A 72,089-nucleotide genomic window follows, 5' to 3' on the forward strand; every position below is an offset into this window, starting at 1 on the left:
AGGGTGTCACATTTAGGGAAGGAAATGTAAAGTGGAAGCCAGAAAGTCAGAGAGATTTGCAGGTCTTAAAAATTGAAGTTGGAATGTGGGATGATAAGCCAAGGAAGGCTAGCAGCTTCTAGAAGCAGGAAACTATAAGGAAACAGGTTTTCCATAAAAATCTCCCAAAAGAACAAACACTTTGAATATCTTGATTTTTAGTTCAGTGAGACTGATTTTGGACTTAGAACTACATGTTAACAGATTTGTGGAGGTTTCTAGCCACCAAGTGTGTGGTACTTTGTTTTAGCAGCAATAGGAAATGAATACCAAAAGGCAGTCTGATCACATCTGAAAAGCCACAGGACTAGACTCCTACTGGCTTCCTGCTGCAGACTTGATCAAGCACTACAATAACTTACACAACCAGTTCTAATTCAACGGAAGGAGAAATGTCACATTTCCATTGTCCCCCAATCAGCAGCTGGAACTGTAATGAAGTCTCTTACTATCATTGCACCTTTTTCTCCCTTGTCTGAAGTATGGCAAAGGCAACAAAAACATCCCTGAACCAGTCAGCTTTCTGGACTTTAGGTAGAAATTTTCCCCCTTGCTCTACTTTGAAGCACAATAAAAACTCAAACTATGCACCTTTCCCTTGCTAAAGCTGCCCTGTTCATGACCAGCTGCTCTCTTCTCCCAAAAGGTCTCAGCATGTCTCATCAGCTTCTCATGTCCAAGGGTAAGTTGTGGAGTCATCCATTCCATCATCCTAACCCATCCCAGGGGGGCCAGAGAACACAAGATCATCTCAGCTGGCCAAGTAAAATCCTGTGGCACATTGTTAGAAGCATTTTGTCAAATGATTTCTTTTAAGAGGCTGGAAATTTACATTAAACTAAGCCAGGACTTTTAATGTGTTTCAGTGTATCCTCTCAGGCTCCTTCCAGAAGGGTTTTACCTTTGTCATGAAGATTTAAAGACTGGGAAGTACTATGCCAAGATAACTTGGTTTCAAACCCAGGATTGGATGATAATCAAGGAAGATCAGGATATCACACAGATGATGTCAAGGAGCCTGCTTCAGAAAAATTGGCCTAGATTTGTGGGGAACAAGGGCCATCTTGGATGATACCCAAGAATGATCCAACATAAACTTTACATGTCAAGTAGACAAACTTGGGGCTCAAAATATTTTTGTTTATCATCCTAAAAGAAAAATAAAAATTTCACCTTTTCCTGCCACATTTTCTGTAGCATCAAAATGAATAAAAAGTAGAAAAATTTCAAGTGTTTGAGGAAATCTGTGTATGTTTGTGGGACTGTGATGGTGAGGTGTGTGGATGTGTGTGTGTGTGTGTGTGTGTGTGAGAGAGAGAGAGAGAGAGAGAGAGAGAGAGAGAGAGAGACAGAGAGAGACAGAGAGAGACAGAGAGAGACAGAGAGAACAGCAGGCTGTTAAAAGAGGAGAGAGAAAATTGTGCTTAAATAAAAATAAAAATGGTGAAATTTTATTGTAGGACATAAAGGTTCTGAACATACCAGCTAGGATGCCTTTTCCAAACTAAAAGTAAACATTTTCATAATACATTTTATGTTCTTAAAGTCATTTGGTGGTATTTGCCTTTTTTGGAAGCTTGGTCAAAAGTGCAATTCATGTTAGAAATATAGATAGTAGAAAACCTGGAGGGAAATTTGGGGCTCTACTGCAGGACGCTGTCCCTGGCAAAGCCTGCATCTTCTTTAGACCTGGGGAGCTTGCCTGCAGGTGGTGCATGGCAGACCTTCCTACTTGTGCCGACTAAAAGAATCTAGACAAAGGCAATATATGTGTTCTCCCTGATCCCTAACAAACTTATCATTGCTTTAAAACATTCCTTCTGTCATGATGTTCATGTCAGTCTTAACTGGAATGCAGATAAAGGAGAAATGAAGGCTGGAAATAAAATCCTTTCAAATAGTTCATCACTTGTGTTTGAGAAAACTTCTACTCACTTCTAGTGAGCTTGACTCCTAAAGAGTCAAGGATACTCACATGCACAGTTAATTCAATTTAAAATATACTTATTGAGGGGAGTTCCGGGAAGATGGCGGAGGAGAAGCTGGAATCTGAACAAGCTCTTGCATAGAAAACAGTTTCAGAGTTCCAGTGAACAGTGCCAAGCCAGAGAATCACACCAAGTGTGCCATCACAGGACAGAGAGTTAGTCAAGAGAGGGGAAGCCAAGCAGACACATCTGAGTACCTGCCAGCAGCTGTTGCTGTGGCTGCAGGGTCGCAGCAGCGACCACCGCCGCTGCGGGGGCACACCTGAGACACAGTCCAGGAGGAAGGAGCCAGAAGCAGCGGACGAGCGGATTCTACTCAACACCAGCAAGAACCGACAAGGAGCGGACAACTTCATCCTGCACTTTGCAGACCAGAGAAGACCCGGGATCCAAGACTCGGCGTGAGTAGAAGCCCGACTTCCTCACTTTCTCAGGGAGCAGAGGAGGGAAGGCCACCCCTCCCCCCCCAGCACCGGTGATCTCCATCTTGGATACCGACAAAGCTCGGAGGAGCGGCTAGCTCCAGCTCAGACCTTGGAATAAAATGAGTCATTTAGCAGGTCACAAGAACTTAACGGCGAAGTGACCTCACAGACTCAGTTCCATCCAGGGAAAAGTCACCCAGCTCAGGCGCCAGCCATTGGAGTGGCTCTCCTCACCGGGTAACCAGAGCCAGAGGCTGCCCCTCCCTCTAGCAGCCTCCACAATCAATTGAAAAACAGAAACCCTGAGAATGGCTCCAGGCTGGGTGCTGTGAGTTTTTTTTCACAAAATAGCTCCAGGGAAAAGCTACTGTTTGTTGAAAGGCCTCAACTCTACCCAGAACCTAGCCTCATCACTGCATCCCCCTCTTTTGTGATTCTCAAAGCAGACCACCCTCCCAGTAAACTAACCTGGGAGGGGGATCTCAAAATCTTGGGTAAAGCAGAGCATTTTTCTGCCTGTTCCAACAAACTGACTTAAGAAACCAATCAATCCACAGGACCTCAAGCTGACCAGAGACTCCAACCAGACTCTGGTTACAGACAAAAGGGAGATACAGGACTCTTTCCACCCCTCCCAAAAAAAAAAAAATCAAAGAACTTTTTTTTTCTTCTTCTTTTCTTTTTTTCTTTTTTTTGTTTTGTTTTTTTTTTTCATTTTTTGTTACCTTATATATATAAAAAAATTTTTTTGCTTTTCTAAAACTTTTATTGGTCTTTAATTTTTGCCTCTTCTGAAAAAATAATTGTTTTCCATTAACTTTTTTTTTTTCTCCTCTTATAATTTTTATTTTAGGAATACGTGATTGTGTGTTTTCCCTTCTTTTCTTGTCTTCTTTCTCTTTTTCTTTCATTCTTAATTATCTTTTTGTTTTTTGTCTAGCTCTACTGAACTTCTGATCTTTTCTTCTCACTTTTCTATCCTTTCCATCTTTTCCTCTTTGTTCTTCTTTATGTGATTTAACCCTTGTCCTGCACATCCTCAGATAAACCCGTAGTTAACCAGTAGACCCTATCCCCCATTGTGTACACACTAAATCCACAAACTTATTACTCAATTCAAAACCTCTGAGACTTAAATTCATTAATAGCAGTACTACCTCTTTATACCTATATAATATTTTAAGCATTTTTTTAAAGTTTTTCACATCTCCTCTATGTCCCTCCCTTTCTCTCAACATATTCATATTCCTCTATAAATAGATCGTCTTTTAATCTCTAAAATAACATTAATTTTTACGTTTCTTTTTTTTTTCTGGTCTCTTTTCATTCCCCTTTCCCTTTCTTCTTTTTCTCTCTCTCTCTACTTGCATCCTACCCAACCTATTTCCTGCATTGTGATTAGGACATAGTTAACTCTCCCTGTGCCTCCCCACACCAATCTATTACTATTTTTTACCCACATCTCTCCCTAACCCTAATAATTTCTGGTTTTCCAAATTCTTCTCTGTGGTTCGAAGCCCTGTAACATATAGTTGTTTGATGTCGAATAGATGTATCTGTTGAACTAGATTGTATCTGTAGACTATTGACTGTACAAATGCAAACTTTGGTTGATGGTTGCCTTAAGATAGTGTTCTAGCACAAAACTGGTGCTATCTTCATCTCAAATGGGCAGAGTAAGCGGAAAAACACAAGAAAAATGGCAAATTCGGGTATCTCAATTCCCAATCTTGATAATCAGGGGTTAGAACAGATAATGAATAATCCAGAGGAGAGTTCCCAAACAGCTCTACAAACACTGCTGGCAAACATGATAAATGAAAAGTTTGACAACGTACAAAGGACCCTGTATGAGCGTGATAGGGAGAAAGAGGAGGCATCCCAGAAGTTTATACAGGAATATCATAAGCATGAGGAAGCTACTCAAAAACTGATACAGGATTTGCGTGAACAACTTGAGAATACTCAAAGAGAAAGGGAGGAATGGCGTGAGCAGGCTGAGAACACTCAAAGAGATCTGCAAGAATCCCACGAACAGGAGGAAGCTAATCAAAGAGTAATACAGGAATTGAGAGACCAGGTAGAGAACACACAAAGATCACTAAAGGCATTCATGGAATCCATTAACAAAGAGCTGAAGGAAGTCAGGGAGACCACAAAGGGAACGCTGAATGGAACCCAACAGAAGGAATGGGAGCCCAAAGAAACCATAACCAATCAACTAAGTGATTTGAGGACAAACACTGAACACCAAATTAAGGAAGTAAAGAAATTCATACCAGACCTAAAACAGAGCTTCAACAAAGAACTTGAAGCCATCAAAGCTGACCAATTAGAAGGAAAAGAGATAAAAAACAAAGTAGAGAGTCTTGACAGCAGGTTAGACAATGCAGAAGATCGAATCTCAGGGATTGAAGACAGCCTAGATATTATAGAGAAAGAACATACAACCATCCAAGACAAGTCCAAGAAATATGATAGATCTATCCAACACCTGGAAGACACCATCAGAAGGCCTAATCTAAGGATAATGGGTGTAGAGGAGCACCTAGAAACAAGTTAATGGTCTAGGAAATTTGTTTAACCGGATCCTAGCAGAGAACTTCCCAAACATGCAAAAAGATAGGCCTGTCCAGATACAAGAAGCCTTTAGAACCCCAAATAGACCAGACCAGAATAGGACATCCCACCGCCACATTATAATCCACACAGGATCAACTCAGAACAAGGAAAAGATCCTTAAAGCTGTCAGAGAGAAAAGGGTAATCACTTATAAAGGGAAACCAATTAGAATCACCTCAGATTTCTCAGCAGAGACAATCAAAGCAAGAAGAGCCTGGAATGATGTATGCCATGCCCTAAAAACAAACAACTATCAACCAAGAATACTGTACCCAGCTAAACTCTCCTTCATAACTGAAGGCCAAATAAAAACCTTCCATAGCAAAGAAAAATTGAAACAATACATCTCCACCAAACCAGCCCTACAAAAGATTCTTAAAGATGTCCTACACATAGAAAACCAACAAGACCGCAATAAAGGCCAAGAAACTGCACCCAAACTGAGAATCCAAGAACCATAGGAAGAACCCAGTTTTCGCAGCCCCCAAGAAGGTAGATAACATGGCAGGAATTCCCAAATACCTCTCAGTCCTATCTCTTAATGTTAACGGACTGAACTCTCCAATTAAGCGACATAGACTGTCTAGTTGGATTAAAAAGCAAGACCCTTCTATCTGCTGCCTGCAAGAGTCACATCTTGCCCGTAAAAACAAACAGATTTTCAATGTTAAAGGCTAGAACAAAATCTACCAAGCAAACGGACCCCATAAACAGGCGGGAGTTGCTATCCTAATATCAGATAAAATAGACTTCAAATTAAAATTCGTGAAAAGAGATAAAGAAATTCGCTACATACTAATTAAAGGATCTCTCCTTCAGTAGGATATTACAATTCTAAATATCTATTCGCCAAACAATGGAGCACCCAAATTTATCAAAGAAACACTACTTTCCCTCAAATCCCATATAGATCCAAAGACATTAATTGTTGGGGATTTTAACACACCACTCTCCCCACTAGATAGATCAACTCGGCAAAAACTCAACAGAGAAACCGCAGATCTAAACAGCTGCATAGATCAACTAGACTTAACAGACATTTACTGAACATTTCACCCAGCAGCATCGGAATACACGTTTTTCTCAGCAGCACATGGAACGTTTTCTAAAATAGACCACATTTTAGGCCACAAAGCAAACTTGTCTAAATTCAGAAACATTGAAGTTATACCTTGCATTCTCTCTGACCACAAGGGAATAAAATTAGAACTCAACACCAAAAGCCACCAAAGAAAGTCCGGTATCACATGGAGGCTGAACAACACACTGCTGAATCATGAGTGGGTCAAGGAAGAGATTAGAAAGGAAGTTCAAATGTTCATGCTATTCAACAAAAATGAACACACAAAATACCAGCTCCTCTGGGACACAGCAAAGGCAGTACTCAGAGGCAAGTTTATAGCTCTGAGCTCCTACATCAACAAATTGGAGAGATCTGAAACTAACAATTTAATGACACATCTAAACCTCCTTGAAAAAGAGCAGCAAGATAAACCCCAATCCAGTAGATGGAAAGAAATAATCAAAATTAAATCAGAATTAAATGAATTAGAATCCAAAAAAACTATAGAAAGAATCAACAAGACAAAGAGTTGGTTCTTCGAAAAACTTAACAAAATTGACAAACCCTTAGCAAATCTTATCAGAAAAAGAAGAGAACACACCCAAATTAATAAACTCAGAGATGAGAATGGAAACATCACCACGGAAACAAGCAAGATTCAGAACATTATAAGGGAATACTTCTCAAAACTTTATGCTAATAAGTTTGAGAACTTGACAGAAATGGACCTCTTCCTAGCAAATATTGACATGCCAAAACTAAACCAAGATGAGTTAAACTATCTTAACAGGCCCATATCAAGCATTGAAATAGAAACAGCAATAAGAGACCTCCCAGCTAAGAAAAGTCCAGGACCAGATGGTTTTACAGCGTAATTTTACAAGGCCTTCAAAGCAGAGCTCACACCAATACTCCTCCAAATCTTCAATGAAATTGAAAGAGAAAGCACACTACCGAACACATTCTATGAAGCCATCATAACCCTCATCCCAAAACCAGGCAGGGACTCATCAAAGATAGAGAACTATAGACCCATTTCTTTGATGAACATTGATGCAAAACTTCTCAACATTAATTTTGGCCAACCGACTTCAACAATTCATCCAAAAAATCATACACCACGATCAAACAGGATTCATTGCAGGGATGCAAAGCTGGTTCAATATACGCAAATCAATTAATATTATTCATCACATCAACAGGAGCAAGAATAAGAACCACATGGTTATCTCAATAGACGCAGAAAAAGCATTCGACAAGATCCAACACCCCTTCCTGATGAAGGTTTTGGAAAAATTAGGAATCCGTGGAACATTCCTCAATACAATAAAGGCTGTATATGACAAACCTACAGCCAGCATTATACTCAATGGTGAAAAACTAAAGCCATTTCCTCTTAACTCAGGAACAAGACAAGGATGCCCACTCTCTCCACTTCTCTTCAATCTAGTATTAGAATGCCTAGCTACAGCAATAAGACAAGATGCAGACATAAAGGGGATCCAAATAGGGAAAGAAGAAATAAAACTCTCCCTCTTTGCAGATGACATGATCTTGTATTTAAAGAATCCCATAGACTCCACTCCCAAATTACTCAAGCTGATTCAAAACTTTGGCAAAGTAGCAGGTTATAAAATTAACCCCCAAAAATCAATGGCTTTTCTGTATGCCAACAATGAGAAAAGTGTGGCTGAAATTAGGAAAGCAACTCCATTTGTAATAGCCCCACAAAAAATAAAATACCTAGGAATTAACTTAACTAAAGAAGTGAAGGACCTCTATGATGAAAACTTTAAAAGCTTGAAAAAGGAAATCAACACAGAACTTAAAAAATGGCAAAACCTCCCATGCTCCTGGATTGGAAAGATTAACATCGTGAAAATGGCAATACTTCCCAAGGCTATCTACAAATTCAACGCAATACCTATCAAAATCCCACCCTCATTCTTCAAGGAAATAGAAGAGGCAATCCAAAAATTCATATGGAACAATAAAAGACCCCGAATAGCAAAAACGCTCCTCAACGGAAAGAACACTGCTGGAGGAATATCAATACCAAATTTCAAACTCTACTATAAAGCCATAGTAATCAAAACAGCTTGGTATTGGCATAAGAACAGACCTCAGGACCAATGGAATAGAATTGAAAACCCAGAAATGAACCTACAGACCTATAGCCATCTAATCTTCGATAAGGGAGCTAAAACAATAGAATGGAAGACAGACAGCCTCTTCAGTAAATGGTGCTGGCAAAACTGGTTAACTACATGTAGAAAACTAAAGCTAGATCCTTATATATCACCCTGCACCAGAATCAACTCCAAATGGATCAAAGACCTTGAACTCAAAGCAGACACTCTGAAAACATTACAGGATGGAATAGGAGAAACCCTGGGTCTCCTTGGCTCAGGCCGAAATTTTCTGAATAGAGACCCGGAAACACAAAAAATCAAAGAAATATTGGACAAATGGGATTGTATAAGGTTGCAGAGCTTCTGCAGGGCAAATGACATAGCTAGCAAGATCAATAGAAAGCCCACGGACTGGGAGAACATCTTTACTAGCCATACAACGGACAAGGGTCTCATATCTAAACTATACTTGGAACTCAAAAAATTAAACCACCCAACAACAAATCCTCAAAGAAACAACTGCCCAATAAATAAGTGGGCGAAAGACTTAAAGAGAAGCTTCTCTGAAGAAGAAAGAAGGATGGCCAATAGACACATGAAGAAATGTTCAACATCCCTAGCCATAAAAGAAATGCAAATCAAAACAACATTGAGATATCACCTCACTCCAGTTAGAACGGCAAAAATCAAGAACTCTAACAACAACAGATGCTGGAGGGGATGTGGACAGAAAGGAACCTTACTTCATTGTTGGTGGGAATGTAAACTTGTTCAACCACTTTGGAAAGCAGTATGGAGGTTCCTCAAAAGAGTTCACATAGAGCTCCCCAATGACCCAGCAATCCCACTTTTGGGCATTTACCCAAATGATCACAAACAAGGCCACACTAAAGCTACCAGCACAACTATGTTTATTGCAGCATTATTTACCATAGCTAAGATATGGAACCAACCCAGATGCCCCTCAGTAGATGAATGGATCAAGAAGATGTGGTATATATACACAATGGAATTCTATGCCTCCATCAGAAAGAATGACATTTCCCCATTTGTTAGGAAATGGAAAGGCTTGGAAAAAATTATATTAAGTGAAGTAAGCCAGGCCCAAAGAAACATAGGTCCCATGGTTTCCCTTATTTGCAATATCTAGTATAGGTATGAGTCAAGCGGAAAAAGTCAGAGAATGTGATGTTAGGAAAACGAACCCTCAAATATGTATTTTAATGTTTTTGTTTCTTTCATGCATGTGTTTCTAACGCATTTATAAGATTATTTCTTTGTTGCTTTGTATGTCCCTCCCCCACAGTGTAACCCCTGCTTTCACTATATTTGATGTCAGTATAACATGTGGAGGAGACGGGGACAAACAATCATTTAAGGATTCAGGTGGACCTGTTGCAACAATGAGAAGTACAAAATGTCATGTCAAAACCAGCTTTACAATGTCGGTGGGGGGGGGGAGGGGGGGTATGATTGGGTGGGGGGGAGGGGGAGGCTGGGAAGGGAGGTGAAGGGTAAACAAAGGAGGAGGCTGCAATGCTTGGTAAGAAATGTATGCATTATCCTGCCCATGTAATTGTAACCCCTCTGTACAGTATGTTCTCAAATAAAATAAAATAAAATTTAAATAAATAAAATAAAATAAAATATACTTATTGAATGCTAGGTACCATGCTATGTTTGAGAATGTCCAGATCACTAAGAAATGTTCACAATGTCAAAGCTGTCATAAAGTAATGAAACAGAGGTGCAAATAGATGACCTTACACAATAGCATAAATTATAGGATAGAGTGAACTATGCAGAGATTTACGAATAAAAAACAAACTCTGAAACAATTTAGTATCCATCAATACAACTGAAACCATAGGAAGTCTCAACCACACTAATTGCTTGGAAGATAAAAGATTTTGTTATTATCCCAGTTTTTAATTGCTGTATATAGATTCAATCTGACTCAACTTCTGAGTAAGATAAAGTTCCATAAGCAAAAATATTTTTCAAATGCTCCTCTTTTTCTGTTGGAACTTAGCATGCTTCATTTATTTCTCCTCAGTAATTTCAGTTAATTGCTTATGGAATGTCTTGAAAAATAAAAACAACAGAGCTGAAGATCAAGTTGTCACCCCCTCCCCGTTTTTTCTAATTCCAGTAGAGAATGTGTACAATTTCCCAGAAAATCCATGCTAATAAGGAAGGACATTTTTTAGAATGTTTTCTTAGGCTTAGTCTATTGGAGATAACATTTAGTTGGACTGTTTTTGGGATTTCCTTGACATACAACTCTGGTAATTAAGTGAGACATGTTAGTCCTCCAAATATCAGCTTCACTGTGGGGATGTTAACATAAGGCCTTGCCAATTGGAAAGTCTATGTATTGATTGTATTGGCTTGTACATAGACTAATACCATTTGCATTGGGAATGAAATGAATGTAGTTTAACCAGAACAAAGAGTACACAGGTGCATCTCTGTTTTGTGACCAGTGATGAGTTTTTCATATATCCAGTCACTTGCTGCCAGTATTGTTTTTTATTGTGGAAACAATACTTAATTTTCCTTCTTTGCTTTTGTTATGTTTATTAAACCTGATATTCCTATAACTAGGGATATTGATGCGGAAATACTATTGGTTTGTTTGTTGAGAGATCATATGTTTCCAAAAACAAAGCCTATGCATTTTTTATTAAAAAATAGTGCTTTTACAACAGCAGCATAATCTGCAGATGGTGCAGCTGATATGGCTATCTAGTTGGTTGTTAAAGAGTTTATTCTACATTAAATTGACTCCCGAGGGCTGCATTTTTCAGTGCCCTTACGACCACCAACCTTTCTTATTGAGAAGGTCAATAGGCCTGATATGAAGTCCTGTAAATCATCAAGTCCTCACTCTTTCTGCAATATCTAATATATCCCAGACCCTATGCCTTAAAAATTATAAACCACAACACATACTGTATATCAACCAAATAAATCAGCTGCTATAAATATAGGTTGTCTTTTGGTTCTAGACAGATTCATCCCAGTGCATTTTACAAGCTTTAAATGCTTTTAGCTTGATAGGCAGGAGCTCCTTTTCTATTTGAGTATCAGAGAGTTGAATACAGTCTATTTTCAATGCTTCATATGCACAATTGACCCCACAGCACTCAAAACGGCTCCTGGAAATTGTAAAGAACAGAAATACAAGACAATAAATGTACTACTAACCACCATGTTGATGTGGATGATGACAAATGGTGAACTTTTTTTTGGTTGTAGGAGAGGGGAAGATGAGAACTGTAAGAAATCGTATCCTGGCATTGAGTTTCTTTTTGACCTGGATGTTTATATATGGTGTAAAGAATCCATACTCTCTTTTCTCTGGGTAGTGCCTGGACTATTCTGTCCTCATTTGCTAGAGAAACTGGTTATTCATTGAAATCTTTTAACACAGTATCAGAATAAAATAGACGCTTGGAAAAAAAGATGGATGATGGGGCTAGGAATGTAGCTCAGTGGTAAAATACAAAACCGGGATTCCATCCCCTGCACTAAAATGTGTGTGTGTGTGTGTGTGTGTGTGTGTGTGTGTGTGTGTGAATAAATTAATTATCAGCATTAACTCATTCTTAGTTCTTTGCAATTTCTTTGTTCTCTTATTGATTCAATAGTTAAAAGAAATCCTATAACATACTTATGGCATTGTAATTCCTATCCACACTTTTTCCCAGCTAGTGTCCTCTGAGTGACCTTATTTTGTTTGTTTGAGTATTATAAATTCACTTTTAAAGCTAGAAACATAGTAACTCTGCTTACTGGATGCAAATAAAGGAACTAGGAAACATCAGAATTGCATAGAATAGCTATAGATCTTCAGAAAGCAAGGACTGTGATCCTAATTCTACTATAGACTAAGTATAGCCCTTTTCTTTGGATTAAATGACTCTCTCTGTCTCTCTCTATATAAATATATATATATAGAGAGAGAGTATATAGAGAGAGATAGATATAGATAGATAGATATAGATATATATCTATATCTATACAGATAGATAGATATAGATATATATCTATATCTATCTGTATCTATCTATCTATCTATCTATCTATCTATATATATATATATATAGAGAGAGAGAGAGAGAGAGAGAGAGAGAGAGAGAGAGAGTGCAAGGTATTTCACTTCTTTACAGACACAATCAGAGCCTTACACTCTCACTTAGCTTTTTCCCCTAAGACTAGTACTCTACCACTTGAGCCATGTCTTCACTTCCAGCTTTTTGGTATTAATGGGACATAAGGGTCTTTTGGACTTTCCTGCTGGGGCTGGTTAAGATCCTCAGATCTTAACCTCCTGAGTAGCTAGGATTAAAGATAGGAGCCACAAGCATCCAGGTACATTAAATTTCTTAAACTCAGCGAATCTTATTTTCAGATTCTATGTTTGTGAAGTTGCCCCTTTCTCAAATTTCTGTGTAACCTCTAAATTAATATCTATGGTGCTCTCATGGCTATTTGTGGACATAGGAGAGAGAAAACTATGATCTGCCTGAAACATACATTTCTAGATGAGATTGAGCATGGCGACACTCAGCCTTTTTGCTTGAGCTCTTATTCCACAAGCACCAGTTTTCTCAATGCCATGATTTTTGAATATATCTTCTCTTTACCAGTGATTCCATGATTAAAATAGCCCCCCAAGTGTAGTGCTGAAGTATTGTTTTGTGTTTCTAAAGATGTTACATGCCCCCTGAAAAAATGTGAGATTAGTTTAATCTGCGCAGGAGTTTTACTGGGTGGCAGATTAGTTTAATCTGCACAGTAGTTAATTAATCAACAATATTTATAAAGTAAAGTATTTCTAAACAGAAACACATACAACAAAGATGTATAGTATTGATTGACAAAAACATGAGCAGAGGCTCTCAGGAATGTAATCCTGAATTTTTCCTAGGAGTGATTTCTTTCATGGAGACCTTATAGAACTGATCTACTGCCAACAAATTGGACTCTGTCATTGTGTTTTATTTTTACAGTACTTTATTAGTTCATCTCACAACTGTGAAGCATCACAACTCAATGAAGAAAACATAGGCACTCCGTGCATTTAAGTACAAAGGCTTTGATAAACTAAAAGATTTATATATGTTCAGAAAGGTGTAAGAACAAAAGTCAAGGAAGTGTTCAGCAGGGTTAGTCTGAAGCCTCAAGAAGCCAGATCTTTAAAGCTTCCCTACATGCGTAAAGAAGCCCCCATCTCTCCACAGCACATGTCCCCATAGCCCAGTGGCTACTTGCTTCCACCTTTTGAATCCCCTGTTTCTTCTTACCTATATAGAACCCACCTGGAACTGTACAAGGAAGAGATTCTGAAATACCAGTTCTCATCTTCTCCCATTAGACGTTAAAAAAGGAGGTGGTGAATCTCTGTATACAAAGATTAATCTAGAAAAGGCATTAGTAGTAGTAATGAGTAAAAAGAAAATTATTGTTTTGCCACAGCAATAACAGAATATGGTGTGGCAGAAGGCAAGGATTCTCTTTTTTTGTTTTTTGTTTTTGTTTTTAATGCTAGCTACCATCACAAATTCAGTGCTTCTTTATGGAGATTCTTCTCTAAACACAAGAATAGATCCTTCAGGGCACAGGTTGGATTTGCAAGAGCCAAGCTAGTTCTCCTTCTACACTTTTCTGGTAGTGTCTCATTTTCCATGGTCTCCAAACACAAGAACGTGCCACGGAACCTTCTTTGCTCAGACAGTAGAATGAATTGACCCTTTGCTCACTTCTTAGTGACAGTTGGGCCCCATTTCTGTCCTGAGCGTGATGCCTGTGGAGAGAAACAGCAAGGGCCATTTGCTCTCCTGAGAGTAGTCAGGATATACCAACAGTATCTGCCTTGATCAATACTTTATTCCACATACTTCTTTGAATTTAAAATGGAAGACATGTTAGGGTCAGTGATGATGGAGACACTAGAGAGGGAGGGTTATTGTTAGTGGATAAAGCTTTTGACTGAGAATGATCAGGGCTGTGTTCTAGTTTCAGCTTTGAAAACTAATGTTAAAAAACCCACATGTTTTAAAAACAGGAAGTGAAGTCCTGAAAGATGTTCTCTGGGGGCTTTTGAATATTGCTTCTGAAGGATCACTTAAGCCCATGGTTTGATTGTAGTTTATAATTCTACACTTTTCTTAAAAAATAAGAAAGCTTTAAGGAAAACTTCCTCAGAAAAAGTAAGCAGGGATGGGATTCCCCCCACCCCCCCCCCCCCACACACACAGCCTTTTGGTATTTGTAATAAGCTGTTAGATTCTGGCATAAATGAAACTTTGTTCAAATTTTAATTTTAAAAATTTTAAATTATTTCCTAAATTGGTGAGTGACTAGAAATGGTTTCCCTTGAGATTTCCTCCCTTAATTTAAAACTGTTTCAGAATTTAGAAGGAGAGCTCTACATCACTTGTGTGTTAAAAGGTCAATATGTGTTCACATCAGGTGTGCAGCCATGAGAAGTGTTGAGTTGGGCCTCATTCTTCCCATCATTCAGATGAAGGGCCACTGATCCCAGTACTTTCTCTTACTGGTCCCTAACTGGCTTCCTCTCATGGCTGATTATGGTTTTTTTAAATAGTTATCATCTCTATATACTTATGTAAATCTCTGTTTTAGGAAGTCTTCAGCATAGCTGATAAAAAGCAGTCAATCTGATTTCCATACTTTTATTAAGGAATGGTAAAAGCAGCCTAGGAAGTGTTGACTATTTATGGAAAACAAAAGCTCTAAATTCTTTGACTTTCCAGACTTGTCCTTTAATAGAAACTAATGCTGTAAATAGAAGTCAGCCCGTTAGCTAGAAACAATTCAAGGATTGAATTCAATAAAAACTCCCCTGGGTTTCTGCATGAACGCTATTGAATTTGGCTGCAAATGAGCAAAAAGCACCTTCAGATATGTTTTCCTTATCCTTCCCCATTGTAGCGTCCTTGATTTAGTTTATTAGACAATAATGGATCTCCATTGACTTACCCAACTGGTATGTTTAAATACCTATTTCATTTAAAGATAGGTATTCAAATGCTTATTTCATTAAAAATATGTACAAAAAAGAATATAACAGCTTGTTCAACCATCCTTCTTAATAGCTCCTTTGGATTCTCTCTGTGCTCTCAGCTAAATCCAAACTTGCAGAATTTCATTACAAGAGAGTATTAAGCCAATTCAATTACCTTGGAATTTGTGGTGGTTTGTCATGTTATAGTTTCACCCAAGGGAACTACAAAATGCATTCATTTAAATTTTGCTAAAGCCACACAAGACTTATCTTGATTGAGGAAATTTGGGAAGTTGGATCTGATCTGTTCTTTACTTTCTTAAATTGAGGCATAACATATGCATGTAATAAGAGAGTACACTCATGTTAAGTATATAGTTCAGTGATGTTTTACGTATGCAGACAACCATAACGATCACTCTGATGAAGACAGAGAGCTTTTCCAGCACCCTACAAGGTTTCCTGTGCTTTTAATCCAGTCAATACTCCCACCCCAGAGCTGATCTTCAGCTTCATATAAATAGATCCTCTGCTATAGGCCCTGTGGCTTTCTCCCTCTCTCAGTATAAAATCTGTGAGATTTATCCACAATATTTCATATAGCAGCTTCTTTCTTTTTATTTCTGTTTAGTATCCTAGTATATGAATATGTGAGAGCCTGTCTACCTAGGCCCTCATTATAGGAGGTTTAGATAGTTTCCAGGAGGAGTTATTGTGAATTAAGCTGCTAGGAGCAGTCTTGGAAATAACTTTTGGTAGATATAGTATATACACACTCTTCCTTTGAATGAAGGCTTGAGTGTAGAAAGCTAAGGCAGGCACAGTGTTAGATTTCCAAATAGTGCCAGCTTTCTAGTGTAATGCTCTAGTAAACTGACTGTAAGAGAGTTCAAATTGTAACTCACTCTCACCAACATTTGGTATTGCCAGTCCCTTTTTGTAAGTATAGCGAGCATGGTGAGGAATTGTGGTTTAACTCTGAATTTCTTTCAGGAAATATTTCCCTGGTAAGTATGTTTTTTAGTTTATCTCCATGTCCATTGGCCATTTTAGCATCGTGTATGTGTGTGTGTGTGTGTGTGTGTGTGTGTTGTTGTTGTTGTTGTTGTTGCTGTTTTGTCAGTTGTGGGGCTTTGAACACTGTCTCAGGGCCTGAACTTTTTTGCTCTAGACTAGTGCTCCACTTCTAGTTTTTGAGTGGTTAATTGGAGGTAGGTTCTCATGGGGACTTTTCTGCCTGGGCTGGCTTTGTACCACAATCCTCAGATCTCAGTCTCATGAATAGTTAGGATTATAGGTGTGAGCCACCATCACCTGGCTTTTTAGAACCTTAAATATTTTTATTGTTTTTATGGTGATGTACAGAGGAGTTAACAGTTATGTAAGTCAGGTAGAGTACAACTCTATTTGGACAGTGTCTTACCCCTTAGCCTGTGTGTGTGTGTGTGTGTGTGTGTGTGTGTGTGTGTGTGTGTGTGTGTGTGTGTGTGTGTTTGTCGGTCCTGGGGCTTGAACTTTGGGCCTGGCTGCTTGTTCCTTAGCTCTTCAGCTCAAGGCAAGTGCTTTACCACTTGAGCCACAGTGTCACCTCTGGTTTTCTGGTGTTTTTATTGGAGATAAAAGTCTCATGGACTTTCCTGCCTAGGCTAGCTTTGAACCATGATCCTCAGATCTCAGTCTCCTAAGTAGCTGGGATTATAGGCCTGAGCCACCAGTGCCCAGCAAGAATTTTTTTAAGTCATTTAAAAAAACCAAAGTCTTTCCCTCATCAGGCAAAGGAATACTAAACATTAAAAGTTTTCAGAGCAGGTAGGAGAAATATATTTGACTTAAAAAAATATACTAAGCCAGGCACCAGTGGCTCACACCTGTAATCCTAGCTACTTAGGAGGCTGAGATCTGAGGATTGTGGTTCAGAGCCAGCCCAGGCAGTAAAGTCTGTGAGACTCTTATCTCCAATTAACCACCAAAAAGCTAGAAGGGGTGCTATCGCTTAAGTGGTAGACTGCTAACCTTGAGCAAAAAAGCTCAGGGACAGCACTCAGGTCCTGAGTTCAAGCCCCAAGAGTGACACAAGAAAAATAAATCTTACGTGTGTATGTATTAAAAATAAATTTTTATAGTCCATATGGCCTATCTTTTTATAGTTTTAATGATACCTTTTGACTATGTTAAGTTCTTTAATGAAATGAAATGTATCATTTTCTTTTCGTGCTAGTGCTTTTGGCACTATGGTAGTGTATACACAGGACCTCACACTCAGCCTGCTCTGCTGGTGATCTATCACTTCTGCCACACCCACAGTCAAGCTTGTGTTGCTTATTATTGGCATAGTCTTACATGCTTTCCTTCCCAGGCTGACCTTGAACTAGGATCCTCTGAAGATTAGCCTCCTGAATAGGGTCATAAACATGAGCCAGCTGTGCTCTGTTTAAGGATGTTTTTTGTGGCCTATTTTCAGAATTCCTTGCTTATTATAAAATGGATTTTTTTTTTTGGTTTGGCTCCATGGATATTTTGCAAATTTCATTCATGACAATAGCAACCAAGTGGCTAATTCATAAAGCCCTATTGGAGGAGTCAATTCCTTGATTTGTTTAAGAGGCAGGAGATTATTTTTTGTATTCTCTTTTTAAAATTTTATTTTATTTTTTGTTGTTGGTTATGGGGCTTGACCTCAGGACCTGGGTGCTCTCCCTGAGCTCTTTTTCTCAAGGCTAGTGTTCTACCACTTTGAACCACAGCTCCATTTCTGGTTTTCTGGTGATTAATTGGAGATGAGAGTCTTTGTGATCCTCAATCTTAGCCTCTAGAATAGGTAGAATTACAGGCATGAGCCACCAGCACCCAACATAATTTTTACTTTTTAAGTACTTTTACAAAGGGATTTCAACTCTATATGTCAACTTATGAAGACAGCACATCTGATCAATGTCACCCCTGAGGAAGGGTATTTTTATAAGGACAATGACAGTTGCTGTAAATTGTTCATTTCCATAAGGGGTATAGTGATTACATTCATTGCTGACCATACACATTTATACACTATGAACTAATATATTTAGTTTTTGACCTTCAAAGCTAAGTGGACTTTTTTTTTGGTACCCTGATATGACCTACTAAAAATATTTCAGAAAGTATGGATTGAGAGAGGAAAGAAAAATACATCCATCATTAGTTGTAAGAAAGATGGTTAAGAAAGTTTTAAAACAAAAGAGGATTTCAGAGTGCTCCAATGAGCTTCTTGTTGAGAATATAAATTAAAGGTATACACTTACCTAATTCCCCTTAACATGTGACCAATTGAATAGACTTGGATCATAAATTAGAAGGCTATCTCCAAGGTTCAGAGGATAGGAAAAAGTGGAGGTCATAAACAACAGGCCTTTCCTTTCTGAAAATAGGAATATCTGAGGACCAGTTAGGGCTTGGCTTAGATGTGGCCAACAATGGTGCTTTGACAACAATACTTCTGGATCTTGACTTCATGATTTCTGGGCCACTTGTCTCCAAGTCATTATTAACTAACAAACCATGGAGTTAAGCTGGCTCTACTTATCATTTGTGCTTGGCAGTTTCCATTTGCCTTTGCAGATGGATTCTCCATTCTTCCTTCTCATTGTTTCTTGCCATGGGAGGCTGACCCATGTGCAACCTGGCTCTCTCCTGCCCTTTTTCTTGGGTTTGGCCAATGGGCAACACTATGAGGAAATCAGAGGGAAGAAAGACGATGAAAAGGAAGGTAATTATTCTTTTCTTCAGATTGCTGAAGTTGGCTGTATCTGTGTGTTACGGTCACAGCCCCTCAGGTGATCCTTTCCACTTAGCATGACTCTGGGTTTTGTAAAGTCCTCTTTCTCCTTAAAGCACAGGATGCCTACAGTCTCCTCTAGCCATGTGTCTTGCAGCACTGAATTATCCCTGACCCTTCATACTGTCTTTATAAGTCCTTATTCATAGTTCTGTTACATTTGCATTGATGGCTAATTTATGAGAGAAGAAATTAAAGCAGTAAATTATTTTACTGAGTTGGTTAAGGTTACACAGGTTACGCTTCACACTGTTCTTCCAAGAAAACCCATGGTGTGCATCACAGGAACTCTGCCAGAGAGTTAGGAGGAGGATGGATGAACAGCCAGAGCAAAGAGGATTTAGAGCACTGGAGATATTATGCATAATACTCTCATAGCCATCATATCGTTGTCCAAAAACTGTATAATATACAATATCAGGAATGAACCTTTCTCTGGAGGATAGTTTTGTGGTAGATCATTACCTTCCGAGGTAGGCGAGTCCCCGGGCTTGATCCCAATCACAGAAAAATAGATTGTTTTCTTTTTTTTTTTTTTTTGTCGGTTGTGGGGCTTGAACTCTGGGCCTGGGTCCCTCAGCTCTTCAGCTCAAGGTGAGCGCTCTACCACTTGAGCTATAGCGCCACTTCCGGTTTTCTGGTGGTTTATTGGAGATAGGAGTCTCAGGGTCTTTCCTGCCCGGGCTGGCTTTGAACCGCAATCCTCAGATCTCAGCCTCCTGAGTAGCTAGGATTACAGGCGTAAGCCACCAGCGCCCAGCTAGATTGTTTTCTAAGAACAGAGTAAAATGTGGATATTAGATGATAATAATGTGTCAGTATAGATTCATCAATTGTTCAATCCCCAGGATGAGTACAAAAAATATATTCCAACGTTGCCTAAAAAATGTTAAATACCACTGATTCTTAGCAATGAGTAGTTTGAATAATGAGAGTTAAACAGTTATAAAACATGCACTCCTCCCCACCTTGCATTTTGTTCTATTTGCCAGTGTAGTAAGGTCATCTCTAGATTTGCTATCTTTATAAATGCTCTATAAACATGTGTTGAGTGGGTGATACTGATCTATTCAGTAAAAGAATGGCACTGCAATGAATTGCAAGTGACTGTATCATATATCATTAAAAATAAAAGTCCCATATATCTGACACCTAAAAAATATGTTAAAAATTACTTCAATTAGGAAAGAAAGGGAGGTTGGGGGAAGGGTAAGTGAGAGAAAGATGAGGGAGGGGGTAACAAGTTCAACAAGATATGTACTCACTATCTTATTTATGTAACTGTAACCCTTCTGTACATCACCTTGACAACAAAATTAAAAAATTAAAAAATAGGAAAGAAAAATGTGAATCACCCAAATGATCAAATCTTTTATTTTTTCTATTTTTTCTAGACTTTGTCTTTTTTGTACAGTCTTTTAAAACTTGCAGTTATAGGTGTATGAGAGTTTTCTTTCTCTTAAGCTTGAAAATAGTGTATAAGATCCATTAACATTGTTAAATAGCCTAGTTACAGTTTTTAATAAACGCATAAAATTTTATAAAATCTTTAATAACCCACATAATAGACAATGATTGCTCTTTGCCCTAATGTCTGGCATTTAGGTTATTTTCTGTGTTTTACTATTAGGACTATAAGCTAAATGAATTGTTTCGTGACACTCCTGTGTAAGAAAGGTCACATTTCTTTATTTTCCTAAATCAAATTAAATCTAGCTAGGGCTCCCACCTGTGAAGGTTAATGAGAAATCCAATTCCAGTTGTTTTTGAAACAGCTTCTACCTCTTCTATCAGTTTTATGAGAAACCCGGGGTTTATATTACTCAAAATTTGGGGAAGGACTCCTTATCCTCAGCTAGTGTTTGTGCTTTAACTTTTACCTTAACAAAGCAAAGTGTCCTTGTTGTCTTCTACTTATAGCTGTTCCACTTGGTAGCAGGGACATCTGTTTGCAGAAGCCCTACCTATTTGTGGAAGCAGTTTCTGTTTTTGGTTGGCCTGGGGCTTGAATTCAGGGCCTCCCATTTGTTGCGTGGCTTTTCTACTCTAGGCTGGTGTTGTTACTCCACCCACATCTTTACTTCTAGCTTTTTGCGGGGTATTTGGAGAAAAGAGTCTCTCAGACTTTTCTGCCCCATTTGGCTTTGAATCCTGATCCCCAGCTTTCAGCCCCAGAGTAGCTAGGATTTCAGGCCACCAGCACCCAGCCTGCTGGAGCTGCCACCACCTCCCTTCTGCTTCCCTCAAAGGTGGTAGCTGCTTCTAGGGGACTATTTTCAACCGCATGCATCGTTTACTCACTTGGAGCTTCAACTCAGTCATGTACAGTTTTGTTCTGACTTCTTCTCAGAGCCTTCTGGGATCAAGTCCTTCCAGCAACTCATCTTCTCTCAGACAATTAAAATTTCTTTTTCTGCAATTCAAATCTTTCAACCCAAGGCTTCAGTGGAGGTTTGTTTTCCTTAGAGAAATGAAGAGTTCAGCCCCTAGAACTTCATCCTATGCAGAGCTTAGAACTTACAATACAGAGACATGCCCTTTATGTAAAGCTCAGGATAGAAATTCAGGAATTCTATGTCCTGCAAATATTCATACTTTAATTCATTGTCTCACGCTTAGAACTCAGTTCAGTGTTCTGCCATGTAATGATGCTGCAATAACACGAAACATGCCACTTTTCCCTCAAGCAGTTTGATCATTGATTCAATTTTCATAAGTGCTTTAGTAGTCAATCCGAAAGTTAAAAGGTAACAAAAGGATCCAAAGAGATGGACCACAGATAAGGGACTTGTCACTTCAGTTAATGGCACAAGGAAAAAAAATTAGGAAATTCTACTGGAGACAAGAACAAAACATGGCACTTATATTATTCAAGATAATTGGGAAAGGACTCATCCTCAGCTCTGATTATCCATTAAGTTACAAAGACATTGTGTTTTATGATCCACCAAAGAGCAACAGTCACATTATCATGAAGCCAAGAGAGCAAGTTAAGTCAGGATAGACTCAAGGAAGAATTGAGACCTGAGTAGTGAGTTCCAAGTTTGGACTGCTTTCCCTTAGCAGTGAGTGGCTGCTTTTTGTATATAAGAGAAACACATCTTGAGCCAAATGCTAGTGGCTCATGCCTGGAATCCTAGCTACTCAGGAGGCTGAGATCTGAGGACTGTAGTTCAAAGTCAGCCACTAAAAAAGCTGAAGTGGAGCTTTGGTTCAAGTGGTAGAGCATTAGCTTTAAGTAAACAAACAACTTAGGAACAATGCTCATGCTCAGACCCTTAGTTCAAGGCCTAGTGTACACACACACACACACACACACACACACATTCACACACACACACACACGCACGCACACGCACACACACACACACGCGCGCACACACACACACACACACACACACACACACACACACAGAAACTGAGATATCAGGATCATGGTTCCAAGTCAGCCCAGGCAGTAAAGTCTGTGCACTTTTACCTCTTAGTTAACCACCAAAAAGCTGGAGGTCTGTCTCAAGTTATAGAGTACCAGTCTTGAATGAAATCTCTGAAAGACAGCACTCAGGTCCTGAGTTCAAGCCATAGTATTGGCAAGAAACACGAGTCTTAGAGCCTGACTATTGCTCTGGATAGCCAGAAAAGTAATAGAAATTTAAATTCAGGTGTGGGAAGATGCCTGGAAATCCCTGGCTTTGAGCTCACAGCTCATAAAGCTACATTTTAAAAGTAGAAATAAACCAGAAGCAGACAGTGTTTGAAAGACTGAATTACTGCAAATAGTTTCTGTTTGGGGGTAAAAGAATGTCAAGTTCTCCAAAACAATTGATAAAAGTTGCATGCATTCTCTGTAGAGAAAGATAATGGGATGTTCTCCTCCTCCTCCCCAACCTCCTCCTCCCCAACCTCCTCCTCCTCTTCTTATTTTGTGTTGGTACTGGGGCTTGAACTCAGAGCCTAGATGCTGTCCCTTCTCTTTTTTTGCTCATGGATGGTGCTCCACCACTTCAGTTGCAGCTCGACCTTTGGCTTTCTTGGTGGTTAATTGGAAGTAAGAATTTTGTAGACTTTGCTGCTTGTGCTGGTTTTGAACTGTGATCTTCAGATTTCAGTCTCCTGTGTAAGATTACAGATGTGAGCCATTTGCACTGAGTTATAATCTTTAAAACAGATTAGAAAACAAAATATCTGGTAGATAGTAGGAAAAATCAGCCTGCCAGGTGACAGTACAGCATGAAAGAAGGGAAATAACAAAATGCTGAAATAAGGATACAGGATGACCCATTGTAACAATAAGATGTACAAGACACTATGTTGAAAATGAACTTTACAATTTTTCAGCCGGGGAGGGAGGAGTTGGGGAAGTGGGGAGGAAAGGGATGGTAGGGGAAAAACAAAGGAGGAGGTAACAATACTCAATAGGAAATGGACTTACTACCTTGCTCATGTAACTGTAACCCCTCTGTACAGTATCTTTACAATAAAATATATATTTAAAAATTTAATAAACAACAAAGCTAGTTAAATAGGGGCTTTCAGTATTGAAGGAAAGTTTTTAAATATTTAAAAATATATACTTAAAATTAGTGACAAAATATGTATTTTTTCCTCCAGAGAATTGGAAATTTAAGTAAAGGACAAAGAACAAAACTCATGGAGAATAATTGGGGAACATATCATTATGCTTATTGAAGAGGAACAGATTTCTTTAGAAATATAATATTTGGGCACAAAAATTTTCCAGCAATAAAAATTTATAAGCCAGCAAAATTCAAATTAAGAATTAAAAAAATACAACTAAGCACGTAAAGTCACACACAAACACACACATGAGTGAGAGAAGGTATTTCCCAAACATAAAATTAACAGAGGAGTCCCACATATAAAATATACAAATAATTACATGTTAATGAAGACAGATCCTGAACAGAAAATGGGAAAATAGAGTCATATTGCTGTCCTTTGACTGTGATGTCATACAAAGGTCCATGGCTTGGTCTTCAGCTGCTGATATGGAGAGGTGATAGAAACCTTTAAGATATGGAGTACAGGTGGAAGGTTTAGGTCCTTGAGGTTGTGGACTCAAATGGGAGAATGGGAATCTTAACTCCTGTCTATCTCTCTCTTTGTTTCCTGGCAGCCCAAGTTGAGTAATGTGACCCCCAATTGCTTCATGCCATCATGCTCTGCTTTGCCACAGGCCCCAAAACAATGGAACCAGCTGGCCATGGATTGACACCTGGAATTGTGAGCCAGTATGAGCTTTTGCTTTTATCTTCTATCTTTATCTATCTCATATATTTGTTATTTAACAAGAACTGTAGCATACATCATTCAAGTAAATATTTAAATGACAATATGATTCTGGGTGTGATGGTTCCTGACTGTAATCCCAGCACTTGGGAGTTGCAGAGTGGGCTACCTAAGGAAACCCTAGTTAACAAACAACAACAGAAAACAAAAACTCCAAACAGCAGCAACAACAAACCTGAACACCATTGTGAAACATATGAAAAGGTGTTCAACCTCACTAATCACCATACAAAAATGCAAATCAAATGACAAAATAATATCAATTCAGACCCCACAGGATGACAATAATGGCAAAGACTGACACTACTGAGGGTTGGTAAGGATATAGAATTTGGGGGAACACTCATATTTTTGGTGAAGTGTAATTTTATCTATCCATAATGGACAAACACTTAAAAATGATCTAGTGAGGTGAAAGCTGTTGGTGTATTATGTGCTGTGTGGTGAGCTGAGGCAGCGGTGTGTGAGGTCAACTTCCAGCAGCTCAGGTAAACCTGATTCTTCAAGGAACTGTGTCAAATCAAAGCACTGTTAGCCAGTTTCAAAAGGCATGAGCAACAGAATTAACTCATGGAATAAGCTTGGAACACATACTCCAGCTTTCTCCTAGGCTGCTTTTGGAAGGACCATTACTGATTGCTTTGGGAAAAAAAAGAATTCTGGGAGCCAGTTACTAAATTGTTGATAGCCAGTTTTTATTTTTATTTCATTTTTATTTTTTTGTAGTAAAAATGTTGGCAGGAAAGTTTATTAAGGAAATAATACACTTTCCATAGAACTGAATGGTGAGAACAATTGCTAATAAAGTAAAAGTATTACAACAATATAGAGACATTCTTATTTTATGCCAATCCTGGGGCTTGAACTCAGGACCTGGGCACTGTCTCTGAGTTTACTCTGACTTCCACTCAAAGCAAACTTAGCAGATATACCCAGTGTCCTAAAACTGCTATTTATATCAACCATCTGAGAAACTTCCCCCAAAGACTATTTTACTTCATCAATACAATTCTCTACCAGCAAAATCCTCCTAATAATCCACCAACCTTTAAATCAAAGATTGTTTAGGGCAGCTAAGTATGCAGAACTGTATTCCCCTTGTGAATAAATACACCTGGTCCAATAACAACTTGTTAATATTAGATCTTCCTTCATACCCATGGAAAATACATTTGTGCTCTCCTGATTTAAACACTCTTAATTGTGGTACTTTTGGAGAAAGGTCTTTCTTTTTTTTTCCTCAAGCTATCCTATTTCATTCTTTTACAGTAGATTTTTTCCAGTCTCAACAATATTGACATTGTGTGCCTTTGTTGTATGTATAGTCGGGGCTTGGGGATGATGTCTCTTACATTATGAGGACATTTAGCAGTATCTATAGCTTCTAAGTGCCAGATGTCAGAGGCACCCTCTGAGTTGTGACAACCAAAAATGTCTTCAGGTGGTGCCTAGAGAACAAAAAGTCATCCCACTGAGAACTACTACTCTATAAGCAGTTTATACCTCTTTTTTGTGGGGGAGGGTTGGTCGTAGGACCTGAACTCTGGACCTGGGCACTGTCCCTCAGCTCTTCAGCTTCAAGACTAGCACTCTACCACTTGAGCCACCATGCCACTTCTGGCTTTTTTCTTTTTGCTTATGTGGTGCTGAGGAATCGAACCCAGGGCCTCATGCATGCAAGGCAAGCGCTCTACCACTGAGCCACCTTCCCATCCCCAGTTTATACCTCTTTGCTATCTGTTTTTCTTTCTTTCTTTACCAGTAGAGAAAAATAATAAATTATTTACCTCTTCACAATATATAAAAGGAAAGGTTTCTTTTCAGATCTTAAAATTTTTTAAATATTAACAATTAGGCTGAGGCTGAGATCTGAGGATCTTGGCTCAAAGTCAGACCAGAAAGAAAAGTCTAGAAGACTCTATCTCCAATTAATTAGAAAAATGTTAGACTGGAGGTATACATGAAGTGGCAGAGTGTCATGAAAGAAAAAACTAAACAAGAGCCCAAGGCCCTGAGTTCAAGCCAAGGCTCTGGCTAAATAAATAAATGTACAAATAAATAAAAAATGGGTGAAGAAGAATTAATGAATAATTCTCGAATTGTTGAGCCATTTAAAAAAGATAGGTCACTAAATAAACTGTATTTTGACTGAGAAATAAAATGTTTTAAATTAAAACATAAAATCTAGTTAAGAATAGCATTTTACCAGTAAGGCATATTAGTAACTTGGTAAACTATTTGAGGTGATTAAAAATATATCAAAAGTGAAAAGACAGCAACACTACATTAGACATTAAACATCCATATAGTGTAATAACAAAATAAAATATACTTTAAAAATATGGCTTGATACAGAGATATATAAAGTAGAATAAGTGTATATGTCTACAGTATAGTATATCCTAGAAGCTCTCCTATATGAAATTATCATAATGGAAGTTAGTGAGTTAATAAAAAAGTTAACTCAAAATATTTGAAATTTTCCCACTTTACCTTAAAGTACTTGGGTAGTTATGTGGCAGTCTTTCAATACAGAAACACCTCCTTTATCCTGAGTATTAATTAGTCTCCATACATGCTTTCTTAAGAAATAATGTCCATCATGAATCTTCAACTATGTTTGTGTATGTACACATGTGTGTGTTTATGTGTGTGCATGTGTTTGAACTCTGGTCTTCAGGCTTGCTTGACAAGGGCTTTCACCACTGAGCCACTCCTCCAGCCCTGAATGTTGCTTGTTGTTTTTGAGATTCTATCTCAAAAACATGGCAAATACATGCATCTGTATGTTCACATGTTAGTCTTGGTAGCTAACAGATAGATGTGTGCTATCACATCCAGCTCTTCATTGAGAAGGGATCTCACAAACTTTCTGCCAGCCTGGCCTTGAACCACAATCCTGTCAATCTCAGCCCTCCACGTAGTTAGGTACTTAACCTGGCCTTGGGTATTATCTTCTTTTGGGGGGAGGGCAGGTCTAATATTGAGGCTTGAACTCAGGGCCTCACAATCCTCCTTGGCTTTTTGTTCAAAGCTGGCGCTCTACCACTTGAGCCATACCTCCATTCCCTCAGGGTATATTTTAATAAGTAAAAACCTTGGTTGAATCTGGGAGCAGAATTCTCCAATGTTTATGGTATCTTTCAATATGCTATAATTATCTAGCCAACTCTCAGTTTTTATTCTACTTTCAGAGCCTTCAGGTCACTTTATTAAAACAGATATATCTCTCCCCACACTCAGGTTCCACTATTTTAAGACTATTTTAAGTAATGTGAAGTTGAACAATTTTATGTAAAACAAAACAAAACAACAACAACAAAAACTAGCTGGGTACCAGTGGCTCACACCTGCAATCTTAGCTACTCAGGAGGCTGAGATCTGAGGATTGCAGTTCAAAGCCAGCCCAGAGAGGAAAGTCTCTGAGACTCTTATCTTCAATTAACCACTAGAAAACCGGAAGTGGCACTGTGGCTCAAGTAGCAGAGTAGTAGCCTTGAAGGGAAAAGTTCAGGGACAGTGCCCAGGCCCAGATTTCAAGCCCCATGACTGGCAAAAAACAAAAACAAAAACAATTTCAGCCAGGCGCTAGTGGCACAGGCATGAAATCCTAGCTCTACAGGAGGCTGAGATCTGAGGATCATAGTTCAAAGCCAGCCCAGACAGAAAAGTCCATGAGACTCTTATCTCCAATTAGCTATCAAAAAGCTGGAAGCAGCATTGTGGCTTAAAGTGGTAGAGATTAGCCTCAAGCATAAAAGCTCAAAGGACAGACCCAGGCCCTGAGTTCAAGACCCAGGATCATCACAAAATAAAACAAGAAAAATAAACAAACAAAAAAGAGCAATTTCAAACAAAACAAACAAAGGCCAAGCATGACTAATTCCTGATGAATATAACAAACACGTTTCTTATAAAAGTGCACAATTAAACCTTTTTTCTATAAGGACCATTGTTTTAGTGTCATCTTTGTCAAATCTAGTCACAAATCTTTTCTCCTATGTTATCTTCTATATATCGTTTATGTAGATTTACTATACATTTTTAGTTCTTTTTTTCTTTATTTCCAGCTTTATGGTGGTTCATTGGAGATAAGAATCTCATAGACTTTTTGGCCAAGGCTGGCTTTGAACCTCAGTCCTCATATCTCAGCTTCAAGAGTATCTAGGATTACAGTCATAAACCACTGGAGCCCAGCTAGTTGGTTTTTTTTAGTTCATTTTTTTTTGTTTTTTTTTTTTGGGGGGGGGTCCAGTCGTGGGGCCTGAACTCTGGGCCTGAGTGCTGTCCCTCCTTTGTTTACCCTTCACATCCCTTCCCAGCCTCCCCCCCCCCCCCCGCCCCCCCAACCCCCCCCACCCCCCTCCCCCACCAAAGTTGTAAAGTTCGTTTTTGACATGACGACTTGTACTTCTCACAGTTGCATCGGGTCCACCTGTATCCTTAAACGACTTAGTTCTTGTTAGGGATATCTCCATGCTGAAATAACCCTGTCAATCAACCTGCCACAAATTCTTTTTTATGCTTTAAAAGTTATTATTTTACTCATACAGAGGAGGTACCATTTAACAAAGTGTTTTATGAATACAATACATCTTAATCAGTGTTACTCCATTCAACATTCTCTCACACTTTTGACTCATCCCTTTCCTCATTTTTTAAATTTTTGTATCATATACATTGAATTTAAATACATACAATGAATAAATATACATTCTTCCTTCTTCCCCCCTTCACTCATTGACTACTCGCCCCTTGGTCTCATCCCTCATCTTGCATATACCCGTTTCCTGGTGGTGATTTGTTGGGCTTTGACCTAGTCTTTCTTTTTTTTTCTAAAACTAATTTTTTTATTTTTTCTTTTGAAAATACCATACAGAGTCTGTAGGAAGTGCTCTTATATACGTTAAGCTCTTATTGATTGGAGGAGTTCAGACATTACCCTCCTCACTAGGATTAAATGCTTAAGTGACATTTAAGACATTTTGCTTTAATGATTTTCTTTCATTTTCTCATACACATTTGCAAGTAGGGAAGGATTTGATGTAACAATAATACAATGGTGACTTGTATTAACCCAACATCGAGGAGCTAGTATTAATCGGATAATTACCAATTAGCTCCAAACTTTATATTTCTCCTGGGTCAACTAATGAGCTCTAAGAAAATGTCTCTAAGGAGCCTTCAATTCTAATATCACTGTTTGTCTCAAAATGGTTTTACTACACCCTCAAATGTGGCCATAAGGTTATACTGTGGAACTTTTCTTCTCTGATAGTGAGTACTACCCTATTGATTAACATGGACAAAGTACCTTCATACATAGACTGGGCCTGTGCAAAAAAGAAGTGGTAGTTGAACAATGTTCTTAACAGTTTGTACAGATGACATGAAAATAGAGCAACTCGGAACTCAAAAGACAAAGGCACAAAGTAGAATGTGCCAAGGAAATGTTGAAGTATAATTTCAAATTATGTGCTCAGGTGTGAGGGTGTGTTCAAAGTACAACTTCCGAAAATGTAGTTGGATATCTTGGGGAGAAAACTGCTTTAAACTATTGTAGGATGAATGTACAATAAGAAGCCCCTAACTCTGACTCTAATCAACCACAACATCCACAACATCTTCAACTTAGGGCCTATTTTCCAAGAGAAAAGTGAGAAAAATAGGGCTCATCACAGCTAGTGTTCAGGTTGAAGTAATGAAAATCACATAAATTTCTTATAATTCTTCATTTATTTTGTAGTATTGAAGTAGGAAAAAGACAAGGAAATATATTGCATGTACCTAAATTAACTGGGACGTATTATATTGGTCTCTTTTTAAATTGGAAGTTATAGATTATGTCTTTTTATACTCTAACTTGGGACAATGATCTGCTGTCAGGTATTTCCTTCTCTTCCCCTTCTTTTGCCCTTCCACTTACATGATTTTTATTTAAAGAGACATACTTGAGCTTGCATTTCTAAATTCTAGAAAATAATCTGAATTTCTTCATAATCTCTGGCAGCCTCCTGTATCTTTCTCAAGGAAATATTTTGTCACTACCATTTTTATCCTATATGATATTGGATTTCTTCCTGTCTAATTCAGTTTAAGATATACATTAGACTCATCCAGATATCTCAAAACTTGAACCACCATAAAATCCTATTTTACTTAGAAATCATGATTTTAGAATGTCTAGGGAAGTGGCATCTGTTATTTGTGAATGACCATAAGTGATACTTGCATGCAATCATGTTTTAAGCCAATATGTCGCATAGTAGATGAATGAATCGACAAAATGTGGTATATATATCCATGGTGGAATTCAGTGTTTCCAATTCATAAGGAAATGGAAAGATTTGGAAAATCCTACTAAGTAAAATAAGGAAGACACAAAGAAACAGATTTCATGTTTTCCCTCATTTGTAATAACTGGGAAATGTCTAGGATAGTCCTAGCAGATGAGCACAATGGCTCAATAGCTATGTATATATGACTATATAAATGATGCTGAGCAAAATGAATCCCTAGATATGGAAAGAGAGGTTTTTCATTGTGGTTGTTGTTTTCAATGTACTATGTGATTTCTTTATTCTTTTGTGTTTTCCCCTATGGTTTATCCCCTGCTGTATTTGATTTCAGTATACTGTATAATGTATATACATTTATCATATTTTGGCAAGAAAAGAGGAACAACAATATGGTGAGACAAGGGGCAAACCAATGCAATAGCAATACTCACAAAACAACATGTTGGAAATTTACATTACAACTTGTGACGGGTATTGGAGTGAAGGAAAAGTGTGAGAAAAATGAGGGGGGGTAACAAGTTTGACATGATATCTATTCACTACCTTACACTTTCTGCAACCACTTCAATACATCACCTTGACAATAAAATTATATTAAAAATAAGCTAGATAAAAATAATTTCACAGTATTGGTAGAGTAAATATTATTCTATGTGTATTACCCTTTTTAAAAATGAACACTATTTGGCATCTACTTTGAATTAATTGCCCCTTCTTTATCAGAGGGTCGTCAACTTGAATGTTATCGAACTATACAATATTTTCACAACATAGTTGCCATTATTTTGAAAAAAGTTTTTATTATTGTCTCATAGTAAAACAGAAAACAGTTCAATTCTATGGAAACTCATACATTTAATAACTTTAATTGTTAAGAGGACAGAATATATGTGTTCTTCAAAATTCCTATGACTACTAAATTCTCATTTTCAAATTCTGAACATGCCATACCAGAGACATTCAAAACAGTACCTGTTTGCATTTTATTTAATTCTGCAATAGATGCAGTTTCCAATGGGGCGTTACATATTGAAAAGTCAACAGAAAAAAATAGCCACACTCTGGTAGAAGATAAAACTATGAAGTATATATAATAAATAATTCCTCAAGAGTAAACATTTGTTCATCGGAGTAAGCTATTGTTTCTATGACCATCAATCTCAAGCTTTTATGCCATAAAGCATCCCATCCCAATCGTTTTCAACTTTTAAGGTGCACCTTAAAGTTCACTAAATTCACATCATGACTAGCTTATCACTATTGTGAAAAACACTACATTTATGCTAATATGATGCCCTTCCTAATGTGGAAAGAACAATACACTAAACTTTGCTGCATCCTTCCCCCCCCCAGTGGTATTCATGAGATCAGAACACTTTCAAATATTATTTACACTTACTTTTTTTTTTTATCTATCATAGATATTCAGGAGGCTAAGATCGGAAGCTACGGTTCAAAGGCCACTCAGGCAGGAAGGTTCCTTAGATTCTTATTTCCAATAAACTGCTCTGGAAAAGCTAGACACAAGTGGCTAGAAGTTCAAGTGGTAGAGCAGTAGCCTTGAGCAAAAACAGGCTCAGAGCCAGCACCCAGGCCCAGAGGTCAAGCCCTAGGACAAACCAAACAACAAAAACAAACTAAAAACAAACCTCAAACCTAGCATTTTTCTCATTGTATACAGAGGTACATAATTAAGGAACTTTCTTCCTGTCTTATGTATAGATAGAAGAAAAAAGATGCTGCACAATTACTCTCTTAATACCATGTTACATCAAAGTCTCAAAAAATGGTTTTTTCTAAATTTATAAATTAATATGTATTTGTTGGCAATTCTGTGTAGATTATTCACATTATTATGTTATACATGAACTGTTGGAATTATCTATTAACTAAATTCTAATTATACCTCACTTGAAAGAATATTTTAGGCAAACAATGCCAGAAACATTTGTGAATTTGTAAATTAAATCTTCTACTTAAAAAGAATGTTATAGTATCCTATAGAATATGAAATTACAAACAAAAATATTTACTTTAAATCTAAATTCTAATTTAGCCAGGTCTACAAAGTCCTACATTAGATGAACTTTGCTATTTCTCCAGGCTTAAGCTTTTGTAATCCTTCATCATTTCTTTGGAATCCAACAGAATGATGCTGACTTTTTCAAATTTTTGGCTAGGAATCATGAGCCATTTTGCATCTAGACATTTTTTCTAATGCAGACAGCATTTAAAACACAACTGAGGATTACAGATGACTTGCATTTAAATAGGAAACCAGTTCTCAAAACTTAATGACAAAATTAGCCCAAACTTCCAACTGTGTATTCCTTTCTTGTTGTTTGGTTTGTTTTATTGAGACAAAATTATACTACTTGGTCCAAGGAAGGTATCACTATGTAATTCCACTCTCTAATCTCCTGTCTTAGTCTGAGTGCTAGAATTCCAGGCTTGTATCACATTGCCCTGCCATAGTTTGTTGGTTTATTTAATCTAGATAGACTAGCAATTCCGAACTTCCCCGATGATCTTATCCACTAGACTGATGGCTCAGACTTTTTATATACTATGTTCAAAGATGTTCTAACACTTGACACAGAATAGGAACATTTTCAGATGCACCTGCAGGGGTCTCTGATTCATTCCTCCATGGATCTGATTCCTTTAATAATTATTACTTGACTCTCTTACTATCTCTGGTCCCTACCTATGTAATATTCTCAAACATTTTTGAAGAAAGTTCACTTGAGGACTTTCTAATATTAAAAATTATCACTTGATCTAGTCTTACTCAAGACATATTTTCAGTTGTTCTCTAACTTTTCTACATATTCTGAGAGTTGTTTCATTTGTGTATGTGTGTTTGCACATAAGTTTCTGTGTGTATGTGTATGTTTGTATGTATATATGTAAAAGCCTCAAGCTCTTATTCAGCAATCTTGCTGATGACTAGCATTCCATCACTCGAGCCATTCTTCCAATCCAGCTTTTAGCTGGTTAATTATAGATAGTGTATTAAAGACAGTTCTGCCAAGGCTGTATGCAAATTGAACTTCCCAGACTAATTTACATTCTTAGGTTTTATTTTTCCAGGAGTGTGAACTTTTAAACTAGAAACATTTTTGTGAGTGCAAAGTATAATCTGTAGCCCAGATTTTTTACTCAAGAATTCATATAAAGATAGATGAACATACACATTACATATCCTGAGTGTACACTGTTAGAGATGTGATCTTAAGCCAGGTGCCAGTGGCTCACACCTATAATCCTAGCTACTCAGGAGGCTGAGATCTGGGGATTGCAGTTTCATTGCAGCATGAGTAGGAAAGTTTCTGAGGCATTTATATCCAATTAAGCACCAGAAAACTGGAAGTGGTGCTGTGGCTCAAGTGATAGAGTGCTAGCCTTGAGCTGAAGAGCAGAGGGACAGTGCCCAGGCGCAGAGTTCAAGCCCTACAACCATCAAAAAGAAAAAGAAAAAGTAAAGAAATGTGATCTTAGCCACCAGTTCATTGCTAGGATAATTCCTGCTGTCTCAACATGGCCTTTTTTTCCAGTTAAGTCCATGCTCTTATATGTGATTTGCTTTGGATCCAGAATTATTCTTCCATTCTACTTTACACAATGTAGCATGATTAGCTACCATGATTTAAAGCTAGAAGATGAAAGAGAGTGGTCTCATCATTCATGTTCCACTTAGTAGTATGTTCCACTTAGTAGTAATGCTTTCTCTATATCATTTCCATATATCTACATACAGGCCTTGGCTTTATTGTTTCTACGTTGTCTTATTTATAGAGTCTTCTATAGTGTATTGAACCATTATATTTAAACACAGAACTACTCATTCTCCTATTATTCCTATTATTTCTCCTACTGATAACTCATGTACACTTGGGAAATAATGCACAACACATATACTCAAAAAATTGTTTCTGAGAACATTCTTCCCACTTAAAATTGGTCTTAATTTACAGAGCACTTATGAAATTTGAACTTAATGTACTCCAGGATAATGGTTTTTCATATTTATTATTGTAAAATGGTGTACAGAGGGTTTAGAGTTACATAAGTAAGTTAATGAGTACATTATCTTTCGAGCATTGTTACTTCCTCTTTTGTTTCTCCCCTGTCATTCCTTTCCTTCTCACCTCCCCAATTCTCCCTCCCTCCCCAAGTTAGAAGTCGTTATGCCTAAAAATGAACTTTACAACTTTGGTGCGGGGGAGGGGTGTAGCGGGGAGGATTGGTGGGGGGGCTCGGGGAGGATGGGAAGTGATGTGAAGGGGAAACAAAGGAGGAGGCTATAATGCTGGGTGAGAAATGTACTCATTATCTTGCCCATGTAATTGTAACCCCTCTGTACAGTCTTTTCACATTAAAAAATTGTTTTCTACATAATGTCTTTTACATCTCATTGTTACAATGGGTAATACTGTACCCTCATTTCAGCATTTTGTTATTTTCCTTCCCCTCCCCACACTAGAAAAATATATATGCAAGATGCAGGTCATGCACATCAAATACAGTGAAAACAGGGATTATACCATGGAGGAAGAAAATAGAAGAGGAACAAAAATATCACATAGAACATGTTAGATACATTAAAAACAATAGTAAGAAGACAAACACAACTTGTGTCCCTATCTTGGGGTTCATTTCACCTAACACAATCATATATGGCCATATGTACATGGACAATGTTTTTTAAGCCATTTAAATTGCATATTTTCTCATTACTAAGTTGTCTCTGAAACACATGTTACCTCGTGTCCAAAGATGTGCTTGTGCTATTTCAATGAAGCCAGAAAACATTCATTTTACCTGGAGCAGCACCACAGATTGTTACTGGAAGTAATTGGAAGGAACTGTTACTGCAAGTGGAAACTGATTCCAAGAGAGGAATTGAACAAATAAAAAGGGCAAAGTTCAAGTTAATTTGTGTGGTCCTTTTTACTGTACAAGAAAAGAATCCAAGGCTTGAAGGAAACTCTGTCCCTGCCTTTTTCTGAGTGTGTTCTTTACTCATATAAAACTTTTCTCTAAACTTCTAGTTGAGAGTATTACAAAAGGAAAGAATATGCAATTTGAAGGCCAGCATAGGGCAAAAGGAAATAACTTTGTTTTAAAAGTGTTCGACTGCAAAGAAATAAAGACATGGAGGTTTTAAAGTGTCATATGCACGGATATTTCACTCCAGAGATGATTCTCTTTTTTTAATTTTTGTTTATTTTTTATTGTGAAAATAATGTACAGAGGGGGTTACAATTACATGGGCAAGATAATGAGTACATTTCTTATCAAGCATTGTAGCCTCCTCCTTTGTTTCTCTTTCCCATCCCTTCCCATCTCCTCCCGCCCCCACAACCCTCCTAACCCCCCCACCAAAGTTGTAAATTTGGTTTTGACATAACAACTTGTACTTCTCATTGTTGCAACGGGTCCACCTGCATCCTTGTGTAAACGTCTTGTTTTTCCCTTCCCTTCCACAAATTATAACTACAAAAAATATAGTGAAAGCATGGGTTACACTGTGGGGGAGGGACATACAAAGCAACAAAGAAATAATCATAAATGCGTTAGAAACAAATGCATGAAAGAAAAAAAACATTTGAATACATATCTTAAGGTTCGTTTCCCTAACATCAACTTATCTGACCTTTTCTGCTTGACTCAGACATATACTAGATATTGCAAATAAGGGAAACCATGGGACCTATGTTTCTTTGGGCTTGGCTTTCTTCACTTAATATAATTTTTTCCAAGTCTTTCCATTTCCTAACAAATGGGGCAATGTCATTCTTTCTGATGGAGGCATAGAATTCCATTGTGTATATATACCACATTTTCTTGATCCATTCATCCACTGAGGGGCATCTGGGTTGGTTCCATATCTTAGCTATAGTAAATAATGCTGCAATAAACAGCTGGAAACACAACAAGTCAAAGAAAGGTTGGACAAATGGGATTGCATGAAGCTGCAGAGCTTCTGCATGGCAAACGACATAGCTAGCAAGATCAATAGAAAGCCCACGGATTGGGAGAAGATCTTCACAGCCATACAATGGACAAGGGTCTCATATCTAAAATATACTTGGAACTCAAAAAATTTAATCCCCCAACAACAAATCCTCAAAGAAACAACTGCCCGATAAATAAGTGGTCTTAAGACTTAAAGAGAAGCCGGGCGCTGCTGGCTCACGCCTGTAATCCTAGCTACTCAGGAGGCTGAGATCTGAGGATCGCGGTTCAAAGCCAGCCCGAGCAGGAGAGACCGTGAGACTCCTATCTCCAATAAACCACCAGAAAAACAGAAGTGGCGCTGTAACTCAAGTGGTAGAGCACTCGCCTTGAGCTGAAGAGCTGAGGGACAGCGCCCAGGCCCAGAGTTCAAGCCCCACGGCCGACAAAAAAAAAAAAAAGACTTAAAGATAAACTTCTCTGAAGAAGAAAGAAGGATGGCAAATAGACATATGAAGAAATGCTCAACCTCCCTAGCCATGAAAGAAATGCAAATCAAAACAATATTAAGATACCACCTCACCCCATTTAGAATGGCAATAATCGAGAACTCTAATAACAACAGATGCTGGAGGGGATGTGGACAGAAGGGAATCTTACTTCATTGTTGGTGAAAGTGTAAACTTGTTCAACCACTTTGAAAAGTAGTATGGAGGTTCCTCAAAAGACTCCACATAGAGCTCCCCTATGACCCAGCAATCCCACTTTTGGGCATTTACTGAGATGATTCTCTTGCTGCAGGACTCAGTTATCAGTTCCTTTAGTCTGGTCCTGAATTCTCCATAGCAATAAGGATTCTGAAAAGCAGGATTCAGTGAGTATGATCAGAAAAAGCAGCCTCTTTTCAAACCTGTGCTTTAAGGATGGCCCAAAGAAATTTGTGAGGTGTTTTTCTTTGCTTATATGTTTGGTTAGTTTGTGCTGGTTCTGGGGCTTGAACTCAGAGGCTGGAACCTGTCTATTAAAAGTTGTCTTTCCTGCCAACCTGCCCCCAAAGCTCATTCTCTACTGCTTGAGCCAAAACTCCACTTCTGGCTTTTTGGTTTTTAATTACAGATAAGAGTTTGACAGACTCCCCTGCCTGGATTGACTTTGAACAGAGATAGTAAGAAAGGCAAGTGATATCAACTGTATAGACTCTCTATTGAACCAAGATATATTAGATGAAGTTTATTATAAAGCTAATAGTTGACAATTTTTAAGAGAAGAGAATATGTCCAGCAAAGAAAGCATAACTTAAATAGCTCAGCAGAAGTGGATGCACTGAATCATTTTGGAATTGCTTTTTCTGCTTGGAAAGATTATTATTGACCTCATCGTTCCTTTTGGGGAAACTTAAAGTAATATTTGCACTTTTTTGTTGGTCATGGGGTTTGAACTCTGATCCTGGGAGCTGTCCCTCACCTCTTCAGCTCAAGTTGAGGACTTTACCACTTTAGCTACAGAACCACTTCTGGGTTTCTTGTGATTAATTGAAGATAAGAGTCTCATGGACTTTCCTGGCCAGGCCAGCTTTGAACCACAATCCTCTGGTCTCAACATGCTGAGTAGCTAGGATTAGATTTATGAGCAAGGGACACAGCTTATATTTGCATTTGAGTACACTTGATGACACTATTTAGACAAAGAATGGAAATTTGAATCAAATAATGACATTGCAGCTTTTCAGAAAAATTGAGATAGCAATAAATATGTTGTCCTTTTCCATGTTGTTACATTAATGACTCATGAGCTATGGGACTATTACATTAGCATCCTCTGCTTTCTGCATATGTGGACTTAGTATCAGAAATTGCTCATAGAAAAAGAGAAAGATTGAGACTTTTATACAGCAAAGGAGATCAGGTATGAAAGAACAGCATAGAAGGTGATACAATTTACCACACAGAGATTAAGTACTAGCCAAAGTGATTTAGAATGCTAAAGGCAATGAGGAATAAGCCTAGTTGATAACTAGTTCTTCAATAACCAAAAATGGTTCCCTAGAACAGTTTCTGGTATAACTTAGTTATTATTATCATTTATTCCTTCCATGTGGAGTTATTCCTTCTCTGTCAAAACTATTAATTAGCCTCTGCCTCTTTGGTGCCATGACCAAATCTCACTTAGACTACCCTATCATTGTGATTAGCAGTGCCCAGTCAAAAGCCTGGAATCTTTGAATTTCCAGGATTAATCTTCATCTGATATCTAAGCACATTCCTGGCAATAATTGCTGTGACCTATTATCAGAACATTTTTTTCAACACAATATTCTATTATAGAGAGAGTCATTGAAGATGGGGGAGGAGAATCTGGAGGCTAAACAAGCTCTCACATAGAAAGCAGATTTAGAGTTCCAGTGAACAGTCTTAAGCCAGAGAATCACACCAAGTGTGCCATCAGAGGACAGAGAGTTAGGCCAGAGAGGGAAAATACAGGCAAGGAGACAGATCTAAGCTCTTGCCAGCAGCTGCCACCGCCGCCACGGCAGCAGTGGCTGAACCCACCATACCTGAATCACAGTGAGTCGGGGACGAAGGAGCCAGACGTAGCGGGCGAGCAGATTCTACTCAACACCAGCAAGAACCGACAAGGAGCAGACATCTTTATCCTGCAGTTCGCAGACCAGAGAGGACCCAGGAACTAAGACTCGGCTTGAGTAGAAGCCTGGCGTCCTCATACCTTCTCAGGGAGCAGAGGAGGGAAGGCCACCCCTCCCCATCCCCAACCCTTCCCCCCCCTCCCCCCCCCTCCCCCCCCCCCCCCGCCATGCCGGAGATTTCCATCTTGGATACCCACAAAGCTCAGCGGAGCTGCTAGCTCCAACTCAGGCCTTGGAAGAAAGCTAGAGTCATTTAGCAGGTCACAAGAACCTAATGGTGTGACCTGCCAGACTCAGCTAAACCCAGGGAAACGTCACCCAGCAGCGGCACCAGCCCTAAGAGTGGCTTTCTTCACTGGGCAATCAGAGCCAGAGGCTGCCTCTCCCTTTAGCAGCCTTGACAATCAATTGAAATTCAGTAAACAGAGACCCTGAGAATGGCTCCAGGCTGGGCTCTGTGAGTGTCTCACAAACTAGCCCCCAGGAAAAGCTACTGTTTCCTGAAAGGCTTCAACTCTACCCAGAACCTAGCCTCATCACAGCATCTCCAAACTTGAGGAAAAAGCCATCTCTGCTTTTGTGATACTCAAAGCAGATCTCCCTCCCATTGAACTAACCTGGGAGGAGGATCACAAAATCCTGTTGGAACAAACTGACTTAAGAAACCAATCAAGCCAAAGGAACACAAGCAGACCAGAGACTCCAACAAGAGACTGGTTACAGACACAAGGGAGATACAGGATTTTCCCAACCCTCCCCAAAAAATCTAAGAACTATTTTTTCTTCTTCTTTTTTTTTTTTTTTGGTACCTTTTATAATTTTTTTTTTCTTTTCTAAAACTTTTTTTAATTTTTAACTTTTTTGAAAAAAAATTGTTTTCTAGTAACTTTTTTTTCCTCTTATAATTTTTATTTTAGGGATACATGTGTGTGTGCGTTTTTCTTTCTTTTTTTTTCTTTCATTTATGAAGAAAAAATTTTCTTTTTGCTTTTTGTTTAGCTCTACTGAACTTCTTATCTTTTTTCTTTCTTTCTTATCCTTTTAACCTTTTCTTCTCTTTCGTTCTTTTTTATGTGACTTAATTGTTGTTCTGCACATCCTCAGATAAACCCATAGTTGACTATTAGACCCTATCCCCCATTGTGTACACACTTAATCCACAAATTTATTACTCAATTCAAAACCTCTGAGACTTAAATTCCTTAATAGCAGTACTACCTCTTTATACCTATAAAATATTTAAGTATTTTTATTTTTAAGTTTTTCACATCTCTTTTATATCCCTCCCATTCTCTCATTATATTCACGTTCTTCTCTGAATAGTTTGTTTTCGTTTCTGCATAAAATTATTAATTTTTAATTTTCTATTTTTTCTGGTCTCTTTTCTTTTCCCTTTCTCTTTCTTCTTTTTGTCTCTCTCTCTACTTTCATCCTATCCTATCCTTAGAACTTAGTTAAGTGAACTCTCCCTGTACCTTCCCACATTAGTCTATTCCTAATTTTTACCCACATCTCTCCCTAACCCTAATAATTTCTGGTTTTCCAAATTCTTCTTTGCAGTTCGTAGCCCATTAATATGTAGTTGTTTGATGTTGAATAGAGGTATCTGTTGAACTAGAGTGTATCTGCAGACTACTGACTGTGCAAATACAGACTTTGGTTGATGCTTGCCTTAAGGTAGTGTTCTAGCAAAAAACTGGTGTTATTTTCATCCCAAATGGGCAGAGTAAGCCGGAAAACCACAAGAAAAATGGCAAGTCCAGGAATCTCAACTCCAACTCATGATAATCAGGGGACAGAACAGATAATGAATAATCCAGAGGAGAGTTCCCAAAGAGCTCTACAAAATCTGCTGGCAAACATGATAAATGAAAAGATTGAAAACATACATAGAACTCTGTATGAGCGTGATAGGGAGAGAGAGGAGACAAACAAAAGGTCAATGCAGGAAAAAATTGAAAACCTACAAAGGACTCTGTATGAGCATGATAGGGAGAGAGAGGAGGCAATCCAAAGGTTTATACAGGAATATCATGAGTGTGAGGAAGCTACTCAAAAACTGATACAGGATTTGTGTGAGCAGCTTGAGAATACTCAAAGAGAAAGGCAAGAATGGCGTGAACAGGCTGAGAACACTCAAAGAGAACTACAGGAATGGCATGAACAGGAGCGGGAGGAAGCTAGGCAAAGAGTAATACAAGAATTGAGAGAGCAGGATGAGAATACACAGAGATCACTAAAGGCATTCATGGGAGCCATTAACAAAGAGCTGAAGGAAGTCAGGGAGACCACAAAGGGAATGCTGAATGGAACCCAACAGAAGGAATGGGAGTCCAAAGAAACCATAACCAATCAGCTAAGTGATTTGAGAATAAACACTGAACACCAAATTAAGGAAGTAAAGAAGTTCATACAAGATCTAAAACAAAGCTTCAACTAAGAATTTGAAGCCATCAAAGCTGACCGATTAGAAGGAAAAGAGATAAAAAACAAAGTAGAGAGTCTTGACAGCAGGTTAGACCATGCAGAAGATCGAATCTCAGGGATTGAAGACAGCCTAGATATTATAGAGAAAGAACATACAACCATCCAAGACAAGTCCAGAAATATGATAGATCTATCCAACACGTGGAAAACACGATCAGAAGGCCTAATCTAAGGATAATGGGTGTAGAGGAGCACCAAGAAACAGAAGTTAATGGTCTAGGAAATTTGTTTAACAGGATCCTAGCAGAGAACTTCCCAAACATGCAAAAAGATAGGCCTATTCAGATACAAAAAGCTTTTAGAACTCCAAATAGACCAGATCAGAATAGGACATCCCACTGTCACATTATAATCCACACAGGATCAACTCAGACCAAGGAAAAGATCCTTAAAGCTGTCAAGGAGAAAAGGTTAATCACCTATAAAAGGAAACCAATTAGAATCACCTCATATTTCTCAGCAGAGACAATCAAAGCAAAAAGAGCCTGGAATGATGTATGCCATGCCCTAAAAACAAACAACTATCAACCAAGAATACTGTAGCCAGCTAAACTCTCCTTCATAATTGAAGGCCAAATAAAAACCTTCCTTAGCAAAGAAAAATTGAAACAATACATCTCCACCAAACCAGCCTTACAAAATATTCTTAAAGATGTCCTACACATAGAAAACCAACAAGACTACAATAAAGGCCAAGAAATTGCACCCAAACTGAGAATCCAAAAACCATAGGAAGAACCCAGTTTTCGCAGACCCCAGAAGGTGGATAACATAGCAGGAACTCTCACATACCTCTCAGTCCTATCTCTTTACATTAACGGACTTAATTCTCCAATTAAGCGACATAGACTGTCTAGTTGGGTTAAAAAACAAGATCCTCTATCTGCTGCCTTCAGGAGTCACAACTTGATAGTAAAAACAAACACGTTTTCAATGTTAAAAGCTGAAACAAAATCTACCAAGCAAACGTCCCCCATAAACAGGCGGGAGTTGCAATCCTAATATCAAATAAAATAGACTTCAAATTAAAATTCGTGAAAAGAGATAAAGAAGGTAGCTACATACTAATTAAGGGATCTCTCCTTCAGGAGGATATTACAATTCTAAATATCTATTCTCCAAACAATGGAGCACCCAAATTTATCCAAGAAACACTACTTTCCCTCAAATCCCACATAGATCCAAAGACATTAATTGTTGGAGATTTTAACACACCACTCTCCGCACTAGATAGACCAACTCGGCAAAAACTCAACAGAGAAACTACAGATCTAAACAGCTGCATAGATCAACTAGATTTAACAGACATCTACCGAATATTTCACCCAGCAGCAACAGAATACACATTTTTCTCAGCAGCACATGGAACATTTTCTAAAATAGACCACATTTTAGGCCACAAAGCAAACTTGTCCAAATTCAGAAATATTGAAGTTATACCTTGCATTCTCTCTGACCACAAGGTAATAAAATTAGAACTCAACAACAAAAGCCACCAAAGAAAGTCTACTAAAACATGGAGGCTGAACAATACACTGCTGAATCATGAGTGGGTCATGGAAGAGATTAGAAAGGAAATTCAAATGTTCATGCTATTCAACAAAAATGAGCACACAAATTACCAGCTCCTCTGGGACACAGCAAAGGCAGTACTCAGAGGCAAGTTCATAGTTCTGAGCTCCTACATCAAGAAATTGGAGAGATCCGAAACGAACAATTTAATGACACATCTAAACCTCCTTGAAAAAGAGCAGCAAGATAAACCCCAATCCAGTAGACTGTAAGAAATAATTAAAATTGAATCAGAATTGAATGAATTAGAATCCAAAAGAACTATAGAAAGAATCAACAAAACAAAGAGTTGGTTCTTCGAAAAAATTAACAAATTGACATACCCTTAGCAAATCTTATCAGAAAAAGAAGAGAACACACCCAAATAAATAAACTCAGAGATGAGAATGGAAACATCACCACGGAAACAACCAAGATTCAGAACATTATAAGGGAATACTTCTCAAATCTTTATGCTAATAATCTTGAGAACTTGGCAGAAATAGACCTTTTCCTAGCAAATATTGACATGCTAAAACTAAACCAAGATGAATTAAACCATCTTAACAGGCCCATATCAAGCATTGAAATAGAAACAGCAATAAGAGACCTCCCAGCTAAGAAAAGTCCAGGACCAGATGGTTTTACAGCGGAATTCTACAAGGCCTTCAAAGCAGAGCACACATCAATACTCTTCCAAATCTTCAATGAAATTGAAAGAGAAAGCTCACTACCGAACACATTCTATGAAGCCATAATAACCCTCATCCCAAAACCAGGCAGGGAATCATCAAAGAAAGAGAACTATAGACCCATTTCTTTGATGAACATTGATGTAAAACTTCTCCACAAAATTTTGGCCATTCCACTTCAACAATTAGTCCAAAAAATCATACACCACGATCAAACAGGATTCAGTTCAGGGATGCAAAGCTGGTTCAAAATATGCAAATCAATTATTATTCATCACATCAACAGGAGCAAGGATAAGAACCACATTGTTATCTCAATAGATGCAGGAAAAGCATTCGACAAGATCCAACACCCCTTTATGATGAAGGTTTTGGAAAAATTAGGAATCCATGGAACATTCCTCAATACAATAAAGGCTGTATATGACAAACCTACAGCCAGCATTATACTCAATGGTGAAAAACTAAAGCCATTTCCTCTTAACTCAGGAACAAGACAAGGAAGTCCACTCTCTCCAATTCTCTTCAATCTAGTATTAGAATGTCTAGCTACAGCAATAAGACAAGATGCAAACATAAATAGGTATCCAAATAGGGAAAGAAGCAATAAAACTCTCCCTCTTTGCAGATGACATGATATTGTATTTAAAGAATTCCATAGACTCCACTCCCAAATTACTCAAGCTGATTCAAAACTTTGGCAAAGTAGCAGGGTATAAAATTAACCCCCCAAAATCAATGGCTTTTCTGCATGCCAACATTGAGAAAAGCGTGGCTGAAATTAGGAAAGCAACTCCATTTTTAATAGCCCCACAAAAAATAAAATACCTAGGAATTAACTTAACCAAAGAAGTGAAGGACTTCTATGATGAAAACTTTAAACACTTAAAAACGGAAATCAAAAAAGAACTTAGAAAATGACAAAACCTCCCATGCTCCTGGATTGGAAAGATTAACATCGTGAAAATGGCAGTACTTCCCAAGGCTGTCTACAAATTCAGTGTGATACCTATCAAAATTCTAACCTCATTCCTCAAGGAAATAGAAGAGGCAATCCAAAAATTCATATGGAACAATAAAAGACCCCGAATAGCAAAAACGCTCCTCAACGGAAAGAACACTGCTGGAGGAATATCATTACCAAATTTCAAACTCTACTATAAAGCCATAGTAATCAAAACAGTTTGGTACTGGCACAAGAACAGACCTCAGGACCAATGGAATGCAATTAAAAACGCAGAAATGAACCTGCAGACCTATAGCCATCTAATCTTCGATAAAGGAGCTAAAAAATTAGAATAGAAGAAAGACAGCCTCTTCAGTAAATGGTGCTGGCAAAATTGCTTAACTACTTGTAGAAAACTAAAGCTAGATCCTTATATATCACCCTGCAGCAGAATCAACTCCAAATGGATCAAAGAATTCGGAATCAAAGCAGACACTCTGAAAACATTACAGGATGGAATAGGAGAAACCCTAGGTCTCCTTGGCTCAGGCCGAAATTTTCTGAATAGAGACCTGGAAACACAACAAATCAAAGAAAGGTTGGACAAATGGGATTGCATGAAGTTGCAGAACTTCTGCATGGCAAAGGGCATATCTAGCAAGATCAATAGAAAGCCTACAGATTGGGAGAAGATCTTCACTAGCCATACAATGGACAAGGGTCTCATACCTAAAATATACTTGGAACTCAAAAAATTAAATCCCCCAACAACAAATCCTCAAAGAAACAACTGCCCAATACATAAGTGGGCTAACGACTTAAAGAGAAGCTTCTCTGAAGAAGAAAGAAGGATGGCCAATAGGCACATGAAGAAATGCTCAACCTCCCTAGCCATAAAAATAATGCAAATCAAACCAACATAGAGATACCACCTCACTCCAGTTAGAATGGCAAAAATCAAGAACTCTAACAACAACAGATGCTGGAGGGGATGTGGAGAGAAGGGAACCTTACTTCATTGTTGGTGGTAGTGTCAACTTGTTCAACCACTTTGGAAAGCAGTATGGAGGTTCCTCAAAAGAGTTCACATAGAGCTCCCCTACCCAGCTATCCCACTTTTGGGCAGTTACCCAAATGATCACAAACAAGGCCACACTAAAGCTACCAGCATGACTATGTTTATTGCAGCATTATTTACCATAGCTAAGATATGGAACCAACCCAGATGCCCCTCAGTAGATGAATGGATCAAGAAAATGTGGTATATATACACAATGTAATTCTATGTCTCCATCAGAAAGAATGACATTGCCCCATTTGTTAGGAAATGGAAAGGCTGGGAAAAAATTATATTAAGTGAAGTAAGCCAAGCCCAAAGAAACATAAGTCTCATGGTTTCCCTTATTTGCAATATCTAGTATATGTATGAGTCAAGCGGAAAAGGTCAGAGAATGTGATGTTAGGAAAATGAACCCTTAGATATGTACTGAAATGTTTTTTTCTTTCATGCATTTGTTTCTAATGAATTTATGAGATTATTTCTTTGTTGCTTTGTATGTCCCTCCCTCACAGTATAACCCCTGCTTTCACTATAAAAAAATATTCTATTATAGGTAAAGTACATGAATTAATGACTACTGTTGGGTATCAATTGGAAGAAGTAATTATATATTCCAAGTATGGGTTCTTTATTTTGCATTTACTAGCTAAATGACTTTTTTTTTGCCAGTCCTGGGACTTAAACTCAGGGCCAGGGAACTCTTCCTGAGCATTTTTTTTCTCAAGGCTATCACTCTACCACTTGAGGTACAGAACCACTTCCAGTGTTTCTTTTTGTTTATATTGTACTGAGGAATTGAAGCAAGGGTTTCATGCATGCTAAGCAATCACTGTACCATGAAGCTACATTCCCAGAGCCCTAAATGACTTTTAAGATGACATTCCTTTGTCATTCAATTGCTATGTATCATAATTTAGGCCATGTGGTAAAAAAGGAAGTGGAAAACAATACTAAGTCCAGTAAGGCTGACATTCCTATCACATCACCAAGGAAGTACAGTGGTAAAACCTGCAGGACAAATAGGACTTTTGCATGTGACATTATTATGTAAAACATCCATAACATCCATAACATTCTGCTTCTACTTTCAAGGTCAAGAGCCAAATATCTAAGCCTTTATGTTGATTGGGTGTGTTTCCTAGGAAGGAAGAAGGAGGGTGGGGAAGGTGATCGAGAAAACTCATGTCTATTGGCTCCCTGTCCACATTTTTTCCATTTTTAAAAAGTGCTACTGATGAACTCCCACTTACTTCTAAGTGACTATGCCGTCTGTATAAGATGCAGATAAATGAAGACATTTATTCTGGTGGATAGTCACATATATTAACAAAATCCAGTTCTGGAAAAAAAATGCTAGGTGAGAAATTATAAAGTATTGCCTATAAAATGGTTTTTTTTCCTAGCAGAACAAAATGTAGTATTGAAATGATTACTCCAGCTTTCTCTGAGATTTTATGCTGTCTCAGTATCAAAATATTCTCTAATTGCAGTAACATCCAAGTATAAAAGACATGATTTGAAGATCTCAGTCATTTTAGAAACAAAAGTATATAATAGCTTCCTTCCTGTAGACATGTGAGGCAAGTATGATTGATTGTATTATAGTTCCCTTTTATTCCTCTTTATCTCAAGTGTTGCATAGCTTGACATATTATTCTATGTCCTGCATAAACTTCCTGTATGTAAATTTTACCTCTACTCTCCAATGTCGAGATGGGTCATGTGACTTACTTCAGCTTACAAAAAATGAACCAGAAGTGGTGAAAGGCTATTTCTGGTGGAAGATTTCTATCTAATTGTCTGTGTCTAATATCTGACTTGTTTTTCCTTAGCTATAAAAATAGCATATTCCCAGAGGGAGTCTTCCTTCAACTTATATACTGGAAGAATATAGAATGTGAAATTGAGGCAAAACTCAAATACATCCACATCCATATAACACAGGCAGAACTTAGCTAATATTAGAATATGGTAATAAGATGTTAGTTCAATATCATTCTTGTACACCTTTATGATAGTTGACTATAGCACACCAGAATTTAACAAATACTAAACAGGAACTAAACAAATAGGTAACATTTCCTATTTGATGTTATTACATCATTTTATACATAAGCATTCTCCATATGGTCACTTGTGGGGATATCTTTTTCTATAGATGTGTTTAATCACTCTAGATCACTGTATTTAATATCCACAATCATTATCCAGACTTTGTGATTGAGATAAGGAAGAACAAAATATCTAGATTTCTCCTCTCTTCCTCTTCTCCTTTTTCTAGTGTGAATTCTCATGCTTTCTCCAAATTCTCCTGTTAATGAAGGAAGAATGACACATTGTGGGTATCAAGCAAAAGGCTTCAAATCAAGAAATTCATTCTTTCAGAAATAGCTGAAGTAAATCAGAGTGGCTCAAGGAAGTTTCCACCATAGAGTCTGAACATGATTCTAAATATCTAAGAAACCATTTGCCTTGGCTAATTTTTTACAATATACTTTTAAAAATAAATAATAATTTTTAAAACGTTTAAAAGTAATTTTTTGTTTTTTTTATTGTGAAAATACTGTACAGAGGGGTTACAATTACATGGGCAAGATAATGAGTACATTTCTTATCAAGTAATTTGTTGTTTGCGTTTGACAGGCATGAAATAAGACTGCATTAACATTGTGTGAGTTGAGAGGCTAAATTTTATCAGAATCCACACATAATGAAAAATAGATGATTTTAATATAAATAGCTTGTAGATACATTTTTATTGTGACATACACACAGACATCTTTTTTCTTCTCTTCTTCTATGCACTGCTTCAACTTCAATAAGCAGTTCATGTAATTCAAATATTTGTGTTTCTTTCAGAAATAGACTAGACACAAAAAGTTAGAAAAGGAGTATTGGGTGGTTTATTCTTAAAACATAGCAATCAAATAAATATTAACCATAATTCCAAAATAATAGCAGTCAAATGCTCTTCAAAAGAGAAGATTGTAAGCAGAATGTATAAAAAGTCATAGTACCAGAACTGCTTCAGGAGCTGCTCTCTGTGATGTAGGGTTTCTAGTACATGACAATGTTTTAACCAGGATTAATTGCTTTCAGGGACTAATTTTTTTGTGTGAATATTAAAAATATATTTTAATCCAATCAATCTTGGCAATATTCCTAAGTAGGTTTTTTTTTTATTGTAAAGATACTATACAGAGGGTTACAGTTACATGAGTGAGGTAATGAGTACACTTCCTCTTGAACATTGTTACCCCCTCCATTGTTTTCCCCCTACCATCCCCTCCCTCCCTCCCTTCCCTGAGGTTCTTTTTTTTTATTGTGATTAAGTGATTACATAATTTCCGGAAATTCACAGTATTGTGGAATAATGATGCTCATTTAACATCACAAGTTCATTCTAACTTTCCTGGAGCAAATTGTCTATCACAGTCTGTAACATAACGGTGTTCACATGTTATGTACCATATATGTGATCAGCAGCATGGGGATATTTAGTAGTGGTTCAACCAGATGAGTGGGAGTTCTTTGTTTCTTTTTTTTATTTCTTTTTTTTTGTGTGTGTGATTTATCCCTAAGGACACGTACTTTAGCTTTTTTTTTTTTTTTTAATTTAATTTTATTTTATTTGAGAACATACTGTACAGAGGGGTTACAATTACATGGTCAGGATAATGCATACATTTCTTACCAAGCATTGCAGCCTCCTCCTTTGTTTACCCTTCATCTCCCTTCCACCCTCCCCCCTCCCCCCAACCCAAACATACCCCCCTCCCCCTCCCTCTGACATTGTAAAGCTGGTTTTGACATGACATTTTGTACTTCTCATTGTTGCAACAGGTCCACCTGAATCCTTAAACGACTTGTTTGTCCCCATCTCCTCCACATGTTATACTGACATCAAATATAGTGAAAGCGGGGGTTACACTGTGGGGGAGGGACATACAAAGCAACCAAGAAATAATCTTATAAATGCGTTAGAAACACATGCATGAAAGAAACAAAAACATTAAAATACATATTTGAGGGTTCGTTTTCCTAACATCACATTCTCTGACTTTTTCCGCTTGACTCATACCTATACTAGATATTGCAAATAAGGGAAACCATGGGACCTATGTTTCTTTGGGCCTGGCTTACTTCACTTAATATAATTTTTTCCAAGCCTTTCCATTTCCTAACAAATGGGGCAATGTCATTCTTTCTGATGGAGGCATACAATTCCATTGTGTATATATACAACATTTTCTTGATCCATTCATCTATTGAGGGGCATCTGGGTTGGTTCCATATCTTAGCTATGGTAAATAATGCTGCAATAAACATAGTTGTGCTGGTAGCTTTAGTGTGGTCTTGTTTGTAAACACTTGGGTAAATGCCCAAAAGTGGGATTGCTGGGTCATAAGGGAGCTCTATGTGAAGTCTTTTGAGGAACCTCCATACTGCTTTCCAAAGTGGTTGAACAAGTTTACATTCCCACCAACAATGAAGTAAGGTTCCTTTCTGTCCACATCCCCTCCAGCATCTGTTGTTGTTAGAGTTTTGATTTTTGCTGTTCTAACTGGAGTGAGGTGATATCTCAATGTTGTTTTGATTTGCATTTCTTTTATGGCTAGGGATGTTGAACATTTCTTCATGTGTCTATTGGCCATCCTTCTTTCTTCTTCAGAGAAGCTTCTCTTTAAGTCTTTCGCCCACTTACTTATTGGGCAGTTGTTTCTTTGAGGATTTGTTGTTGGGTGGTTTAATTTTTTGAGTTCCAAGTATATTTTAGATATGAGACCCTTGTCCGTTGTATGGCTAGTAAAGATCTTCTCCCAGTCCGTGGGCTTTCTATTGATCTTGCTAGCTATGTCATTTGCCCTGCAGAAGCTCTGCAACCTTATACAATCCCATTTGTCCAGCCTTTCTTTGATTTGTTGTGTTTCCGGGTCTCTATTCAGAAAGTTTCGGCCCGAGCCAAGGAGACCCAGGGTTTCTCCTATTCCATCCTGTAATGTTTTCAGAGTGTCTGCTTTGAGTTCAAGGTCTTTGATCCATTTGGAGTTGATTCTGCTGCAGGGTGATATATAAGGATCTAGCTTTAGTTTTCTACATGTAGTTAACCAGTTTTGCCAGCACCATTTACTGAAGAGGCTGTCTGTCTTCTATTCTATTGTTTTAGCTCCCTTATGGAAGATTGGATGGCTATAGGTCTGTAGGTTCATTTCTGGGTTTTCAATTCTATTCCATTGGTCCTGAGGTCTGTTCTTATGCCAATACCAAGCTGTTTTGATTACTATGGCTGTATAGTAGAGTTAGAAATTTGGTATTGGTATTCCTCCAGCAGTGTTCTTTCCGTTGAGGAGCGTTTTTGCTATTCGGGGTCTTTTATTGTTCCATATGAATTTTTGGATTGCCTCTTCTATTTCCTTGAAGAATGAGGGTGGAATTTTGATAGGTATTGCGTTGAATTTGTAGATAGCCTTGGGAAGTATTGCCATTTTCACGATGTTAATCTTTCCAATCCAGGAGCATGGGAGGTTTTGCCGTTTTTTTAGTTCTGTGTTGATTTCCTTTTTCAAGATTTTAAAGTTTTCATCATAGAGGTCCTTCACTTCTTTAGTTAAGTTAATTCCTAGGTATTTTATTTTTTGTGGGGCTATTACAAATGGAGTTGCTTTCCTAACTTCAGCCACACTTTTCTCATTGTTGGCATACAGAAAAGCCATTGATTTGGGGGGGTTAATTTTATAACCTGCTACTTTGCCAAAGTTTTGAATCAGCTTGAGTAATTTGGGAGTGGAGTCTATGGGATTCTTTAAATACAAGATCATGTCATCTGCAAAGAGGGAGAGTTTTATTTCTTCTTTCCCTATTTGGATCCCCTTTATGTCTGCATCTTGTCTTATTGCTGTAGCTAGGCATCCTAATACTAGATTGAAGAGAAGTGGAGAGAGTGGGCATCCTTGTCTTGTTCCTGAGTTAAGAGGAAATGGCTTTAGTTTTTCACCATTGAGTATAATGCTGGCTGTAGGTTTGTCATATACAGCCTTTATTGTATTGAGGAATGTTCCATGGATTCCTAATTTTTCCAAAACCTTCCTCATAAAGGGGTGTTGGATCTTGTCGAATGCTTTTTCTGCGTCTATTGAGATAACCATGTGGTTCTTATTCTTGCTCCTGTTGATGTGATGAATAATATTAATTGATTTGCGTATATTGAACCAGCTTTGCATCTCTGAAATGAATCCTGTTTGATCGTGGTGTATGATTTTTTGGATGAATTGTTGAAGTTGATTGGCCAAAATTTTGTTGAGAAGTTTTGCATCAATGTTCATCAAACAAATGGGTCTATAGTACTCTTTCTTTGATGAGTCCCTGCCTGGTTTTGGGATGAGGGTTATGATGGCTTCATAGAATGTGTTCGGTAGTGAGCTTTCTCTTTCAATTTCATTGAAGAGTTGGAGGAGAATTGGTGTGAGCTCTGCTTTGAAGGCCTGGTAAAATTCCGCTGTAAAACCATCTAGTCCTGGAGTTTTCTTAGCTGGGAGGTCTCTTATTGCTGTTTCTATTTCAATGCTTGATATGGGCCTGTTAAGATAGTTTAACTAATCTTGGTTTAGTTTTCGCATGTCAATATTTGCTAGCAAGAGGTCCATTTCTGTCAAGTTCTCAAACTGATTAGCATAAAGTTTTGAGAAGTATTCCCTTATAATGTTCTGAATCTTGCTTGTTTCCGTGGTGATGTTTCCATTCTCATCTCTGAGTTTATTAATTTGGGTGTGTTCTCTTCTTTTTCTGATAAGATTTGCTAAGGGTCTGTCAATTTTGTTAAGTTTTTTGAAGAACCAACTCTTTGTTTTGTTGATTCTTTCTATAGTTTTTTTGGATTCTAATTCATTTAATTCTGATTTAATTTTGATTATTTCTTTCCGTCTACTGGATTGGGGTTTATCTTGCTGCTCTTTTTCAAGGAGGTTTAGGTGTGTCATTAAATTGTTAGTTTCAGATCTCTCCAATTTGTTGATGTAGGAGCTCAGAGCTATAAACTTGCCTCTGAGTACTGCCTTTGCTGTGTCCCAGAGGAGCTGGTATTTTGTGTGTTCATTTTTGTTGAATAGCATGAACATTTGAATTTCCTTTCTAATCTCTTCCATGACCCACTCATGATTCAGCAGTGTGTTGTTCAGCCTCCATGTGATACCGGACTTTCTTTGGTGGCTTTTGGTGTTGAGTTCTAATTTTATTCCCTTGTGGTCAGAGAGAATGCAAGGTATAACTTCAATGTTTCTGAATTTAGACTAGTTTGCTTTGTGGCCTAAAATGTGGTCTATTTTAGAAAACGTTCCGTGTGCTGCTGAGAAAAACGTGTATTCCGATGCTGCTGGGTGAAATGTTCGGTAAATGTCTGTTAAGTCTAGTTGATCTATGCAGCTGTTTAGATGTGCGGTTTCTCTGTTGAGTTTTTGCCGAGTTGATCTATCTAGTGGGGAGAGTGGTGTGTTAAAATCCCCAACGATTAATGTCTTTGGATCTATATGGGATTTGAGGGAAAGTAGTGTTTCTTTGATAAATTTGGGTGCTCCATTATTTGGCGAATAGATATTTAGAATTGTAATATCCTCCTGAAGGAGAGATCCTTTAATTAGTATGTAGCGACCTTCTTTATCTCTTCTCACGAATTTTAATTTGAAGTCTATTTTATCTGATATTAGGATTGCAACTCCCGCCTGTTTATGCGGTCCGTTTGCTTGGTAGATTTTGTTCCAGCCTTTAACATTGAAAATGTGTTTGTTTTTACAGGCAAGATGTGATTCCTGCAGGCATCAGAGAGAAGGGTCTTGTTTTTTAATCCAACTAGACAGTCTATGTCGCTTAATTGGAGAGTTCAGTCCGTTAACATTAAGAGATAGGACTGAGAGGTATTTGGGAGTTCCTGCCATGTTATCTACCTTCTTGGGGGCTGCGAAAACTGGGTTCTTCCTATGGTTCTTGGATTCTCAGTTTGGGTGCAGTTTCTTGGCCTTTATTGCGGTCTTGTTGGTTTTCTATGTGTAGGACATCTTTAAGAATCTTTTGTAGGGCTGGTTTGGTGGAGATGTATTGTTTCAATTTTTCTTTGCTATGGAAGGTTTTTATTTGGCCTTCAGTTATGAAGGAGAGTTTAGCTGGGTACAGTATTCTTGGTTGATAGTTGTTTGTTTTTAGGGCATGGCATACATCATTCCAGGCTCTTCTTGCTTTGATTGTCTCTGCTGAGAAATCTGAGGTGATTCTAATTGGTTTCCCTTTATAAGTGATTACCCTTTTCTCTCTGACAGCTTTAAGGATCTTTTCCTTGTTCTGAGTTGATCCTGTGTGGATTATAATGTGGCGGTGGGATGTCCTATTCTGGTCTGGTCTGTTTGGGGTTCTAAAGGCTTCTTGTATCTGGACAGGCCTATCTTTTTGCATGTTTGGGAAGTTCTCTGCTAGGATCCTGTTAAACAAATTTCCTAGACCATTAACTTCTGTTTCTAGGTGCTCCTCTACACCCATTATCCTTAGATTAGGCCTTCTGATGGTGTCTTCCAGGTGTTGGATAGATCTATCATATTTCTTGGACTTGTCTTGGATGGTTGTATGTTCTTTCTCTATAATATCTAGGCTGTCTTCAATCCCTGAGATTCGATCTTCTGCATGGTCTAACCTGCTGTCAAGACTCTCTACTTTGTTTTTTATCTCTTTTCCTTCTAGTTGGTCAGCTTTGATGGCTTCAAGTTCTTTGTTGAAGCTCTGTTTTAGGTCTTGTATGAATCTCTTTACTTCCTTAATTTGGTGATCAGTGTTTGTCCTCAAATCTCTTAGTTGATTGGTTATGGTTTCTTTGGGCTCCCATTCCTTCTGTTGGGATCCATTCAGCATTCCCTTTGTGGTCTCCCTGACTTCCTTCAGCTCTTTGTTAATGGATTCCATGAATGCCTTTAGTGATCTTTGTGTGTTCTCTACCTGGTCTCTCAATTCCTGTATTACTCTTTGATTAGCTTCCTCCCGTTCGTGGGATTCCTGCAGATCTCTTTGAGTGTTCTCAGCCTGCTCACGCCATTCCTCCCTTTCTCTTTGAGTATTCTCAAGTTGTTCACGCAAATCCTGTATCAGTTTTTGAGTAGCTTCCTCACGCTTATGATATTCCTGTATAAACTTCTGGGATGCCTCCTCTCTCTCCCTATCACGCTCATACAGAGTCCTTTGTACGTTGTCAAACTTTTCATTTATCATGTTTGCCAGCAGTGTTTGTAGAGCTGTTTGGGAACTCTCCTCTGGATTATTCATTATCTGTTCTAACCCCTGATTATCAAGATTGGGAATTGAGATACCCGAATTTGCCATTTTTCTTGTGTTTTTCCGGCTTACTCTGCCCATTTGAGATGAAGATAGCACCACTTTTGTGCTAGAACACTATCTTAAGGCAACCATCAACCAAAGTTTGCATTTGTACAGTCAATAGTCTACAGATACAATCTAGTTCAACAGATACATCTATTCGACATCAAACAACTATATGTTAAAGGGCTTCGAACCGCAGAGAAGAATTTGGAAAACCAGAAATTATTAGGGTTAGGGAGAGATGTGGGTAAAAAATAGGAATAGATTGGTGTGGGGAGGCACAGGGAGAGTTAACTATGTCCTAATCACAATGCAGGAAATAGGTTGGGTAGGATGCAAGTAGAGAGAGAGAGAAAAAGAAGAAAGGGAAAGGGGAATGAAAAGAGACCAGAAAAAAAAAGAAACGTAAAAATTAATGTTATTTTAGAGATTAAAGGACCATCTATTTATAGAGGAATATGAATATGTTGAGAGAAAGGGAGGGACATAGAGGAGATGTGAAAAACTTTAAAAAAATGCTTAAAATATTATATAGGTATAAAGAGGTAGTACTGCTATTAATGAATTTAAGTCTCAGAGGTTTTGAACTGAGTAATAAGTTTGTGGATTAAGTGTGTACACAATGGGCATAGGGTCTACTGGTTAACTACGGGTTTATCTGAGGATGTGCAGGACAAGAGTTAAGTCATATAAAGAAGAACAAAGAGGAAAAGATGGAAAGGATAGGAGATTGAGAAGAAAAGATCAGAAATTCAGTAGAGCTAGACAAAAAACAAAAAGATAATTAAGAATGAAAGAAAAAGAGAAAGAAGACAAGAAAAGAAAGGAAAACACACATTCACGTATTCCTAAAATAAAAATTATAAGAGGAGAAAGAAAAAAAAATAGTTAATGGAAAACAATTATTTTTTCAGAAGAGGTAAAAATTAAAGATTAATAAAAGTTTTAGAAAAGCAAAAAAAAATTTTTTGTATATGTAAGGTAACAAAAGACGAAAATAAAAACAAAACAAAAAAGAAAAAAGAAAAGAAGAAGAAGAAAAAAAAAAGTTCTTTGAATTTTTTTTTTGGGGGGGGAATGGGTGGGAAGAGTCCTGTATCTCCCTTTTGTCTGTAACCAGAGTCTGGTTGGAATCTCTGGTCAGCTTGAGGTCCTGTGGCTTGATTGGTTTCTTAAGTCAGTTTGTTGGAACAGGCAGAAAAATGCTCTGCTTTACCCAAGATTTTGAGATCCCCCTCCCAGGTTAGTTTACTGGGAGGGTGATCTGCTTTGAGAATCACAAAAGAGGGGGATGCAGTGATGAGGCTAGGTTCTGGGTAGAGTTGAGGCCTTTCTACAAACAATAGCTTTACCCTGGGGCTATTTTGTGAAAAAAACTCACAGCACCCAGCCTGGAGCCATTCTCAGGGTTTCTGTTTTTCAATTGATTGTGGTGGCTGCTAGAGGGAGGGGCAGCCTCTGGCTCTGGTTACAGTGAGGAGAGCCACTCCAATGGCTGGCGCCTGAGCTGGGTGACTTTTCCCTGGATGGAACTGAGTCTGTGAGGTCACTTCGCCGTTAAGTTCTTGTGACCTGCTAAATGACTCGTTTTATTCCAAGGCCTGAGCTGGAGCTAGCCGCTCCTCCGAGCTTTGTCGGTATCCAAGATGGAGATCACCGGTGCTGGCGGGGGAGGGGTGGCCTTCCCTCCTCTGCTCCCAGAGAAGGAGTGAGGAAGTCGGGCTTCTACTCACGCCGAGTCTTGGGTCCTGGGTCGTCTCTGGTCTGCAAAGTGCAGGATGAAGTTGTCCGCTCCTTGTCGGTTCTTGCTGGTGTTGAGTAGAATCCGCTCGTCCGCTGCGTCTGGCTCCTTCTTCCGGGACTATGTCTCAGGTGTGCCCCCACGGCGGCGGTGTTCGCTGCCGCGACCCTGCCGCCGCAGCAGCAGCTGCTGGCAGGCGCTCAGATGTGTCTGCTTGGCTTCCCCTCTCTTGACTAACTCTCTGTCCTGTGATGGCACACTTGGTGTGATTCTCTGGCTTGGGACTGTTCACTGGAAATCTGAAACTGTTTTCTATGCAAGAGCTTGTTCAGATTCCAGCTTCTCCTCCGCCATCTTCCCGGAACCAAGTTCTTTGTTTCTTAAGTCCTGTTAGTTTTGTCGTATCACCTAACATTTTGGATTTAGCATCCACTTATCAGGGAGACCACGTACCATTTGTCTCTTCGTTCTTGGCTTACCTTGCTCAACATGATTCCTTCTAGCTCCATCCATTTCCCTGCAAATGCCATTATTTTGTCATTTCTAATGGCTGCATAATATTCCATTGTGTATAGATACCACAATTTTTGGATCCATTCATCTGTGGTCGGGCATCTGGGTTGTTTCCATATCCTAGCTATTGTGAACAGTGCTGCAATAAACATGGAGGTGCACGTGTCCTTGTATATTGGTTCCTGTTGTTCAGGGTAGATTTCAGGGACTAATTTTTTAGTTATACTTCATTGAAGAAATATGTTTTTCAATTTAATGAAAGGATAACAGGTTATAGTAGAAAAAATGCTACACACTTATTGTGGTAGGCAGCAAAGTATCTTCCAAAATATCTATCGTGCCCAAATATCTAATCCCTCAAATGTAGATTTGCATTATATCTATACAGATATAGATATATATGTTTGATAAATAATCACCTTTCATAACCCAAGGAATGAAGATTTGAATAATTATCAATTATCACATGAGGGAAGTATACTCAAATGGGTATTTAAAAGTCCCAGCTGTAGGAAAGGGACATGATTAGGTAAGAACCATCAGAAAGATGTAAAGATGCTATATTAGAAGATAAAGGAAAAGACAACAACCTAGATTCTGAAGTTTCTGGAAAGTGGAACAGGAAGTAAATGCCCTTTCTACTAGAATCATCTGGAAAGTATTACAACTCTATTGGTGACTCGATTTTAATCTAGTGAGACTTCTTTTAGATTTCTGTCCTTTAGGACTGTAAAATGATAAATACAAATTATACAAGCCACTAAACTTGTAGAAATTTATTACAGCAGATCTGGTTTAGTAAACTAACTCAACTACAGCCTTTTCTTGATGCAACTACAGGGACACCACATTTCCTAGTTTCTGAGAATAAGAAAAATTTGCCACCGGCTTTGTACACATGTATGATGTACATACTACTAAGAGCCTTGAATTAATGATGTCTTGAAATTCTAAATAATATCTCAATAAGAAGCTCCTTATCTTTATTTACACATTTGGAGATCATTAAGTACCAAAGATATGTACTAGGCTCAGGTAAGAATATGGAAATGAAATCTGTCTCCTAATATGAAGATAAATTTTTTTGAGTTACAGTTTCTAAAGTAATTTTAAAAAATAAGGTAAAACAGAAATAGAAACTCAATTTTCTATCCTTCCTAACTTTCCAGCAGAAATTAGAGAATCTAGTAAAGATACAGCAATCCCAGGATAGTATAGGATGTTATAGAATCACTAGATGGTGAAAAAGAAGATAACAAAAATGGATCCCCTGAAAAATGGGAAACAAAATCTAAACCTACAGATTGTGACATAACTAGAAAATACTTTCCACTATGCTGTCTGATATTTTAGGTTTGTTTACACAACAACTTTCCTCTCTTAGGAAATGACTCTTTATTAATATTGAAGGGTTTGCAGCTTATACCCCAGCAACAAATATTGCTTCTAAATGTAAACAAGCATGATACTAAGAGTAACCAAGGCTACTTCCATTGCTATAGCTGATAAATAAGAATGATCTTGGGGAATAGTCAAACAATCTTGAACTTTTTCATACCTTTCCTCTTCTCCAACAGGAGAAGTCTTAGTAAAGATATGTAAAATATTAAGGATTTTTGTATTTTTTATTGTTCACACTAAAGCAAATACCCTTTTCCTCTTTGCAAGCCTAACTTTAAAGAGTCAGACCCTCATAATTATAGACAAAAGTTTACTACGTTTGTTTATTTTGTTGGTCATGGGCCTCGAACACTGGGCTGGGGCGCAGTCTGTTCCATGTGCCAGTTTCAGTTATGCTGAGTGTGATATATACTGCTAAACAGTAGGGAGAACTAGGATGGAGATGGGTACAAAAATGGAAGTTTGGCATTCTTCATGGCACTTAATTAACATTAATAGATTTAGATAGGTAAATCATTAGAAAGCTCTATGTCATTATACAATACTTACATAGAGCCATGTAATAACTACTGTATGAGCCAGAAAAATACCTGGGAGAGCAGCCTGTTTACACATAATACAGACACTCCTATGAACACAAAAGATGGGAAAAAATAAGTTCTGGCATACAAAATTAATTGTCAACCTCAGAGTCAAAGCAGACACCCTAAAAGCATGACTGGAAGGAATAGAAGAAACCCTAGATTTCTTTGACACAGGCTGAAATTTTCTTAAAAGAGACCCAGAAACAAAACAAGTCAAAGAAAGTTTGAACAAGTGGGATTTCATGAAAGTGCAGAGCTTCTGCATGGCATAGGACATAGCTAGCAAAATCAATAGAAAACCCATGGATTAAAATCATATGACAGACAAGGGTCTCATATATAAACTATGCTTGGAATTCAAAAAATTAAATCTCCCAGCAACAAATCCTCAAAGAAACAACTTCCTGATAAATAAGTGGGCTAAAGACTTAAAGAGAAATTTCTCTGAAGAGGAAATAACAATGTCCAATAGACATATGAAGAAATGGTCAATTTCTCTAGCCATAAAAGCAATGCAAATCAAAACAACATTGAGATTCCACTTTACCCCTTTTAGAATAGCTATAAATAAGAAATCTAATAACAACAGATACCAGAGGGGATGTGGCCAAAAGGGAACTCTACTGCATTATTGGTAGGAGGATAAACTTGTTCAACCACTTTGGAAAGCAGTATGGAGGTTCCTCAAAAAACTCCACATAAAGCTCCCTATGACCCAGCAATCCCACTTTCGGGCATTTACCCATATGATCACAAACAAGGCCATACTAAGGCTACCAGCACAACTGTATTTATTGCAGCATTATTTACTATAACTAAGATATGGAACCAACCCAGATGCCTCTCAGTAGAAGAATGGATCAAGAAAATGTGGTGTATATACACAATGGAATTCTATGCCTTCATCAGAAAGAATGATATTGCCTCATTTGTTAGGATATGGAAAGACTTGGAAAAAATTATATTAAGTGAAGTAAGTCATGTCCAAAGAAACATAGGCCCCATGGTTTCTCTTATTTGCAATAGCCAATACATGTCTAGGATAAGCAGAAAAGGTCAAAAGCTATGTATATATGACCAGATAAGTTAAGCGAAATGAACCACAAGATAGGTATATAAGTAGTTCTTCCTTTCTTGCTATTGTTTCTAACATATTTATAAGATACCATGTGATTTTTGTGTTGCTTTATATGTTCCTCCCCCATGGCATAACCCCTGTTTTCACTGTATGTGATCTGGTGTTCTGCATCTTGTCTATACACTTCTTTAATTTGAGGAGGGTAAGGGAAACCACAAAATGCTTAAATAAGGATACAGGTTGACCCATTGTAAAAAAGCGATGTACAAGACACTACCTGGAAAATGAACTTTACAACCTCGGAGATGGTGGGAGTAGTTGTGGAGGTAGGGATAGTAGGGGAAAAACAAAGGAGGAGGCAACAATACTTGATAAGAAATGTACTCATTATCTTGCTCATGCAATTGTAACCCCTCTGTGCAGTATTCTTACAATAAAAGACATACAAAATTTAATTTAATGTATGCATATGGGCCAGTACTAGGACTTGAACTTATGGGACTTCCACTTACTTTCATATTCACACTTCCAACTGAGATCTATATTTGTCTTTAATTTTTTATTACTCTTTTTATCAAGGATAAATCTAATAACACTGTCTCATAATTTTTGTATAAAATAAGTTTTGGAAATTTTACACTGAGTGAAGTGTTTTATGTTACATTCATCATTCTACTGTCTTCAAGTTTCTAGTGTTTTTTGGAAGTTAAAGACAGGCTCTCTGTTGCATTTATTAGGAAATCTTTTGCCTGGCCCCAGACTATAATCCTAGCTCCTAAGGAGGCTCAGATAGGGAGAATTTTGGCTTGAAGCAAAATCAGAGAATTCAATGAAACTCCATCTCCAAAAATATGTATATTTATGCATATATAATTATATATAATATTTATAATATGTAATATATTTGTGAGATATATACATATATACATACTATATATCTGCAGAAGATGTGCATACTGAAACAATTCAAGGCACTGACTTAATTTCACTGCTGTCATTCTACTTTAAGACATTTTTTATAAAAAAAAAATAGGTGATCATGATTTCATTGGATGTCCTGTCCAATATTGATTTGTGTGTATCAGGCAGGCTGTACCTCATGTCACATATGAGTGCAAGAGTCATAGGGTTTAGCTCATTACATAGTGGCTCATCAGGACATAGGCAATATTCCTCAACTTGGTTGAGCCAATTGTTTGTTCTATACTCTGCCTCTGCTTTGGGTCTACAGTTCACAGTTACAAGATGATGTTTTGTTCTTATGGAGACAAGTCAATGGAGAAATGTATGTGACATCCAAGACAATTACCTGTATCTGGCTAAAATTCATATATTCAAATGGGAAATTTGCCATCCCCATAGAATACAAATGAGGACTCCCAAGCACCAGATATCTACTTTGCAGCCATTGGAATTTTCATGCAGTAATATTTTATAGGGACAAAATTAAAGTACCAAATATGTCCTTCAGGAACTACCCTTTGGAAATCTTTATGATCATGCCAAAGTCATTGATCTTCACATTGCCTTTGTCGTCCAATCTGATGTTATTGGGTTTAATGTCTCAGTGTTCATTTTTGTATTCATTATAGTAATGCACAGTCCTCACAATCTGTTTGAACAATCTCCTGACTTCATTCTTGAATAGGTGGTATGATTTTCACATTTATCTCAGAAGGTCTCTGGATGGCCAGTTCTACTGCCAGGAATTGGTGTTCATCCTTCTCTCTCACCTGGTATGACCTGGTCATGTGTGGGTGATAGAAAATCTTAATAATGTCCATCTTATTTTTTAAATTTTTTGTGGGTCCTGGGGCTTGAACTCTGGGCCTGGGCACTGTCACTGAGCTCTTCAGCTTAAGGCTAGTGCTCTACCACTTGAGCCACAGCACCACTTCTGGCATTTTCTGTTTATGTGGTGCTGAGGAATCGAACCCAGGGCATCATGCATACGAGGCAAACATCTACCACTGAGCCACCTTTCTGGCCTGTCCATCTCATTTTTGATCTGACAATTGTTGAACTCTCCCTTCAGAATTATTTTCACTACCACCTTAGTGTCTATAAGGTGGTGCTAGGCCAACTTTACATATCTATAGCTACCATAGTCAATGACCTCCTCTTCACACTGTATTGTTCAGGGAAGATCTCCTCCTGCCATAGCTAATGATCTCCTTCATACTATCTTGTTCAGTGAAAATCTCCTTCTCTGAAGAGCTTGAGGATAATGTACTGTGTTCTCCCATCTTTCTGCTAGGATGGCAAGGAGTAAATCTACCTAAACTTAGCTAAGAAAATAAAAACCCCAGAGCAATAACCAAAAGGAAAGACCCAAACCCAAACAAAACATAGCCTTCCTCAAAAAAAAAAAAAAATCCACACACACTCAAAATTGTCAACGTAGCACTGAGTACAGCTGATCACCAGGAACCCCAGCACTGTAATTGACTGCAGAGACCACTCACAATGGCTGCAATGGATCAATCACAGATTGGCATGAACCCACTGGCTCTTTTGGTCTTGAGCCTGGAGGACTGTTGCCAAGGTTTCCATAGGGATGTGAGGCACACAGAGTGATGCCACTGCTGCTGCCATGGCAGTGTTGCAGGAACTGTGAGGTCGTCAACCAATGCCTACTGTCCTTGGTGGCTGCCAGATCCTAGTGTTTGCTCCCAAAGATTTTGTCCTTGAGTACTATCCATGTCCTCATGTCTGCTCCGGCTAGAACCCTCACCATGTGCAGGAGCCAAACATACACCAACTAGTGGCTTCCATTCACCATATGTGCAGGTCTTGGAACTTGCTCCAACAATTTAAAAACAAAGTGAATTCCTATGTATTTCTAGGTGCAGAAAGCACATGACAAAGAGTCCAATTGGAAACTTTCACTAAAGTGCATCCAGATGTTTTTCACTTGACAATAAAGAGAAAATTCAAAGAAATAGTTAAGGCATATGAGGCATCCCTATTGGTTGAATTATAACCCACCCCCTTGCACAACTGCTTAAAATAATATTAAAGTCCTTATTTGTTATGGACTTGATTTATACATACAATACATCATTTCTAGTCTTTAAAAAGTTGTAATATCGGAGCCAGGTGCCTGTGGCTCATGCCTGTAATCCTAGCTACTCAGAAAGCTGAGATCTGGGGATCAGGGTTCAAAGCCAGCCCAGGCAGGAAAGCCTGTGAGACTCTTATCTCCAATAAACCACCAGAAAAACCAGAAGTGGAGCTATGGCTCAAGTGGTAGAGTGCTCACCTTGAGTTGAAGAGCTGAGGGACAGTGCCCAAGCCCAGATTTCAAGCCCCACAAACAACCAAAAAAAAAAGTTGTAATATCAGTATTCACTTTGGTGTTTTCTTAATGGAATCCAAGATGAGCCCCATAGCTCTTGAGTAGAACTAAAACAATATCACTCTCAAGAATAGCTCTTGAGAAGAACTAAAACAATATCACTCTCAACAATAGCATGTGGTTGAAAGAAGGCAGGTAGTATCAGCATACTGTAAAGTGAATATTGCCAGGATGAATCCTCTGTAGAAATACTTTTTTTTTCTTTTTCAGTATTTACTAATAAATACATCCATTTATTAATGGCAATACATTACTACTTTAATATAAATTAAGCATGTTCTCTATTCAACTCAATGAATTTTGACAACTATTTAATTATGTAATGCTGAGTCCCCTTATAAAGTCAATAAGTTGGCACTTTTGTCATTTACATTAAAATGCAAAGAAACTAAGATCAAGAAAGCTTTATACTTAGGTGGGTCATGGAAGCGGCTGTTTTCTCATTTAGAAATTAAATCCAGTAGGATAATTCATGGCATCCATAATCTGAAAAGCTGCTCTTATTTTGGCTTTTAAAGACCTAATCAATTTACTGAAGATGCTCAAAGTCTTTTTTAGAATGATTGATGTCAAAAGAATAATGGAATCACTTCAGAATCATCTGATACTGTAGCAAAATGCCCTATGCCATACATCTCCATCAAGAGGGTTATTAACATCTATAGGAGTGAGAGAAAGAGCATCATCATTTCCCATGATAGTTTCTTATCAAATAGTTTACATCAGAATCCTTGAAACCCATAAGGCAGTGTGTTGATATGTTCAAAGTGAAGAACAAGGGCTGGAGTAGGGGACTTATGTGGTAGAACCCCTGCCTAGAAAATTGGAGGTCCTCAGCTTGAACTCTCCTACTGCCAAATTCATCAGTCTTCCTTTAGAGGTATAGCTGTGTATTTCAATTCCATTGTGATGCTATAACAAAATTCCTTAAAACCAGGTCCCAATAGATTAGAGCAAGTTATTTGTACTCAACAGAAATTCTGAAGAACAAGATCTAGAACCCAGAAAATTCAATGTACTGAGACAACAGCTTCACCAGGGCTTTAATGTGCTCTCTTCTCGCTGTGTCCTCACCTGGTGCAAAGGCTAGAAACTTATTTAAAAGAAAACAATACAGCTGACAGACTTCTTCCCACCATCCAGATGAAGTTTAATTTGCTTCAGATCTCTGTTATGTCCCTCCTCCTCTTTTTTGTTGTGCTTTTATTTAGCTTACTCTCCTTGAACACTTGAACCACCAAAGAATGGATGTTTGGATTCCAAGTATGTACTACCAAAATCATCTGCTGCTACTTCTTTTTTGCAAGAAAACCACTTATTTGCCCCAAACCCTGTGTTTTATTGTCCTTCCAGTATATTTTTTTAGCTTTTGGTCTTTTTTGCATTTTACAGGAGATTTAACAAGGACCTTTTACAGATAATAGGCAAATATTCTACCACTGAGTTACAAATTTCTTGCATAGATTTTTATTATTTATTATTTTATTTTATTACTTTTAAATAAGTTTTTGTTAAAATGCTGTACAGAAGGTTTACAATTACATGAGTAAGGTAATGAGTACATTTCTTATCAAGCATTGTTGTTTCTCCCTTTGTTTTCCCCCTACCATTCCTTCCCTCCCATCTCCACAACTACACTCTTCCACCCCACCTAAATTGTAAAGTTTGTTTGAGATGTACAAGATTTTTTTTATTTCTTCATTGGTTTACATGAAAACATGCGATCTCTTCTCCTTTTCCTCCTCCTCCTCCTTCTTCTCCTCCTCCTCCTTCTTCTTCTCCTTCTTCTTCTTCTTCCTTCTCCTTCTCCTTCTCCTTCTCCTTCTCCTTCTCCTTCTCCTTCTCCTTCTCCTTCTCCTTCTCCTTCTCCTTCTCCTTCTTCTTCTTCTTCTTCTTCTTCCTTCTCTTCCTTCTCTTCCTCCTCCTCGTCTTCCTCCTCCTCCTCCTCCTCCTCCTTCTTCTTCTTCTTCTTCGTCTTCTTCTTCTTCTTCCTCGTCGTCTTCTTCCTCTTCTTCCTCCTCCTCTTCTTCTTCTTCTTCTTCTTCTTCTTCTTCTTCTTCTTCTTCTTCTTCTTCTTCTTCTTCTTCTTCTTCTTCTTCTTCTTCTTCTTCTTCTTCTTCTTCTTCTTCTTCTTCTTCTTCTTCTTCTTCTTCTGTTAAAACATCAAACGTGTTGTCGAATGTCATCATTGATAATAAATTTCTCTCTTGATTGCATCAGAAATACCTCAGCTATTTTTTTAAATTTTTTTTGGTGAAAATACTGTACAGAGGGGTTACAATTACATGGGCAAAATAGTGAGTACATTTCTTATCAAGCATTGTAGCCTCCTCCTTTTTTTTACCCTTCCCATCCCTTTCCATCCTCCCTCCCCCTCACCCAATCCTTTCCCCCCAAGTTGTAAAGTTCGTTTTCGACATGACAACTTGTACTTCTAACTGTTGCAACAGGTCCACCTGTATCCTTATTTAAACGACTTGTTTTTCCCCTTCCCCTCCACAAATTATACCGACATCAAATACAGAGAAAGCAGGGGTTATACTGTGGGGGAGGGACATACAAAGCAACAAAGAAATAATCTCATAAATTCATTAGAAACAAATGCATGAAAGAAAAAAACATTTCAATACATATCTAAGGGTTCATTTTCCTAACATCACCTTATCTGACCTTTTCTGCTTGACTCATACATATACTAGATATTGCAAATAAGGGAAACCATGGGACCTATGTTACTTTGGGCTTGGCTTACTTCACTTAATATAATTTGTTCCAAGTCTTTCCATTTCCTAACAAATGGGGCAATGTCATTCTTTCTGATGGAGGCATAGAATTCCATTGTGTATATATACCACATTTCCTTGGTCCATTCATCTACTGAGGGGAATCTGGGTTGGTTCCAGATCTTAGCTATGGTAAATAATGCTGCAATAAACATAGTTGTGCTGGTAGCTTTAGTGTGGTCTTGTTTGTAAACATTTGGGTAAATGCCCAAAAGTGGGATTGACCTCAGCTATTTTTTAAGAATATCCTAGGTGGAAGGCAAGCTCTCTGTTTTTTGTTTTGTTTTGTTTTCTTTATTGGTTGTGGGGCCTGAACTCTGGGCCTGGGCTCTGTCCCTCAGCTCTTCAGCTCAAGGCCAGCACTCTACCATGATGGCCACAGCACCACTTCCGGATTTTTCTGCTTATGTGGTGCTGAGGAATTGAACTCAGGGCCTCGTGCATGGAAGGCAAGTACTCTACTACTGAGCCATGGGGGCGCGGGGGGGGGGGGAGGATGGGAAGGGATGGGAAGGGGAAACAAAGGAGGAGGCTACAATGCTTGATAAGAAATGTACTCATTATCTTCCCATGTAATTGTAACCCCTCTGTACAGTATTTTCACAATAAAAAATAAGTAAAAATTAAAAAAAGAATATCCTAGGTGCTTGATATTCTATATAAACTAAAGAAATTTCATTTCAGAGTTTTCAGGAATACTAAAAATATTATTAATTGCTTCTGTGTCAGCATTTGTTGAGATTATATGGGATTTCTTCTTTAGATTTTCTAAATTGTAACTGTGTAAGTGGGATTGCAGCTTGATGGTAGAATAACTTGATTACCATGTGTGAAGCCTGTGTTAAATCTTCAGGAAAACACAAACACATAGAAAAAAAAGGAAAAAGAATAAAAGTAAACTGCCTTCATTTCTGATACATATTCTCTTTATTTAGGATTTTTGCCTTTCTCTTCAGAAGTAAAATTACTATAAATACATTCTCATTTTGTCATGTGGCTTATGAAGTCAATTAGGAAGTTTTTCTTCTTTTTAAAAATTTCTGGAGCAGTCAAATAAAAGATACATTGTGTGAGGTGGCATATACCGATTATTGCAGCTAAGCATGGCCTATCCTCACACAAGAAAGAGACAGACAAAGAAAGCAAGAAAGCAAGAAAGAAAGAAAGCAAGAAAGCAAGAAAGCAAGAAAGAAAGAAAGAAAGAAAGAAAGAAAGAAAGAAAGGAAGGAAGGAAGGAAGAAAGGAAGAAAAGAAGGAAGGAAGGAAGGAAGGAAGAAAGAAAGAAAAGAAGGAAGGAAGGAAAGAAAGAAAGGAAAAGGAAGGGAAAAAAAGGAAAGAAAAAGACTCCTAACCCACCAAACTAAAAAGCACTATGTAAATAAAAAGGCTTGGGGCATTACTCAAGTAGAAAAGGACTTGTATACAATGGGCAATTTTCCAGGCTTGACACCTAACAATAGGAAAAAAGAAAGTATTTTCTTTGACAAAATTGCCCATGAAATATTTGGTTAGAGTTGTTTTTTCCCTTTTATTTTTTTCTTTCTTTTATTTTAGAGACATAGTTTTTCTATAACCCATATCACAACTTTCAATCCTCCCAATTTAGCTCCTAAGAGTTGAGATTACAAGCATATGTTTTCACATCTGGCCTTGTTGGCATTTTTTACAATAAATTGTATTGGCATGTTTAGTATATGGAAAAGTTTAAATGTTGTAAACAGTTTGTATGTCCCCTCATGTCCCTACTGTTAATGGAATGTACCAGTACTGTATGTTTGTAAAATACAAAAGCAACATTGGTCTATTGCTATTAATTAAATTGCAACCTTTACTTCATTTTGCCAATTTTTGTACTACTTTCCTTTCCTTTTCTAGTATCTACTACTGTTGCTTTTTCCTCTTCCTTTCTCCTTTCTTCATGTTATCTACTCAGCTGTTCCATCAATGAGGAAAATTAAAGGTAGGTTAAAAATCACTATTTGTCAGGCACCAGTATCTCATGATTGTAATAATAGGTATTCAGGAAGCTGAGATCTGAAGGTCACAGTTCAAAGCCACCCTGGGCAAGAGAGTGGGAAACTCATGAAAAAAACAGTATTTAAAAAATAACCAAAGAGCTGGAATGTGGCTTATTGGTAGTATGCTTACCTAGCATACTAGGTAAGTTTGATTCCTCAGTGCCACTTAAACAGAAAAAGCTGGAAGTAGCGTTGTGGTTTAAGTGGTAGAGTGCTCCATAGCTTTGAGCAAAACACACTCAGAGACAGTGTCCAAGCCCTGAGCTTAAGCCCCAGCACTGGCAAAACAAACAAAAAAGTAGCTCCCCCCATTGTTTTGTATGTAGTATTCCAACCCCATGGTGCACGTTATCCTTACAGCCAAACCAATACAACAAACCACAATTTACAGTGCCCAGCAGCCCCATGTGGTCAGTAGTCATCATATTGTATACCAGATGTAGAGCTAAGGAAGAAATATAAAGAATGAAATCACTAGAACAACCTATCTTGAGACTATATAAGTATAATATAGGTTCTAGACTATTCTTTGACTAGATGTGTGGCTTAGAGAATCAGAAAAATGTTAGATTTTGACCTTTCTACTTGTAAAATTGGGGCAACCATACTTGTCCATCACTAGGATTGAAATCTAGAAAGGAGTGTTCCAAGAGTATAAGCCTTGCTAACCTTGGCGCCCACTAAACAGGAATATAGAGTTCACCATCACTAATGCCTGGACTCAAAGACAGAATTCATAAATGGAATTGTGCCAAATTAAGAAATTTCTGCATGGCAAAGGACATCATTAGCAAGCTAAAGAGAGCCTGTGGAAGGATAGATCTTTGCCAGCTCTACATCAGAATATACAAAGAGCTCAATAAGTTATACTAGCAAGGAATTAACAACCCAATTAACAAATGGGCAAACAAGCTAATAAAATTGGCCAATAGTCACATAAAAAATGGGCTAGGAAGGTGGCTCAATGGTAGAGTGCTTGCACTGCAAGCATGAGGCCCTGGGTTTGATTCCTCAGCACCACATAAGCAGAAAAAGGTGGAAGTGGTGCTGTGGCTCAAGTGGTAGAGCTCTATCCTTGAGCTGGAGAGCTGAGGGTCAATGCCAAAGCCTAGAGTTCAGGTCACACGAGAGAACAACAACAACAACAGCAACAACAACAACAAAAACACAACCACTTGACTTGCTGCTCTTTTTCCATCTCACTTTAGATTGATCATAAAACATTGTTGGTGGGAATGTAAACCTTCAACTACATTGAAAAAAAAACACAACACAAAACAAGTAGATCTACCCTGTGGTTCCGTACTACCATTCTTGGGCATTAATCCAAAAGACTAAAAATCAGGATAAAGTAAGGCCACCTACACAACTATGTTCATTGTCAATGGATCTTGATGAATGGATCAAGAAAGAATGGTATATATACACAGAGTAATTTTACTCATCCATTAGAATATTGCATCATTTATAAAGAATTGGATGAGCCCGGCGCTGGTGGCTCTTGCTACTCAGGCAGCTGAGATCTGAGGATCACGGTTCAAAGCCAGCCTGGGCAAGGAAAGTCTGTGAGACTCTTATCTCCAATAAACCACTAGAAAACCAGAAGTGGCATTGTGGCTCTAGCAGTAGAGTGCTCACCTTGAGCTGGAGAGTGCAGGGACAGCACCCAGGCCCAGATTTCAAACCTCACAACCGACCAAAAACAAAAAGAAATGGATGGACCTGGAAAAATTTTTGTGGAGGATGCATGTTTTCTCTCATATGTAGAAGCTAGGTCTATATGCAAACATATTGAGTGTTGTATGCACATATACATAAATATATTTCACGAAGTACAGTGTACGTTGGCAAGAATTAAAATGGTGTAATCATTTAGAAAATCTAACAGTACAATAAAATGTATATGAGGAAACTGACACTTGAAAGGTAGCAGGAAGTGAATGAAGTCACAACTTTCAACTCATATCCAATGAAACTAGGAAAATTGAGAGGAAGGAGTTGAGTTTCAGGGATGGGGGAGATGATGAAAAAGTGTCATTGATTAGGATTCATTGTACCTACAATTAAAAATGTAATTAAAATAATTATACCTAAGCCTACCACCTATGATTTCCATATTCATACTTCTGAGTAGCCATCCCCCTTCCAAACCACCATGAACCACCTCATCTTAGAAAGGGTACCATTTGGCTGTGTCTGTGAACCAAGGAATTGTAGGCAGATCAAATTAATGCTGTCCACATATGCCAAGCCATCAATATAAGGTCAAAAACCATAAAACTATTACAAGAAGTGGCAGGGGGAACACTATGGCTCCTAAAACACAGGTTGAAACTTTCTAACTAAAGATCCAAAATCACAAGAAAACAAATAAAGACTAGATAGATGGGATTGCATGAAACTTAGAAGTTTCTGCCTGGCAAAGAACATAACAAGCTAAATACAAAACCCATGGAATTGGAGAAGAATTTTATGAGCTATTTATCAGACCAAGGCCTAATAGGAAAAATATACAAAGAGCACAAAAACTTACCCCCAATAAACCCTCAAATAACATCCCAATTGATAAATGAGATAATGACCTAAAGACAGACTTCTCAGAATAAGTAAGAATGGCCATTCAACACATGAAGAAATGTTCAACATCTCTGAACATAAAGGAAATGTAAACAAAAAAAACGCTTTAATTCCACCTCACTGCAATAAGGAAGGCCAATAAAAAACATTTAAAAGTGATTAGTAACAAATGCTGTCATGGATGTGGCCAAAACGGAGCTGTATCACTGTTAGTGAGAATGTAAATTGTTCAGTCTGCAGACTGAGATGTGAGTATTGTGGTTTGAAGTCAACTTGTGCAGAAAAGTTCATGTGTTTTTTATCTCCAATTGGCCACCAAAAAGACACAAGTAGAGCTGTGGTGCAAATGAGTAAAATGGTAGCGTTCATTACAAAATTTCAGGGACATTACCCACCTCCTGCGTTCAAGCTCCAGTATTGGCACTGTGTGTGTGTGTGTGTGTGTGTGTGTGTGTGTGTGTGTGTGTGTGTGTGTTTGTGTTTCTGTGTGTGTGTGCTAGTGATTTCCAGACTGCATCAAATGTTTTGGTGTATTTCAAGTATTACGAAAACAAGGTTTAAATGTCCTGATTTTTTGTGTCACTGTGTTTGTATGTGTCTATCTGGTGCAGGTGCGGGT

This window comes from Dipodomys spectabilis, unplaced genomic scaffold, assembly GCF_019054845.1.
Source record: "Dipodomys spectabilis isolate Male_0828 unplaced genomic scaffold, ASM1905484v1 ptg000201l, whole genome shotgun sequence".
Lineage (NCBI taxonomy): Eukaryota > Metazoa > Chordata > Mammalia > Rodentia > Heteromyidae > Dipodomys > Dipodomys spectabilis.